This window comes from Vigna unguiculata, chromosome 3 (genome assembly GCF_037176805.1).
Source record: "Vigna unguiculata cultivar grain cowpea cultivar isolate G323 ecotype 2 chromosome 3, ASM3717680v1, whole genome shotgun sequence".
In the NCBI taxonomy this organism is placed as follows: Eukaryota; Viridiplantae; Streptophyta; class Magnoliopsida; order Fabales; family Fabaceae; genus Vigna; species Vigna unguiculata.
The window spans coordinates 14,139,983-14,212,071 of record NC_140794.1 but is presented as its reverse complement, the minus strand read 5'-3'; the positions used below and the strand labels follow the sequence as shown (position 1 = coordinate 14,212,071).

At 33.0% G+C, this 72,089-nt stretch overlaps 3 protein-coding genes, 1 long non-coding RNA gene and 3 pseudogenes across 4 annotated transcripts; 2 read left to right on the top strand and 5 right to left on the bottom strand.

Moving 5' to 3' along the window:
- Positions 1-16,841: 16,841 nt before the first annotated feature.
- On the bottom strand, positions 16,842-18,640 carry LOC114175762 (berberine bridge enzyme-like 21 pseudogene; annotated as a pseudogene).
- Positions 18,641-20,068: 1,428 nt separating this feature from the next.
- On the bottom strand, positions 20,069-21,678 carry LOC114175695 (uncharacterized). Its single transcript, XR_003602877.2, has 3 exons — positions 21,608-21,678; positions 21,432-21,499; positions 20,069-20,347 (listed from the first exon to the last, which is right to left on the bottom strand). It is a non-coding gene; the product is annotated as an uncharacterized LOC114175695 (long non-coding RNA).
- Positions 21,679-22,976: 1,298 nt separating this feature from the next.
- Positions 22,977-25,251, bottom strand: LOC114175368 (berberine bridge enzyme-like 21). Its single transcript, XM_028060143.2, has 2 exons — positions 23,526-25,251; positions 22,977-23,230 (listed from the first exon to the last, which is right to left on the bottom strand). The coding sequence occupies exons 1-2, from the start codon at positions 25,132-25,134 to the stop codon at positions 23,115-23,117; spliced, it is 1,725 nt and encodes a 574-aa protein (XP_027915944.1). The 5' UTR covers positions 25,135-25,251; the 3' UTR covers positions 22,977-23,114.
- A 3,873-nt stretch (positions 25,252-29,124) lies between these two features.
- Positions 29,125-31,353, bottom strand: REME1 (Pentatricopeptide repeat (PPR) superfamily protein). Its single transcript, XM_028060142.2, has one exon. The coding sequence runs from the start codon at positions 31,323-31,325 to the stop codon at positions 29,412-29,414; it is 1,914 nt and encodes a 637-aa protein (XP_027915943.1). The 5' UTR covers positions 31,326-31,353; the 3' UTR covers positions 29,125-29,411.
- A 2,439-nt stretch (positions 31,354-33,792) lies between these two features.
- Positions 33,793-37,881, top strand: LOC114175366 (putative disease resistance RPP13-like protein 1). The gene has a single exon (XM_028060141.2). It carries the CDS (start codon positions 34,165-34,167, stop codon positions 37,705-37,707), a length of 3,543 nt encoding a protein of 1,180 aa, XP_027915942.1. The 5' UTR covers positions 33,793-34,164; the 3' UTR covers positions 37,708-37,881.
- Positions 37,882-43,560: 5,679 nt separating this feature from the next.
- LOC114179694 (berberine bridge enzyme-like 8 pseudogene) lies at positions 43,561-45,455 on the bottom strand (annotated as a pseudogene).
- Positions 45,456-55,713: 10,258 nt separating this feature from the next.
- LOC114177328 (tetrahydroberberine oxidase pseudogene) lies at positions 55,714-57,523 on the top strand (annotated as a pseudogene).
- Positions 57,524-72,089: the final 14,566 nt, after the last annotated feature.

Genomic DNA, 72,089 nt, shown 5'->3' with positions numbered 1-72,089 from the left:
AGTAAAAAAAAGTCATTTCTTGCAAATTTTTTTAACAAATTTATAAGGAAAATCTCATGTAATATGTGTATCATAGTTTGAGACATGGACAAATTAACATTTTACGTAAATGTGTAGGTACATGTGTAGAAGTTGAAAGCATATTTAATCCTATTAAATATATTAAAATTATAATTTTTTTTTATTTATATATTAATTTATTTATATAAAAAAAATTGGGGCAAGGCCTTCAATACACATTACTTAAGAAATTCCTATTTCCTACAAATTTTGTTTTGATTTTTTTTGTAGAAAATACTTATAAATTTTGTTATGAAAAAAAAAATTGCAGGAAATTACTGCCAGTTTTTTTATAAAATATTTTGTATAAAACACTTTTCACAACAAATTTTGAAGGAAATACTTGCAAATTTTATAATTTTATAAGAAATAATTACCCTAAAAGGAATTACCTATCAATCAAGATTCCTAGAAAAAATAACAAGAAAAAGTCTTTTCTTGCAAATTTTCTTAACATATTTACAAAAAAAAATCCCATATAATATGAGAATTTTTAATAATGACGCTAAATCCGTCATTGCTCTTTACACCTTTTAATAGAAATATTGCACTTGCATCACCTTCGGTTAACCACAAGATAGATGAGTTTGAATTCAATTGCCATCGTAAACATATGATCATGTTACATAAGAATAAGTGGCACACTAATTTGAAAGAGCCAAAATCAAAAAGTATTTGGTGAGTGTCGTGTGAATGATTGGTTTGTCCATTAATTTAACCAAATATTAGATTTTATATAGGAAGACTGTAATTCATGCATCATCAGAAAATAAAAATGGTGATTGTTTGTAAATCCACATTCTTTGGAATAATAAGAATAAGTGATAGTGATATATCATATATGTTGACAAAGATTGATTAAAAGATTTTGATGATGATAAAGATGCTGAAGAAAACACTTGAAGATATTGAAGACAATATAGTTTATGTTTAAAGATTCTTATTGTAATAGACTTAAACTTTTTCTAGTTAGGTGCTTTTTTCTAGTTAGGTGCAAAATTGTTAGAACAACAGCCAGCTCGCAACTCCTCTGAGAGAAACTCAATTTTTTGCAAAAATCAGTATGGTAATTGATTACCAACTTATAATAATCGATTACCAACTCAAAAAATTCTATTTTTCAAAACCTACTTAAGATAATCGATTACCACGAATGGTAATCAATTATCACTGGCAGTTATAACTTGGCTCTTGAAAAACGACTTGAAATAATCGATTACCATTTCTGGTAATCGATTACCACTGGCAGTTATAAAAATATTTATTCAAATTTGTACATGAGATAATCGATTACCATTTTGGGTAATCGATTATCCTTGGCAGTTTCAGTAAACTCTTCATTTCTAACTCAGCCTGCGAAAATCTCTTTAAATAGAACTCAGTTTCCAAACTTCAAATTACCTTTTTAAGATTCAGAGTTCTTGTGTTGTGACTGCAAAGTGTTGCTCTGTGAGATTCTTAAAAAATAGCTTTGAAAAGCCTAGTGTAAGTGAGTGATAACTTTTTCTAAGTGAGTTCTTAGAAGATTGAGTGTTGCGCTGTTGCTAGGAAAGCTGGTCATCCTCTGTATGATTCAGGGGGAGCTTTTTGTTCATCTCTTGTGGTTGTTCAAGAGAGATGTTTTCTAATCCTTACTCTTTTATAATCTATTGTAATCTGATTATTATAGTGATTGAGTTAATCTCTTTGTTTAAGAGATTAACAACTGGACGTAGGGTCCTTTGATATGAACCAGTATAAATATCAATGTGCATCTTCCTGCCTTAACCTCTTTATTTATCTGCACTTGCATTTAAAGTAACTGTGATTTTAAGTTAATCATTTAAATTTTGAGAAAAATTTTAAAACCTGTTAAGACTTATAAAAATCCAATTCACACCCCCTCTTGGTTTTTGACCAAAGATTAAATATTTCGCTGCGCGATACCAACAATTGGTATCAGAGCTTGCTTTGATAGTTATTCAAGTTTTTCAAAAATGGTAGGGTCAAACCAAACTTTTGCTGAAGGTGCGTCTATCAATAGACCTCCACTTTTCACTGGTGAAAACTACCCTTTCTGGAAAGTCAGAATGCAAATATTTTTAGAATCAGTTGATAGGGGTATTTGGGATGCTGTTTTGAATGGACCATTTGTTCCTGTTAACACTGTTAATGAAGTGCAGGAACCAAAGCCTTTTGCTCAATGGACTGCTGATGAAAATAAGCGAGCTCAATATGATGTTAAAGCCAGAAACATCATATCATCTGCTCTAACTCTTGATGAGTTCTACAGAATTTCTGTTTGCACCAGTGCACGCGAGATGTGAGAAATCCTTCGAGTGACTCATGAAGGAACTGATGATGTCAAACGGGCTCGAAAGAACTCCTTGGTACAAGAATATGAAATGTTTCGAATGCAGCAGGGAGAAACCATCTATGATGTGCAGAAGCGGTTCACACACATCGTCAACCATCTCATTGGGCTAGGTAAAACCTTTGATATTGATGAACTTAACATAAAAATTCTTAAATCCTTGAATAGGACTTGGCAGCCCAAGGTGACGACCATCACGGAGTCACAAAATCTTGCAACAATGACCATGGCGGCTCTCTTCGGAAAACTGAGAGAGCACGAGCTTGAATTGGGAAGATTGAATGATGAAGAAGATCAAGGAAGAAAGAAGAATATTGCTTTCAAAACTGAAGTTGTCAAAGGAAAGAAGCAAAAAGAGGAGGAAGATTCTGATGATGATGAGAATCTTAGTCTCATGATAAAGAAGTTCACAAAGTTCATGAAGGCCAAAGGCAGAAATCAATTCAAGAGCAATAAGAAGGAGAATCAAGGATCCTCCTCAAACTTTAAATGTTATGGATGTGGAGAAACTGGTCATGTAAAAGCAGACTGCCCAAATTCAAAAAGAAGTGATGAAAAGAAAAACAAGAAATATTATAAGAAAAAGGCATACATAGCGTGGGAAGATAATGCCTCAAGTTCATCCAACTCTGAAGGATCCGATGAGGAAGAAGCAAACTTTTGCTTAATGGCCAATAATGATCACTCTGACAGTGAGGTAAGCTCCTTTGACAATGAAAATGAAAATGATTATGATTCACTTTATGATGCCTTCCAATAATTGCTTGCTAAATCTAGTAAACTAGATATTGCTCACAAAAAATTAAAAAGTGATTTTAAAGAATTACAGAGCAATTTTGAAAAATCTCTTGAAGAAGAAAATGCTTTAAAAAATAAAATCTTAAGTTTGGAAAATAGAGAAATTGAGACAATTGAATGTGCATCTTGCAAAAGCTATATGTTTGATTTAATGATTTTAGAAAATCAACTTAAAAATGCTTTAGAAAATAAATCTTTTGAAAAACATGTTTACGAGAAAAAGAATTTAAGTAGAAACAAATATGTTCCTAAAAATAAAATTAAAAGGACTCACAGAGTGTGGGTAGAAAAAGGAACTGCTCACTCTAAAAATACTTGTATAACTACTTGTTTTTATTGCATGAAAAAGGGGCATACATCAAATAAATACAATATTAAACATTATGATGTTCCAAATGAAAAAGATTTGAAAATTAAGACTATAAGAAGTGATCATGGTAGGGAATTTCAAAATAGTCATTTGAAAATTTTTGTGATGAAAATGGAATTTTGCATAACTTCTCCGCACCTAGGACACCTCAACAAAATGGAGTTGTAGAAAGGAAAAATAGGCCCTTAGAGGAACTAGCTAGAACAATGCTAAATGAACATAATGTTCCTAAATATTTTTGGGCTGATGCTATGAGTACTGCATGTTATGTTTTAAATAGAATGCTTATTAGACCTATTTTAAAAATTACTCCTTATGAATTATTTAAAGGTAGAAAGCCAAATGTTTCCCATCTTAAAATTTTTTGATGCACATGTTTTGTTTTAAATAATGGAAAAGAAAATTTAGGAAAATTTGATTCTAAAGCTGATGAGGCAATATTTCTAGGATATTCTCTCACGAGTTGAAGAATCCATGCATGTTGTCTTTGATGAAGTTGTAGACCATGAGGAGAACCCTCTTGAGTCAAATAAGCAAATTACAGGTGATGAAGAATATATTCAGGAGGCCCTTGATGAAATGTATTTAAATGAGAATCCACCTCCTCAATCTGAAGATCATGAAAAGTGCTGGAAGTCACTAAGAGGACTATCTCTAGACAATATCATTGGTGATATTTCAAAAGGGGTAATCACTAGAAATATGAATAATTTTTGTATGAATGTTGCCTTTGTTTCACAGATTGAACCAAAGAATGTTCAAGAAGCTCTTCAAGATGATCAATGGTGCATTGCAATGCAAGAGGAGCTCAATCAATTTGAAAGAAATAAAGTATGGGAGTTGATTCCAAGAGATGAATCACTTCAAGTGATTGGCACAAGATGGGTTTTCAGAAATAAGATGGATGAGGATGGAAATATTACTAAGAATAAAGCTAGGCTTGTGGCAAAGGGATATCGACAAGAAGAAGGTATAGACTATGATGAAACATATGCCCCTGTTGCAAGGTTAGAAGCTATACGCTTACTTCTTGCTTATGCTTCTATTATGAAATTTAAAGTATATCAAATGGATGTCAAAAGTGCCTTTCTAAATGGTTTTATCAAAGAAGATGTGTACGTTGAACAACCTCCTGGTTTTGAGGATTATAAATTTCCAAATCACATTTATAAATTGAAAAAGGCACTTTATGGTTTAAAGCAAGCACCTAAATCTTGGTATGAACGCTTAAGCACATTTTTGCTCGAAAATGATTTTGAAAGAGGTAAAATAGACTCAATTATGTTTATTAAAAGGGTAGGTGAACACATTTTATTGGTTCAAGTTTATGTTGATGATATAATTTTTGGATCAACTAATAAATCTCTATGTGAAGGTTTTGCAAGCATAATGCAGGGTGAGTTTGAAATGTCAATGATGGGAGAATTAACCTTCTTCCTTGGTTTGCAAATTAAGCAAATGGAAGAAGGGACATTCATATCTCAATCTAAATATTGTAAGTAAGTACTTAAAAAATTTGAAATGGATAATGCTAAAGCAACAAGTACTCCTATGGCAACTTCCTGCTATTTGGATAAAGACGAATCAGGTATTGAGGTGAATCAAACTATGTTTAGAGGTATGATAGGGTCTCTTTTATATCTTACTGCAAGTAGACCTGATATTATGCAATTTGTATGTGTTTGTGCTAGATATCAACTACAGAGGCTGAATACATAGCTGCTGGAAATTATTGTGCTCAAATTCTCTGGATGAAACAACAGTTAGAAGATTATAATATTTTTCTAAATCATATACCTTTGAAATGTGATAATACTAGTGCTATTAATTTAACCAAAAATCCCATCATGCACTCTAGGACAAAACACATTGAAATTAGACATCATTTTTTAAGAGATCACATAAGTAAAGGCAATTGTGAGATAGAATATGTAGATACCAATCACCAATTAGCTTATATTTTTACCAAACCTTTAGCCAAAGATAGATTTTATGAACTTAGAAGAGATCTGGGAATCTTAGAAGTGTCTTAAAAATGCACCAAATTGAACAAAAATGCACAAATTTGCACTTTATAAAAAATTTCGAAAAACAGTGTTAATAATCGATTACCACTTATGGTAATCAATTACCAGGTCCTCTTTCTATTTATGGGTTCTCAGATTATGAGCAAATAATCGATTACCACTTATAGTAATCGATTACCAAACTTCTCTGAACATTTTATTTTCCAGATTATGAGAAAATAATCGATTACCACTTACGGTAATCAATTACCCACCTTCGTTGCCCCATTCTGGACTCTGCAATATGAGCAAATAATCGATTACCACATTTGGTAATCGATTATCCTTCGTCGTTGCGCGTTAACCTTTCCTCAATTCCAATTTAAAAGTGTTTGGTTGTTTGTTATATGTCAGCACTCATTCTGTAGGCATAAATAAATTAGATTTAAGAAGCCAAAAGCGTGTTTTCCTTGGCTTCAAGCCTGGCACCAAAGGCTATGTTTTATATGACATTCATTCCAAATCTATTATCGTACCCCACAACGTCCTTTTTCATGAAACTATTTTTCCCTACCCTGCTTCATTATCTCCTCCACATGATTCCCTTGTTGCATATCCCTCTACCAACAATGACTTGTTTCATTTTGATATTCCCATTTCATCTGCCACAACTACAGGAAACAATGATATTTCTAACATACCTACTTCTGATACTTCTCAAATTGCAGTTCACGACACTTCTCACCTAACAGCTTCTGATAACACTCAAACAAAAGTTCTTAGGACTTCTAATCGTCTTAAAAATAGGCCTCGATACTTACAAAATTACTATTGTGGTTCTGCTTCCACATCTGATTCAGCCTTCTCTACTCCCTATCTTATTCATCATTTTCTTTCTTATGATAAATGTTCTTCTAATCATACTTCTTTCTGTCATAACATATCTGCCCAAGGTGAACCCTCTTCATATAAAGAAGCCATTCAAAGTGACTATTAGAAAGAAGCTATGTTTGCAGAACTACCTGCTCTTGATAGAAACGAAACCTGGACTTTAGTTTCTCTTCCTCTTGGCAAGAAGACCATTGGATGCAGATGGGTTTATAGGGTCAAGCATAAAACAGATGGTTCGGTGGATAGATACAAAGCTTGTTTGGTTGCAAAGGGGTTCACACAAACTGAAGGGATTGATTACTTTGAGACTTTTTCTCCTGTTGTGAAGTTGTCTACTGTCCGCATTGTTCTTGCCTTAGATGTTGCTCACCATTGGTTCATCCTACAATTAGATGTTGACAAAGTTTTTCTGCATGGTGAGTTGGATGAAGAAATTTACATGAAACCTCCATATGGACTTTCTCTTCCTCATCCTCAATATGTGTGCAAATTTCACAAGTCTGTGTATGGCCTTAAACAGGCCAGCAGAAATTGGAACAACAAGCTTATATATGAACTTCTCACTTTGGGTTATTCTCAAAGTGTCGCTGATTACTCTCATTTTGTCAAGCATTCTGGTTCGACCATCACAGTATTATTGGTTTATGTTGATGATGTAGTACTCACTAGTAATGACATTTCTGAGATTCAAATGGTTAAAAACCATCTTCATGATAAGTTTCACATTAAAGATCTTGATCATCTTAAATATTTTTTAGGGCTAGAAGTTGTTCGGTCTCCACAAGGCTTAATTTTGAATCAGCGAAAATATTGCCTCGACCTTATCTCTAAAGCAGGCCTTCTTGGTTGTAAACATGCACCTTCGCCCTCTGATCCTGCCACCAAATTACATGCTGATGAAAGAGTGTTGTTGTCTGATCCTTCTTCCTATTGCAGGCTCATTGGCTGATTCCTTTATTTGACTCACACGCGACCTGACATATGCTTTGTTGTTGAACTAAGTCAATTCATTTCCCCACCCCGTGAACTCCACATGAATCAAGCCTTAAGAATTGTTTGCTATTTGAAAAATGCTCCAGGGTGTGATCTATTTTATCAATCCAACATTGAGTTTAAAATCCAAGCTTTTTTAGATTCTGACTGGGCCACTTGTGCTACTACACACTATTCTGTCTTTGGTTTTTGCATCTTCATAGGCACCTCTCTAATTTCTTGGAAATCCAAGAAACAAAGCACGGTCTCCAGGTCTTCTACAGAAGCTGAATACCGTTCTTTAGCCTATCTCATGTGTGAACTTCAGTGGATCCAATACATCCTTTGTGACCTACATCTTTCCATTCCTACCCCTTATGTCACCTTTTGTGACAATAGTTCAGAAATCCAAATTGCCAAAAACCCCACTTTCCATGAGCGTACTAAACATGTAGAGATTGATTGCCACCTCATACGTCAAAAAATTCTTGATGGTCTCATTCATCTTCTTCACGTTCCTTCCACTCATCAACTTGCGGATGTTTTTTACCAAGTCTCTCCATCCTACACCGTTTCACACAGTTGTTTCCAAGCTTGGCTTAGAAAATCCATATGCCCAGCTTGAAGGAGGGTGATAGAGATATATATCATATATCTTTTTCTCTATTTTTCCCCCTTCTGTTTCATTTTGTTATTCTATTTTTTAGTTTTTGTTACCTTCCCCAATTGTATGCTTGTGTTATATAAGGCCAAGCTCTGATATTGTAAAGTCACGTTGTTTCCTTCAATGAATAACAAAAGCCATTTTTGTAACACCCCATTTAATTTAATATGCAAAATTAAAGGAAGCGTCACATATAGATAACATACTAGCGTAGTCCTGGAGTTTTAAAACTTAACTCCTTACAACCCAAGGCACACCACGATGCCCAAAAGAAAACTGGATAAAAGTTTACAAAATGTATATAAATCCAAGGACAAACAAGTACATGGGCCACAACCCTAAAGAAAAGCCCATAAAGAAAATCAAGCCCAGTCCACGCGGACTATGCAGCAGAATCATCACCTCCATGTCACCCACGGGTGTTCCTCGTATCTGCTCACACCAACAAATTGATGATCATCGCAAATGAGAGTACCACACAGCAGGACACACAACAATAAAGTAGGGTAAGCTAGAGCATAATGGATTTCATTCATGCAATCAAATATATTTTCACAATTCCATATACACATATCAACCAAGCATGTTATGACTTCACAGACATTACACTAAGACACAACTCGACTCATCCGGATACATATAACCTGGTCGGACTCAGCGGATGCTTGCACTTGTGGTGGATACCTCTGCTCACCCCCGAGTTGCTCACCCCCGAGCTATGTGTTATAAATGTTACAATGAATCAATTTCCCTCACCACAAGGTTAACCCTTAATGAATTTCAGGTCTCCTGCTACTCTCACCACAATAGTAAGTCTGCTCTAGGTGAGACTAACTGACTCCTTAGAGTGTCAGGATGCAATCTTACCTTGAATCCTTACCAAGTTATACAGATGGGGCACCACCATAGACACCCACTAACAGGGGCCGTGGAATTATGTCCCGACCACTGAAGCACGACCTTGGAATCTCACCTAGAGAATTCAAGGAATTACGCACTGACTACAACCAAACATAATCAAGCAAACAATTAATAATTATCACTCATATATACATACATATATGTCAACTCTCATAACCAACCTCTTTCATATTCCAGGTCAAACCAATACCAGCACATCATGCTTCATCAATGAATCAGAATCTCAATCCATCTCATAACCATGCCACTTTCGCAACCAACCATTTCATGCCAAGGATTTATTCAAGTTTGTCATTCATAACTCATACACCCTCCCACACATGCATATTATACCCTTCATGCCATTATACAATAACCCCATCAATTACATGCCAAACACAAAAGAGCAAGGAAGGAAACACCAAACTAGCGCGTACCCTCACCCAGCTCGTCGCTAAGGCCGAAAGGGTCTCACTTAGGCGAGAAGGACTCTCGCTCAGGCGAGCTCCCCTTCGCCTAGCGAGAGCTCGATAAAACTGGACAAAAACAAACGCGCCAGCTCGCTTAGGCGAGCTCACCTCGCCTGAGCGAGGCAGTCTCTTGCTTAAAACCAGGACCACCCGCCTGGGCGACAACTCGCGCAGAAGGCCTGGGTGAGCCTCCGCCAGACTCGCTTAGGAGAGTCTGACTCGCCTGGGCGAGATTACCAGTTCTCGCCCTGATCTCACCTATAGCAGATGCATTTTCAAATCCAAGCAATCATACAAGGTATTCCACGCACCAAAAATAACGACTAACCCATACAAACATCAAGCAAGCTCAAGAACAGGCCAAAAATAACTTAAACTCGAAACCCTAACTTCCCGTACCTGAAAAAAGGGTTAACAGAGGCCTTGACGGCACGACAACGAGCATTGTAGCTCTAGGAATGAGCTAACGAGCTGAAAACAGAAGGAAAACGGAACCAAGGGATGGATTATTACGAAACCCTGACTGGGAATACGAAGAAAGATCAATGGAAAACCATACAAGCTAGAAAGAGGCACTTACGTGGAGTAGGAGCTGGGTTCAAGTTAGCTCGAAGAAGGCTTAGGGCAAACCCTAGCAGAGTGTCCTATGAGAGTAAGGAGAAGGTGACGGCTGATTCTGTGAAAGAGTGAGAGTGGGAACATTAGGACAAACTTGAGATCAGCTTTATCCTTTGGGCCAGCTCTTTGATCCATCATATTTGGGACAACCCTTTTTGTTAAAGGTTACAAAAAGAATAGGGCCTTACAATTTCTTTCTCTCTTTCTTAATACACTAACAATAAGAGGAAGAGGAGTTGGTCGCAGATGGATGTAATAATTTAAAATGATCATCATATTAGAAGAATATGCTTCCACATTTTTTTATTTTTTCTTTTCAAAATAATATGAATCATAACTCACAAATTATAATAGTTTAATTAATAAATTATCAATGTAATTTCTTTTACAATATCCACTACTTAGAAATAACCCTATATATGGCTTTAAATTAATTTTATTGGAAGAGTTCAATAATTTTTAAATATATTATTAAATAACAGTATAAGAAAGTTGTACATATATCCCAGTTACATTGTTTTGTACTAATGCCTAATTGTTACATTTATCATTGAAGTTTAAAACTATAATGTAGTATAGTATTTATAGATATGAAATTGTTTTTTAACACATGTTAATTATTTATAATTTTAAATATAAAATGCATAACTAAATTAATATGAAACTTTGTATGTAAGGAATTATAAAATAGGATTTAAAAGATAAATTATATATAAAAGATAAATTTTATTTTTAGAAATCATAATATATATCTTCTTTTTATAATTTCTCTAAGTTTCTTTTTACGATTTCCTTTTTCAAACCAAGTTTTAGGATACATAACTCACTTGAAAAAAACTGACTATAATGTGAACTTTATTTTCTCTTTAGTTTTCATATCTCTTATGTCTATTGTTTAATGCATGTGTTGTTTGAGTCACCACATATATCAATTGAGAAAATAAGAGTCATTTTAGTAAGATAGGATTTACATCTTATGTACCATAATTTAATTATATTTTTAAACTTATGCAATATTGAAAAAGTGATGGTATTTCATTTTATTTGATATAGGAGAGTTATGAGTTAAGTGTAGAAGCAATGACAGGGTTGTCCTGGTTTTGGTGATTTGCAGCTGAACCTTGCGCAATAATGGTATGAATATGATGCAATTAGTTGTTAAACTTGCAGAAGGGGCGAGCAAAGGACAAACAAACTCTTCCAAAAGTAAGTATACAACACTTTACATTTTACATTCTGTGTTCTTCCTCTTCGATCCAGGTTCTTCTATTTGTGACTCTTAGAGTTAGTTTTTATATACATATATTTTATACACACTCAAATAATATACGATCCCATTCTACTTTTATTTGTTTTCTACACCTCTTCCATCACCCTTCATGTCCCAAGTCTCTGATCTCAATGTAATCAGTTTCAACCACTGAAAGGTGAAACACCTATAACATCAACTAACTACCACTAACAACAAGTCACCCATTTCAACCTTATTCTGCAACATTTTTCTTATGTTCATGAAAAAGTGCAATTATTATTGGATATTTCAACTATCAAATGGCCCATGGAACTTCTGCTTTTTGTCCTTTCCTCATTTATTTCCTCTTTTTTCTTCTTCACCACTTCACACCCTCAATTATCATTCATCAACTGATATTTGCATATATGGAGGGAGCTTACATATAATATTATGAATAACTTTGTAGTTATTCTCTAATTATATCATATCCAAATTTTTACTTTTTTATATATAATGTATTCTTCAATAAAATAAATTAATAAAGTAAAACTTTAAATTTGATTAAAAACAATATTTTTATTATTTTTTCAATTACATTTAAAGTTTTATTTTGATAATATATGATATATCTTATAACATATAAGTGAATAAATAATAAGTTCAGTATAATAAATATTTATATATTTTATTTTTAATACAATAAAAAAATAGAGTATGAGTACAATAACTTAATTTCATTAGCTTTGCTTGAAATTCGTTAATATGGTTAAAGAAAGGTATAATACTAATGTCATATATGTTTATTAAAAGGACATTTAGCCTTAATACGTGCAATTAACCTTATTAAATAATTAGTAAGAATTTTAAAAACAAAATGTAATGAGTAAAATGCTTCCTTCAAGGTGAAGATGCATATTAACGATAATTCGCAATTCAAACAAAATTAGCCAAGTAAACATTTTTGTACGAAATATATAATTTCTTGTATTGAACTAAAAGTAAAATATATTAATACGGGAAGTAAACTAATTTATCTAATATAATTAACGAAGTAAAATTCTAAATTACAGGGAAGAAGGATAATTCTAATATTGAGACTCTGTAAATTTTTGTCCAAATATTATTCATAAATTATTCCTACTTTATTCTAATAAATGGATTAAGGATTCTTAAAAATATTCCTGCCATATTCAAATAATTGTCATCTCTACTATGCTTTTGGTGTAGATTTGCATATGGTAATTAATTAGCCATTTATCTATCATACCTCATTAGGGTTACACAATTTATCACTATAGGTTCCTAGAAAAGGCTATAAGAGCGGGTGGATAAACTTTTACGGAGCGGAGCAGAGCAGGTAAGTTACATAAGCTCCATTACTTATTAATTACACTTTTTTTATTTATTTAATAAATTAATTCAAGTTGTTTTATCATTTAAAACTTTTAGTACGAAATTTATTAAAATCCTATATTATGATTAAATTATATTACATAAATAAATTGTAAATTTCATTTTATTAAATTGATGTGTGAAGATTAATTATTGAAATCACTTTTTCATAATAATATCATAATTTATCTAGTTTATGTTAATTGAGATTTAATTTTCTTGCTCAAAGAAGTAATAATCAACTTGTGAGTAGAATTTCAGGTAAGAAGCACTTGCTTTCTTGGATTTTGCTATTTTTATTTTGATGATAAAAATATGGAGTGGAAATAATGAAATAGGTAGCATAGTTTGTCTTTGGTGCCAGCAGAGTCTATAAACACTGAAAAATGTATTAGAAGTTGAAAGTTTTCATTTGTTATATAAATTTGTTGGTGCCTTTGTCTCTTTGGGATCTTCCTTTAAAGGTATAGAAGGAAATACAGAAACTAAATTAATACACATGAGATTACTAAGTTATTGTATCTTGTACTTTCATAATTACTAACTGCACCCTCCTCATAGTTACTAACTGCACTCTTCATAGTCACAGAGGAAGAAGAGAAATGCTCTTTTCGGAACATTTTATATATTTTGGTAAGCTTTTGTTGAAATGTATTTCCTGTAGGAATATTCTGGAAAAATTACTCTAGAAGACATCATATTCATATACATTCCAGAAATTCTGTTCTGAAATACTTTTTCAAGAGTGTATTTCGTGCATTTCAGAAATCTAATTCCGGAAATTCTACTCAAGAAATCTGATTTCAAAAATTCTTTCAGAAATTTCACTCTGAAAATTTTGTTCCGAAATTTCCAGGAACATATATTCTTAAAGTCACTTTTTTTTAGAAGATAAAATGATCATTTTGTAAATTTGTGGGGGTGAACAAATAAATTGTGGAGGTGCAGGAAATAAAAGCCTATACTTTAGGTATGAGCTGGACTTGATTGTTTTCGGCCATTAGAAAGGGATGAACAGATTCTACAGTTACATTTTCAGAGAATGGTTGGCATCGGTTTTATTTTGGCAAAATGATAGTTTGACAAAAATATTAATAAAGTTTGACAAACTTTCTAATTAGGTAAAAAAATACTATTTTATTATTTTATTTTGATTAAAAAAATAAAATTAATCTATTTAATTTTAATAATGGAAACTTTGTAAGTTTGTCAAAAAGAAACTTTGTCAAAAAACTTTTTTTTTTATGGTTTGTAGTTACATAACTCTACGAAGACGTGTCCTTTGGTACTTTGTTCAAGGTGTGAAGTTGTTAATTTTATAATTATAATCACACTATCCAAGAAAACAACTTTACTTTTTAGAATATACAATTTGGAAAATCAATTTAATATTTCTAAAAAGTCTAAATCCAAAAAGTTAAAAAAGAAGAAGAATTACTTTATTGTTTTTGAATTATGATAGTGTCATAAGAAAGTATGGGTGCAGAAAGAAATACATATTGTCCGGAGCTGCTGGGTTCTTTTTATCGTTTGAAAGAGCATTCAACAAACATTCACCCCCTCACTTTCCTCGCAGATTAGGAAAGAAAAAAATGTCTAGAAAAGTTCCGAATCTCGATTTCAAAATCTGGTGAGAGAATTACAGGATTCAAAAAAAAAGAAGAATATATATATATATATATATATATATATATATATATATATATATATATATATATATATAAGTATTATATTTTTATTGTTCAGGGTCTTCTTCTATATTTTTACTAGAAATTTTTTGTTCAATTTGTTCTAATTCTAATTTATTATCCTCTACTTCTGTTGAACCATTATATTCTTCAGATTCAGAGTAATTAAAATATTTAATAAACTTTCTCTCAATTTTTCATCTTTTATTTAATTTATTTTTTGTAATACTTTGCAACTATTAGCATAATGACCTGGTCTACCATATTTTCAACATACGTTATATTTTTTTCTTTAATTTTTTATATTTGGGTTTTCTTGGAACCTTTTTTTTAGTTTTGATTGTTTGATTTATTTGAAATTTTTTATACGATTTTTTTGTAAGGTTTTCAACATGTCTTTTCTTGTTTTTTATTGACTTTCTTTCTTGCATTTAACGAATTTTATGTTATATTATTACCAAAATGTACCTATCTCTCTTTCATTAACCATATTTTATTTTTCTCAATTTATTTTGTAATTTAAAATTTGTACATACTTGTATTCCTATTTCTACCATTGTGTTACTTGACCATGAGTTAATATATCATAGGCTATTGGTTTACCATAATGTCTTTCTAAATTCATTTTTACTTTTTCTGAAAATAATTTAGGCAATCTTGATAAGAATCTTTCGTTCCAAAAGTTAACAAAACCATCTTCTCTTAGAGTTACTTTTGATAAAAAATTATCTTTATACCATGTGTAATTTGACATTGTTTGATAATAAAGGTTTGCTAATTGATTGGCATATCTTTCTTTCAAGATATTTGGATCTTTTGTAAAATTTTGAATTATTGAGTAAATTAATGTTGAGATTGTGTTTTCTTGATTTGTTTAAGTTTTTACATTATTAATAATTGTTAATTTATCTTCTTCCGTGTAAAGGTTATCCCACCGACCTTTTAGTTGGCCAATCAATCCTTATACAATGACTATAGCAACAAAGTTGTCAGTACAACCTTTTGTTTTATGAGCAATAGTTGTCATTGTCATTTGACAAGTTAGATTTAGTATGGTCAATTTATCCTTAACTATTCTTTTTGTGATTATAAGTTTGTTTCATTTTTAGTGATTGAGTTAATATCTAATAACTAGATGTAAGGTCTTTTGATATGAAGTAATATAAAGTACCTTGTGCAATTTTCTCTTTCCTAATATCTTTATTTTATTGTGATTATTAAAATAAAGGAAAGAATTTTGATTGGACTTTGATATAAAAAAGAAAAAATTTAAAAGTACAATTTTTATTAATAACCAAATTCATCCCTTCTTGGATTTTGTCCAAACACAAACATTTCATGCACAATTTTAACAATATATAACAAATTTAGAAATTCGATAACTACTTGAATCAGATTTCGAAATACAACAATTTCTTTAACCAAATTTCGACATTGGGTAAATTTCTAAGCGGGACTTTAAAATCCAATAAGTTCTTAAATTCGGCAAGTTATCTAACCGGTTTTTAAAATTCGGTATATTCTGAATGAACATATTTGGCATTACAATAAATTTTTGGTGCAGAAGAAATGTTGAAGTGCATGAAGAAACCCCATAAGAGATTTGCAAGCCCAATAATAATATCAACTATAAACAGTCCAGAATACTTAAATGCAGTTTATGCTAAATGAAATATTGTCTGTGTTTGCTACCCTGTCTGGCTGTCTCAAATTAGTGAAATTTATATCCACTTAATCGAATAATACCACTTACATAAGAAAGTATTCTGAAACCAATAAAAAATACATAATTAATTATATAGTAAATATTACACAATTAATTATGTAATAAATATTTTATTATGACTACATTTTTAATTAAATAATAATAAGTTATTAAAAAAATTATTAATAAAAACTATCGCATTTTTTAGTATTCTTTGTTTAATTCAAATAACTTTATTTTCTCTGTCTTTCAATCAATAATTTGTTACTCTATTTATTCTTCTTTAATTCTTTTTCTCAATTTAGTATGAGAGTTTTAGGATAAAAGTTTTGAATAGTATACGACATATTCCTTATATATTTTCCACTATTTCAGTAAGAAAATTTTCATTCCATATCGATTAAGAAATTAGTTAGTACTCATTATTAGTAATTTTTAAAATTCAATTCTCTAAGAGAATATTCCTTTGTACTAAATTCATTCATCTTCTTAAAATTATTTCATTGAAATTAAATATAAAAAGAATTTCATTGAAATTATGTCTTAGTTAACTAAATGATATCTCAAGCAATTTCATTAAATAAGATAAAATATGGTTAAAACTTACTAATATTTAAAACCAACTTATTAGCATTTTTCTTTTACTTATATTCATCTGTACCTCCGTGATACCTTATCGTCAGTATACACATTTGATTCATTGCCAATTAGAAAGACAGTGAAGGAGAAAGAAACCAAGTAATGAAGGAGTTTTGTCTGAGAGGATAAAATTTCCCCAAATACACAGTTTCATAATGTACTATAAAAATACAAGAGTTGAATCAATCTACTAGAGAATCGATCAGTTTAGGTTCCTTATGCCTTGATTGGATACGATGGAATGCTCTGTTCATTCCAGAAAAAGTTTTCAGGATCAACTTTACTCTTAACTTTCACCAACCTTTCAAAATTTTTCTTGAAGTACTTGATACCATAAACTTCTCCATCTTCAAAGTTATCTTTACCATGCCTATTGATACCAATATCAAGGTCCCTGTAGTTAAAGTAGGCACTCCTCGGATTCTTGGACACAAAAGGGGTCATGTAACTGTGCAGCATCCTAATCTCGCTCAAAAACCTTTCTTCTGCACCACCTCCTGCTTCCTGCCAACTCACAGTGTACTGAATCTTATACAGATTCCCAGCACGGTGAGGAAACGGAGTAGCATCAGAAGGAACCTCGTTCATTTTCCCTCCATAAGGGTTGAAAACAAGCTCCACTTTCCCCAACTCAATCATCTTTTTCCATATCCATGTCAACCCATTTCTTGAAATTGGGGTCTGAACATAATCAGATTTCCTTTTGTTGGAATGCACCCAGTAATGGTTTCGGTCGAGCAATGCATTAACCGAGGAACCATCGTTGTAATTAGCCCACCAAACAACAGAATCAATCCACCTCATTTCATGACAAAGTTCTTTCTTCAGTCCCAGCAAAGGAAACTCCTTCCCCAACAATCTCACCACCTCACTAGCCTCTCCTAGAAATAAAGCCTCAACTGAGGCTCTGATGGTTTTCTGTGCCTTCCCAACAGGTTGTAGAACAAGCCTCAAGTAAAGCCTATCATCTGTGTGTGGTGCAACCTGCTGCCACTGAACAACCAGATCAGTGGCATTCTGCTCCAAAGTCTTGTCAACTTGAAAAACTGTAACAACTTCAGGCACTGCAACAAGTTTAACAGTGAATGATAAGATGACTCCAAAACTTGCTCCTCCCCCTCCTCTAATAGCCCAGAAAAGATCTTCCCCCATGGTTGCCTTGTCAAGAATCCTACCTTTGACATCAACAATTTTAGCATCAAGAATATGATCAATAGATAACCCATGTTTTCTCATCATGTTACCATACCCTCCTCCACTCAAATGGCCACCAACTCCTACAGTTGGACAAGCCCCTGCAGGAAAGCCATGAACTTTACTCTTCTCCCAAATCCTGTAATAAACTTGTCCAAGACTGGCACCAGCTTCAATCACAGCAATCTCATTCCGCACGTCCACTGTGACACTCTGAAAATTGAACATGTCAAGGATGATGAAAGGTCCCTGGGAGACATATGAAACACCTTCAAAATCGTGGCCTCCACTTCTGATTTTGAGTTGAACACCAATGCTTTTGGCGCACAATACAGTGGCTTGTACATGGTGTTCACTTTGAGGGGTGACAATAAGTAATGGCTTTTGGACGGAGGGGGAGGTGAACCTTGCATTTCTAGCAAAGGCTCGAAGAACTGAGGTGTAGGATGCATTGGTTTGGGCATAGATTATGTTGGAAACGTGATCTGGTTGGTTTGTATGGATTTGAAGACACTGAAGAAAAGTGTGGTAGATGGAGTCTCTTGATGTGGTAGGCTGAGAGTTAGCAACATGAAGAAGCAGAAGAATAACAGAAAGAAATGGTAGGGAATTTGGTTTTTCCATTTGTTCTGTTCTGGAAAGCTTAGAACATGGTAGGTTCCTTTTATGACTTTATGTACTCCTAGTTGGACCACCCGTTATGTCTCGTGCAACATAATAATAATTGAGTTCTGCTGTCATCAACCCCATTTGAAGATATTTTTATATTCACCCCGTTTTAATGACTCAATTATGCCAAAAGTGTCAGTGATTTTCCTGTGCTCGATCATTTTCTAAATTTGTTGATGTACTTCGATGCACAAGGTAACATGCGAGATATATATATATATATATATATATATATATATATATATATATATATATATATATATATATATAGGCATGTATTTAACATAAAAACTAATAAATAAATGTTAAGTATAGAACGAAGGAGTAAACAAGAGCTACATGGTAGAGAAGTGTGTCAAAGGATTTGACTTTAAATATTTATTAATTCTTGATTCTAATTCCAATTAATGGGCTTAGGATTTAGTAATATGTTAAAAGTTATAGTTGTTAGTGTGTTACGGTTGTTAATTAAGACAACGGCACAATTACTTTTGTTGAAGAGAGTAACAGTTTAATGTATAACTATCTGAGCTGTAAGTATGGTGATGATACATTTGTTTTTTTTTTTCAGAGGAATAAGAAAACTTTAATGTTGTGTTCGTTTGTGGACGATTTAATGTGGTGAGTGACAGAGGAAAAATGATTTCCGTTGTATTCGCAGATTTGAGAGCAGAAAACAAAGAAAATTAGCAGGATTGTGAGATTTTCGAATCTCCCTTCAAATAAGGTGATTTGAAGATGATATATGTGCAAATACAATTATACTCTCAATGTAAACACATTTTTTCTTCACATGCATGTCTTCTTGACGTGGTGAAAAAGGTGATTAAAGTTGAACGAAGGAGTAACTGATTCCAAAGAGAAAGGAATCGTTTCTCATTGACGCCGGAACCAATTTCATGATAGTGCAATGAAAAGAGAATCGAGTGGAAGGAAGTTTGAACCATTTCAACATGCATGGAATTGGGTATGATGTGGTTTTGTACTAAAAATACATAAATAAACCGAAAACACACTTTTGCAATTGACTCCTGGAACGACATACTTTTACAAATGCTCACAATCTGACCATTTCTGTAAATTCATTACATTCTCCTTGTGACTTCAAGGATTACCCAAACAATTCGACGACGTGGAGTTAGGATTAAATAGAATTGAAGATAATAAAATAACATCTACATTATGTTCACGGATTGAATTAATTTAATTTTGAAGAGATAAATGATATTTTTATTTTAGTTTGTGTAATACATTGGATAAATAAATCTTTCTGAATACATAAGTTATATTATCGTTACTAATTATTAATAATCTTCCATAACTATAATAAAAATAAAAAAAATGGCTTTTAAAATTACTATTACAACAAAAATTAATACCCTGTGAGAATAAATTATTTACCACAAAAATATTTAACATCTACACATTTAATTTCCGGTGTTATTGTAACATCCCGTTTTAATAGTTTTTATACTATCAAACAAAACATTATATTGTGATAATTCAAAGACAGGTGATAGGGATAGGCCAGTATGAAGTATTAGTACAGTCATCCTCAAATAACTTTATATGTAATATCTATACATACATTCTTAACCAAAAGAGGGTCATAAACACTCCAAACATTTTTCTAAGCAAGAGAAAGGGTATAAGCCACAGCTGGAAGCGCCCAAATACCACTCAACTCCTATCCAGGAGGGGTGTATCCTCACCTGCATTTTTAGCTGCTCACGCCATTCATTAAGGGCGATCATTGCAAAAATAGAAAGACACACAAAACAAACATATGCAAGAAGGATAAGCTAACTTAAATAACAAGAAATCATGCAATTTACTAGTTAAGCATCAATCAGGGTCGATCACACAATTATCAGAATTGTTCAAATCACCACAACCATGACACACCATCACCATTCTAGACTCGATATCCGGATTATGTAAGTGACATTGGAGCTCTCGGTGGCTTGCACTTGTGACGGTTCCCAAACTCTGCAGAGTTTTAGGCACAAGGGGTATTCACCCAACCACTCCCAAGGTAAGTCCCCTTCACGTCTATGACGGATCGGGTCCATAGACTAGGACCTTCTGCTACTCCTCCCGACATAATCTATTATACTCTATATGAGTCTTAATGGTTATTAGGAGTGTTAGGATACCACCAATATGAGTCCTCATGTCCTTACATCCACTAAAACCATCTTCCTTAGAATTTCCCTTGAAATCCTAAATCCAACACATTCTCAAATAACCAAATTCACACGATTATCATCAAATAGACTATTAATCATAAAGCTCACATACAGAATAGGAAATTATCAAGTCAGTCCACTTAGCATAGCTTCATTTCATCTAAAACAGAGAAGACAATCTAAATTTGCAGCGAAACTCGCTCAAGCTAGAGGATCTCGCCTGAGCTAGAGAGTAGTCTCGCTTAGGCGAGTCACTCTCGCCTGGGCGAGACTCCAAACAGGGAGCAACCCCAAAATCCGAGCAAATTCTCGCTCAGGCTAAGCTGTTTCGCCTAGACGAGATTGACTCTCGCTCAGACGAAACCAGCTCGCCTAGGCGAGACCTCGCGTAGCATCATGGGTGAATTTCTAGTATTTTCGCTCAGGCGGAAGCTGCTCGCCTGGGCGAAATCATCAGAATTTCAAGCTATTTTCACATGTAAACCACACAGTTCATGCCAAACTCGAAATTCACCACACACAATTGTTCACCCTCATCAATCAACACCCAATTCATGCAATTCTAACCCTAATCAATGATTTATTTGCGAAATTAGAGTGAGAGGTTAGCTTCCTTTACCTTAATTGATCACCAACTAACAAGTATGGCTTCTCACTGTGAGGCACTCCAAATTACAACCTAAGAGACTGAAATGAAGGTTCACATAGTAAGGATAAGGCCCTAATTTCGGTCTAGCTCAATAAGAACTTCCAGAATTCGAAATTGATTAGAAGTGAGAAGAAATTTCTACTTACGTTGAGAGGATGGAGGTTTAGCTAGGAAGGAAGTACTGGCTGATCCTTCTGATTTGTTTGCTGCAATTCAGGAAGAAGGATGGGTCAGAAAAAGAATTATTATGAAATTGTCCTCGAGAATAAATCCTAGACTGTTGACAAGGGGATGAAATAAATTTCTGAAATGATTTATCATGTTGTTATGAGTGTCCTTGAGAATTAATTTATCGGCTTTTGTCCAATCTAATGGAATTGTTTGAATTGGAAAGATAGTTTGTTCTGTTTCTGGTTTATGTGATTTTTCCAATATGCGACCCACGTAATTGTTCCTTCATAGATTTATGTACCTTGGTTAACTTTTCATCTCGTTTTCTCTTGGACATCGTGGTGTGCCATGAATTGTATGGAGTTGAGTTTAAAACTCCCATACTGTGCCTTTATGTTATCTTTCTTGTAACGCTTCCATTAATTTCGCGTACTTAATTAAATGGGGTATTACAATTTTATTGCATATTACCTTGTGCAAAGTATGGGAGTTAACACAATATTATTGTCTTTTTCAATTTATATGTAAAAGTAATTAACACAATATTTATCTATGAAAAATGTGTTTAAAATGAAATTAATTTTACATGACTTTGAGTTATAAGTTTATCTATTTGTTTTTGGAATAAATTATTAATTTATTTAAATTAATAAAATAATGCAAGTAATAGAAAATATTTTAATACGTTAGAGTACAAATTGCCATTTGCAACATTTTTTAATTGGTCCATTCAACTTTGCAACATTTTTTTATTGGTCATTTATCTGAGGCATTTTCCGATATTAGAAATACTTTCCAAAATATTCGACCCAAAATCTATTTTTTTATACTTTCTGGTTTAGAAATACCTTTTGAAACACTCTGTCTAAAAAATATAAAAAAAATCGATCTAATATATATATATATATATATATATATATATATATATATATATATATATATATATATATATATATATATATATATATATATATATATATATATATATATCAAAGGATGCAGGAAGAGACTGCCAGTATTCAGCTCTGTTTCACTAACATTCTTTGACCGGAAGATCGAATTTTGGGGCCTTATTTTGGGGCCTTACTACACAGGATTATTAACCTAATTGAATTATCAAGTTATAGATATCTTATCTTAGAATTTACTTAGATTTGAATTATAGATATCTTAACTTAATATGTAACTTAATTAAAATAATAGATATCTTAAAATCTTATCATAGGATTTTCATGAGTCAATTTTGAATGAGATCATTAACCAGCAACCACTTTCTATACTTCAATGGTTCCTTTCTTTCCAAAGGAAACATTTACTTGACTGTAACTCATCCTTTCAGCTGGATTATTCAACAAACCTAAACACCTTCAATTCTAAAATTCCCAGTACACAAAAGAGCTAGATACACATTTTTTTTCCTTTGCAGGGAAAGATAGAAGTAAATCAACCTAATTATTATAGCTCCATATTTGATTACAATAATCATATGAATAATTCAAGTATGAGAAAACCTCCCACCTTTACCATCACTTTCCAATGAAGGCTGAAGTGTGATAATTTGGAAGCACCAGATTTACTTGCACCAGTAGTGTTCAATCCTGCAATCAGTGAAGAAATGACATTAGAATTTGAGTACATAAAAAGGTATGATTACTTCTCTACTGTAATTAAAGTAGAGTGCTTAATGTTTGATTCCAGAAAATCACGTACTAAATAAATCATGTTTTACATTGCATAAGTTGAAACTCACATATGCAGGAATCAAAGTGATGCAATTTCTTGAACTACCCAAATTCCATAACAATCAAATTATTTACTAAAATAGTAGGAACTATTAGGCCAAGCAATTCAAAAGGAACTAACAAGAGCATCATCAGTTTCATTGTTACAAACCTGTATTAGTTGGAACACTCTGTTCATTTCTGAAGAAGTTTTCTGGATCAACTGCAGTCTTGATCTTCACCAACCTGTCAAAATTGTCATTGAAGTACTGGACTCCATAAACAGCTCCTTCTTCATAGCTATTATTTCCAAAACTGTTGGTACCAATATCAAGGTCCCTGTAATTTAAGAAGGCACTTCTTGGATTACTGGACACAAAAGGGGTCATGTAACTATGCAACATTCTAGCTTGTCTAGTAAAATTATTTTCCAATTCAATCCCCGGTTCATCCCAATTCACTGAGTACTGAATCTTGAACAAGTTCCCTGCACGGTGAGGAAAGGGCGTTGCATCAGATGAAACCTCACTCATTTTCCCTCCATAAGGATTAAAAACAAACCCAGTTTTCCCCAATTCAACCATCTTCTTCCAAATCCCTTCCAAACCCTCTTTGGAAATTGGTTTCTGCACATAATCAGATTTCCTCTTGAGGAAACTTGCCGAATTTACATTCCTGTCAAGCAGCGCATCAGGCTTTGTGGTATTGTCAAAATTTGCCCACCAAATCACAGAATCAATCCAACTCATCTCAGTGCAATTCTCCTTGCTCAAGCCAAGAGTAGGAAACTCCTTCCCCATCAGTGTAACAACTTCATCAGCACCTCCAAGAAACAAAGCAATGACAGTGGCTCTGATGGTTTTCTGGCCCTTCACAACCTTAGAACTCACAGGCTGCAACAGCAGCCTCATGAAAAGCCTATCATCAGTGTGCGGCGCCACCTGCTGCCATTGCAACACAAACTCAGTGGTATTCTCATTCTCATCCAAACTCTTTGGCACCCTATAAACAGTAACAACTTCAGGCACCGGAACAAGTTTAACAGTGAATGATAAGATGACTCCAAAACTTGCTCCTCCCCCTCCTCTAATAGCCCAGAAAAGATCTTCCCCCATGGTTGCCTTGTCAAGAATCCTACCCTTCACATCAACAATTTTAGCATCAACAATATGATCAACCGACAACCCGTGTTTTCTCAACATGTTACCATACCCTCCTGCACTCAAGTGGCCACCAACACCAACAGTGGGACACACCCCAGCAGGAAAGCCGTGAACTTTACTCTTCTCCCAAATCCTATAATAAACCTCCCCAAGTGTGGCACCGGCTTGAACCACAGCAACCTCGTTTTGCACATCGACAGTGATGTTCCTGAACTGGAACATGTCGAGGATGATGAAGGGTTGGTCGGAGACATACGAGATGCCCTCGAAGTCATGGCCACCACTCCTGATCTTCAGTTGAATCCCAATGTTTTTGGCGCAAATCACAGAACCTTGGACATGGGGTTCTTCCGAGGGAGTGACAATAAGCAAGGGTTTGGGGGTTGAAGTGGTGTTGAATCGGGCATTTCGAATGTAGGCTTGGAGAACAGAAGAAAAGGACGAGTTGGTTTCAGCAAAAACTATGTCGGAAACATGGTCTTGGGATTTTGTGTAGTTTGTGAGGCACCGGAGGAAAGAGGTATACACAGATTCTGCTGTAGGTGCTGCCACCGAAGCAGTCACATTGAGAAGAAGAAAAAGGAAAAGCACAGATGGCAAGGGACTTAAATTTTCCATTGGTTTGGTGGATACCACAGTTGGGGTGATAACATTTATTACTTGTAAGAAAGGAGTTTTCTTAGTAAAGAATTTTTTTTTCTTCCAACTTCGAAAGTTGAAACGCCCACAATTTGAATTGTCAGAAAAAGATTACATAAATCTTGTCTTAGAGCCAAAGAGAAAACCATGTATACATACAGACCCCATGTGTTTCACTACATCGTGCATTCCCTTCGAATGCGGCACTTTGTTCGGTGCACGTGATTGTTAAACTATCTTGGTTGTTCATATTTTGCACAATTGTACTCGTGCATTTCTTTTGTGCAATTTTCAAAGAGTTTATGGGACTAAATTTTTGCTTTCATTCCATTAAGCATCATAATTTAATACTCGTTCTATGTTTTTTTTCTCTTTTTCTAGTTAACAAAAGCATAGCACAACTACGGCCTATTTCCATAAAATAAATAGGAAGCAATAAAGAAATGGTGATGATGTTTGTGGCTACCATAAGTTGTGTTTGGATTATTCTCAGGTGTCTTCATTGGAAGTTTTTAAGATGCCTGTTTTCTTTCCATTGAATAGAAAATCTGATAATGAATATAACTACGCAATCTCAACAGCTTATGCGGTCAAATGCTTCCTTAGTCAAACTGGCAAGCAGATTATTAGCGATTGATTGAGCCAATTGTCACTGTTTTTTTTCTACCATATGATAACTACGTGTTGACCGATCGATTGTATAATCAGTAATCCCTGGCTGTCGCCACACTCCTTAATAATAGAATAGTATACATATTGATTTAAGTATATTGAAAGAATAAATTTAACTTGTACTGGCTTTAATCAATGTTTTAACTCCCATTTTAACTATTAATTTTAAATAGTTTTATCATCATTAATCACAGCATTTTCGAGATAGGGGTATTATATTTAAGGAAATAATAAAAGTTTTCTTTTTGAATTGCAAAACATTTTGAGAAAGGAAAAAGATAATGCGGAAACCAGTGCTATTTGATTTCCACAAAGTATTAAAATAAAGATAAAATTAGCGACTACAGGAAATGTCAATTGCTTAAAATTTAAGACATTAAATCTTGAGATTTATGAAGATTTATTCATACATTTAGTATTAATGGCTCTTCTTTTAAATTTGGTGGGTTTAAGATAATTTATAATTATAAAAGGAAAAATATTAGAAGTGGCAAAACGAGTTAACTCAACTCGTTTTGGTTCGGTCCATCAAAAATAAATTGGGTTGAACTGACCCGTCAAACAAAAACAAAAATGGACCAATAACTATAACTTGTCTCGTACAAGATGGGTTAACGAGCCGGGTCGGTCTAGTCCATCAGTTTTTTTTCTTCTTTTTTTTTCCAAATTTTTTTAACTTTTTAAACTTGTTTTCAAATTTTTAATTTTTTTAACCTTTCAAATTATATATATATAAATTACTATTAAAAGCATATTTAATTAAATAAAATATTGTTTAAACTTTTAATTGATTAATTAATGTTTTTAATTAGATAAATTTAAATAATTATTACATTTATATGTTAAATTACTTAATTATAACTAATATTTGAGACTTAATTTGTATGTGTTAATGATTTAAATTACAATACTATTATATATTTACATATTTAAAAAATATAATATAAAAAATTATTTTTTTAATTATTTTTATTTTATTTTATTTTTTAAAAACGGACCAATAAGCCAAAACGGGTTGGTTTGTATTTTGGTCCGTCAAATTGACAGACTGGATATGACGGACTAGAACGGGATGACGAGTTGAGATCTTCAACCCAACTCATCTCTTTTAACACGGGCTGACAAGCTGGCCCATTGGGCCTAGCCCATTTTTCCGTCCCTAGAAAATATCTCTTAATGAGCTCATTTCATATTGTGTGCAAGAAGAAAAAAAGATTGAAGTAAGGAAAGACAAAAAAAATACATTTTTTAAGCACCTCTAAAGACACAGACAAAAAGAAAGAAAGATGAGGATCCCGAGCATGGAGTTGTTAAGGGTCAAACACAAAAGAAATAAAATTAGGATGACAATTATTTCTTTTGCAGTAAGCTTAGATATGTAAAGAATAAATGACTAAATATCATGATTGGCGTGCATAAAAGATATGTTTCTTACTCTGTTATGTTTTGAGGTTAATATTAAAATTGACAATACTAACTCAGGAGCATTATAACACAAACACCTTGGTCACATCTTTATAAATAGAGTTTAACAACTTGTGTTAAATGAGATATTGGATTTCATTGAATTTATAAACCTTTGATGTTTTTGTTGAATGCATTAAAGATAAACAAACCAAAACAAGAAGTTAGGTGCATATAGAGCTACAAATATCTTAGAATTGATACATACGGACATTTGTGGGTCATTTCTTACACCTTCATGAAATGGTTGACAATATTTTATATCATTTATAGATGGTTAGTCTATATATGCATATCTATTTCTTATACATGAAATTCTTAATATTTCGACTTGTTCAAATCATTTAAGGTTGAAAATCAATTCAACAAAATAATAAAGACGATTAGATCAGACAATGGTGATGAATACTATGGTAGATATGACGGTTTAAGTAAATAACATATGGGACCTTTCATCAAGTATTTAGAGGAATGTGGAACTATCCCACAGTTCACCATGTTGTGTAGGTACCCTAAAGTAATATTATAATTTGATGAGAGGCCAAGTAGGAATTATTAAAATATGGAATGTCACTAACAAAAGTTACAAAAGAGAATATGGTCCCCATTTGTAGAAAAGGTAACAACATTACATACTATATTAGGATTTTATTTTCTCTTCATTCCCATCAAGAGAGAAAAAAATGTGATACTTAACTCAAGTCGACCTTCAACCATAATTGGCTTAACACAACCTTCTGCCTGGGTCGCTCGACTTGGGTTAACATGGCTCGACCTTCAGCACAAGCTAACTAGACTTGATTGTTTAACCCAGCCGACTTAAGTCGACCTTTAACCCAAGCTGACTCGGGTTGATCTTCCTCTAGGCCGACTCAAGTCGAGCTTTGACTTAGGTCAACTTGCCTATCAGTCCAGGTTGATCTACGCTAACCTTCGACCTAGACTATCTCGACTCAATTCTTTATCTAGCTTAACTAGACTCAAGTGACTGTTGGTTTGAGACAACTCGGGTCGACCATTGCCCCATCCAGCTTAGGTTAACCTTTGGCTCGGATTGATTTGCCTCGACCTTCGATCCTAATAAGCATGACTCGACTTTCGTCTCATGCTGACTTGACCTTCGTCTCACGCCGACTTGACTTGATTCTTTGATTTAGTTAACTCGACTCGACCTTTGCCTAAGACCAACTCGATTGAAGGTCGAAGCAAATTTAAACTCGACTCGACTTGACTTGATTCTTTGATCTAGCCTTCGACCCAAGCTGATTATTTTGGCTTTTGTTACTCTTTTGAGCTTGTGGGGTTTTTTTTATGTGATATTTTTAACCTTGTGGACTTTTGTAGCTTTGATCCATATGTATCAAGGCTAAGCACAATGAGTTGAGCCAAATTAACACATACATATTGAAAAAATAAATATATTTTTAAGTATTATCTTAATATTTAAATTTAACTTATATTTTTTGTAAATTTTAATTTTTAAAATACACATTTTTAAAACAAACTTAAAAAAAAAATTCAATTATTTTATTCAAATAAAAAAACTGAAATGTAAAATATTTTAATTACTCAAACCAAACAAAATTATTTAGAAAGCCAAAAAAAAAAATATTACAGGTAATTCAAATATAATATATTTTAATTTTTTAGAATTTTTAAAATCCTTTATCCAAACTCAATAAATTCGAAGAATTATGAGAACAATCTAGAAAAGTAAACACAAGATGTATTGTGTGTAAAATAGTCTGGAAATACCTAAAATAGACAAGTTATAGAAAATTGAACAAATGTGTTGATAATTAAAATTAAGTGATCAAAATTGTGAAAAAGAACTTAGGAACCAAAAATTATTAATTATTAATAATTAAACATCTAGGGACCAAAATTGTGGATTTTGTAAATTACAAGAAACAAAATTTAAATTAAGCCAAGAAAAATATACAACAAATAAATAAAATTAAAGAATAAGCTTACTCAACCAGACTGACGTTAACCAACAGCAATGCTACTACTAGACACTTTATCCTCGTATACATATCAGCTAATTGTAGAGTGAAGTATGTTGCTTTGAGCCTAAAAGTTGTCTTAGATTTTGTCTCGTCGTATGTGCTTCTCATATGCTACCAATAGTCGCCACAGGAACATACCCCATCTCTAAAATGATGGTATCGAATAGGATCTCTAATTACAACATGTCGTTGCTCTAATTTTCCTATAAGTTTTGCAAACTTATGACAATCTCCACAAATCTTTAGGTTCTTCCATATTCTAATAGTTTTCTCTTTAGGAAAGCTCATGATACCAAAAACAATTGCCAGTTTCTCACTGTGGTATCTAAGAGAGTCTTCTCTCTGTTCCCCTTCAAGATCTTGTAGTACAAAATTTGTGTCAGGTACATAACCAGCACTAGTTAGCCTATAAATGAACTGGCTCAACTGTCTATTGATCTCATCTATTTGAGGATGTGATTTATCTCCCAAAATGAAAGCATGTATTTGCTTATTGACTTCAATCCAACTACATCCAGGTTCTTTCCTTATGCCCCTTATTTTCATAGCCCTCCGAACTTCTGCAACCTCATTCCACCTTTTTGAAGTTGCATAAATATTAGATAATAACACATAAGCTCCTGTGTCATGTGAATCCAACTTTAGAATCTTTTTAGCAGCATACGTGGCTAAATCCACATTCTGACGTGCCCTGCATGCATCAAGCAAAGTCCTCCACGTAACAACATCTGGCTCACAATTCATTTCATGAATTAACTTAACCATGTCATCAAGCTTTCCAGCTCTTCCAAGAAGATCAAGCATGCACCCATAGTGTTCTCTTTCAGGATCTACCCCATACAAGTTCTTCATAGATCGAAAATAGACCCAACCTTCATTTACTAGCCCCGCATGACTACACGCAAACAGAATGCCAATAAATGTAATATGGTTTGGTTTTGGACCCTTCACTTTCATGGACTCAAATAAATTGAGTGCTTCCATACTGAAACCATTTTGGGCTAACCCAGCAATCATGGTGCTCCAAGAAATTACATCTTTCTTGGTCATCCGATTGAAAATGAATTTTGCATCCTCCAAACTACCACACTTACAATACATATCTAAAAGGGCATTGTTGAGGATAAGATCTTGGTCAAACTTTAGCACAAGAACATGGACCTGCCTCCCTAACTCCAACAACGACAAAATAGTACACGCTCTCAAAATACTAGTAAGCGTTGACTGATCCGCCCGAAAACCCGCTCTGCTCATGCTCTTGTAAAGATGTAAAGCCTCATCTCCATCACTGTGCTGAGCAAACGCAGCAATAATGGAGTTCCAAACAACAGAATCTCCGGTGACCATCTCACGAAAAACACTCAAAGCTTCCAACAACTCCCCCAATTTTGAGTAAACATCAATGAGCGCACTGCGAACAAATACATCAGACTCCAACCCCACTTTCATTATCCAAGAATGCAGCTGTTTGAGATCAGACAACCTCTCACACGCTCTCAAAACAGAAGAGAAAGTAAACATGTTAGGCATGACACCATCCCTAAACATAAAAACCAAGAGCCTCATAGCCCTGTCATTGAGCTTGGCATTAGCGTAAGCAGATATCATAGTCGTCCACGATACAACGTTTCGTTCAGGCATTTTATCGAACAGCAGCTGTGCTTCTTCCAAGAGGTTGAATTTGACATACATATTGATGAGAGTGTTGATCAGAAACGTTTTGGGGTGGTACCCGTTTGAGAATATGTGGCGGTGAACGCGTTTGCCTTCCCTGACAGCACCGTGAGCCAAGCAACACTTGATGAGCTCAGAATAGGTGATAGCGTCTGCCCAGATTCTGCGTCTTTCCATTGCATCCAACACATGCATGGCTCTGGGAAGGTCTCGTTGGTGACAAAGGTTGAGTAGTGACTCCGTCTCTGTGGGCACATGGTGTGAAGATACGAGAGAGGAGTTATCTCTATATGAACAGCGATGCAAGGTGGTTGGTCGCAACAATAGTAAGTGCTTTGATACACCTCTCATAGGTTCAGTTCGATGGTTGTGTTGTGGCGCGGGTTTCACGAACATAAAAACACTCAAGATTTAAGTTACAGCCTTTCAATATTAAGAGATGTTTTTTTTTTTTATTATTATTATTATTATTATTATTATTATTATTATTATTCGACTAAACTGTTAGTTTTATACAATATATTAATCATTTCAATATTAAGACATGTTTTTTATTTTTTTTGTTTTCTTTGAACTAGTGTTTGTATGACGGGATTATAAAAAATAATATTTAAATTTAAAATTTATAAAAATATAACTAAAATACAACTATTTTTATATGAAAGTAAATAATAATATTTTATTATTTTTATATTATTTATTTTTTATTAATAAAAATGTAATAATGAAAATAATCAAATTAAATAATTTATATCTAAATAAAATAATAGTTAATAATATTAAATGTTTTGAGAATAATTATTAAATTATTTTATTTTAGAACATGAAAATAAATAAATTTTGCAAAATTAATATGTGTATATATTTTGCATATCGAAACTTGAAGTTAAAGTTCAAGAAAATAATTGACTTCAACTTTTATTTTTTATTTATTTATTGTCGTTATAAAATATATAAAAAAATACACATATATTAAATATATAGTGTTTTCTTTTTTGAAACTTAAAATATAATTCTAAATAAATAAAAAAAAATCAAATTCATTTTTACGATATACTTTTTTTACGATGTTGTTACATGTAGTAGAAGTAAAAATAACATTCTTTTTAAACTATTCACTTGCAACCATGTTAGTGACAAAGATCACGTGTTTGATTATTGTTTCTTGAAAACATTATAAATACACTTACTTTAAATTTAAGTGAAAGAATGAGAATCCAAAAATACTTAATGTCTTTCAAAAACTCTAATGTTAATTATTTACCTTGAATCTTGTGGTCAAGGTATGCATGTTATGGTGGCGTTGCTCATGCTTTGGCATTCCCTCCTTCCTCTCACGTTCTCTCTCTTTATCCTCGTTTAGGGTTTTGGTGAAGCATAATTCAGGTAAACTTCAATCCTCATTCTCTATTTTTGTTTTCTCTCATATGTATATTATTTCGTATTTGTTAATCCATTTCATACAATCTATGCTACCATTTTGAAAACCACTTATTCCACTTTGATATTTTTCTTCAAATTTAGCAAAATTTCAATGTAATTGGGTTGATTAGAACGAATGATTGAGTTCTAGAATGAATGTTGAGAGAACCAATTGACTAAAAAAGATGTATGTTAATGGACCAATATTCACATAAGTTCTAACTCATATCCTACATTATCTCTTCTAATAATCACAACTTAATAATCACTTATATCAAAAAAATTCCATGCCAAAAGAATTATAGTAAGTTCAAGAATGATTTTAAACAGAACCAATTGATTCAAAAGATGTATGCTAATGAACCAATATTTACATAAATTCCGACACATATCATCTTCCATTATCTCCTCTAATAATCACAACTTAATAATTACTTATATAAAAGCAATTCACCAACAAAGGTCAATCTCTTTACCAAAATCATACATGATGGTCACGTCTTATAATTCACCTAACTTAGACTATTATTAAAAATTAACTAGGTTCCTTTATTTGGACCAGACTTGACTCTCACATGATACTATACATGTACATAAAAAACTTAGATAATTCTAAACAAATAGATATTCTCTTGAGGTCCTTTGAGTCAGATGCAATATCTCTATATACTCATGCATGCAAAAACTTTTAAAAATTGACTTAAGAAAAAGGAATAAAGATAAACGTACTCAAAAAAATTTTGATCGACTATAATTGTTTTACTTTGTCCCATAATCTTTATGATAGACTCTGATATTTAAAGAAATGAGTATGTTAATAAAAATATTTAAAGAAAAATCAAAGAAAAAAAATAGTTTTAGAACGGTAGTGACATTCAATAAATGATTTTTCTACTTATATGTCTTGTATTTTAATAATAAAATATTCAAGCTTCATTTTTTAAAACATTTCTACACCTAAGTATTTTTTAGTTCCTTACAAAACACAAGATAATAAATTTTTATTGCATTATAGTGCAAAATATACTTCATTAGTCTTTTATTCATACACTCGAAACGTAGCATAATAATCTAATATTATAAAAGAAAATTTTCTAATGTAAAGTGCATACATAAGCATTATTTTAATTTTAGAATGGAGATTTTATTATATCCAAATGATTATATATATATATATATATATATTTATTGAAGTAGTATTCTAAAATTTGAAATACATAAAAAACTGTTAAATCATATTTAAGTGATCGATGTTTAGGTGTATCTTCTATCCACAAATTGAAGATAGGGATATAAAAATATAATAGTGACGTATAGCACACCATTATTGACAAACTTTTACTTATTAAATACGTTTGTCATATCACATAAGAAAATAAAACACCGAAAAGTTTTTCTCCCCTATAAGCACCTAATCATGAAAGCAATTATTGCATGACTGGGGCCATCGACCTTATTTGGATACACATTTCCTACACAAAGGATTTATTACATTTAACTCACCCAAACCATTGAAATAGGACTCATCTTTTGTCTTAATCCACTCCTAACCATCACTCTTTATGATTGGCTGAATGTGGAATGCAACGAAATTGTGGAATTAAGCTTTTAAGAAAGACTCAAATGTGATATTGTTTGAGTAGCCATTAAAGAAAACGCTCTGTTCCACCATCCTTAAAGTCAAGTCTCATCCCTGCGCCGAATCGTTCTCACAAACTGCATTTCAAATAACTTATTTACATTCTCCAATCATTTTCCATTTCCTACCATGGCAGCAGAACTTGTTGGTGGCGCTCTCCTTTCATCTTTCGTTAATGTTGCATTTGACAGGCTGGCTTCCCGTGAAGTTGTAGACTTCTTTCGTGGAAGAAAACTTGATGAGAAGCTGCTCCACAATTTGAACATCATGTTGCACTCCATCAATTCTCTCGCTGATGATGCAGAACAGAAGCAGTTCAGAGACCCACATGTGAAAGCATGGCTTTTTGCTGTCAAAGAGGCCGTGTTTGATGCCGAGGATCTCTTGGATGAAATAGACTATGAACACACCAGATGTGAAGTGGAAGCTGAAGCTGGATCTGAACCTCAAACCATCACTTACAAGGTATCAAACTTCTTCAATGCTACTTTCAGTTCCTTTAACAAGAAAATTGACTCAAGGTTGAAAGAAGTCCTTAAAAAATTAGAATATCTTGCAAGGCAAAAGGGGGCTCTTGGTTTGAAAGAGTGTACTTATTCTAGTGTTGGATCTGGTAGTAATATCTCACAGAAATTGCCATCAACTTCTTTGGTGGTTGAAAGTGTTATTTATGGCAGAGATGCTGACAAAGAAATCATCTTTAATTGGCTCACGTCCGAAACTAACAGTCGTAACCAACCATCAATACTTTCTATTGTGGGCATGGGTGGGTTGGGTAAGACCACACTCGCCCAACATGTTTACAATGACCCAAAGCTGGATAATGCTAAATTTGATATCAAACTATGGGTCTGTGTTTCGGATCATTTTGATGTTTTGACCGTCACAAAAACAATTCTTGAGACAATCGATAACAAAAAAGATGATAGTGGGAACCTAGAAATGGTTCACAAAAAACTAAAAGAAAAATTGTCAGGAAGGAAATTTCTTCTTGTTTTGGATGATGTTTGGAATGAAAAACAAAAGGAATGGGAAGCTGTGCGAACTCCTCTTAGCTATGGGGCTCCAGGAAGTAGAATTCTTGTCACAACACGTGCTGAGAAAGTTGCTTCTAACATGAGGTCTGAAGTGCATCGTCTAAAACAATTACAAGAGGATGAATGCTGGAAAGTTTTCACAAAACATGCACTAAAAGATGATGATCTTGAATTGAACGATGAGCAAAAGGAGATTGGTAGAAGGATAGTTGAGAAATGCAAAGGATTACCTCTTGCTTTGAAAACAATTGGAAGTCTTTTGCACACAAAGTCATCCATTTCATATTGGAAAAGTGTGTTGGTAAACGACATATGGGACTTAACAAAAGAAGACAGTGAAATTATCCCTGCGCTATTTTTGAGTTATCACTACCTTCCTTCTCATCTTAAAAGGTGTTTTGCTTATTGTGCCATATTTCCCAAAGATTATGAGTTTCTAAAGAAGGAGTTAATTTTTTTGTGGATGGCAGAAAACATTTTACAGTGCCCTCAACAAATCAGACATCCAGTAGAAGTTGGTGAAGAGTATTTCAATGATCTATTGTCAAGGTCTTTCTTTCAACAATCAAGTGCCAAAAGGCATTTCGTCATGCACGACCTTCTGAATGATTTGGCAAAACATGTTTGTGCTGATTTCTGTTTTAGGTTGAAATTTGATAAAGGAAAATGTATACCTAAAGCAACTCGTCATTTCTCATTTGCATTTGATGACGTCAAATGTTTTGATGGTTTTAGGAGTTTAACTGAGGCTGAAAAACTGCGTTCCTTTATTCCAATAACAAAAATCGGGAAACATTTTTACCTTGATTATAGTTGGAAATTCAAGATTTCGATACATGATTTGTGCTCCAAGATGAAGTTTTTACGTGTCTTATCTTTCGATTGTTGCTCGGACATTAGAGAGGTCCCATGTTCAGTTGGTGATCTTAAACATCTTCGTTTGTTAGATCTTTCGAGAACCGAGATACAAAAACTACCTGACTCAACATGTTTGCTCTATAACTTACTAATATTGAAGTTGAACTATTGTTCAAATTTGGAAGAGTTGCCCTCAAATTTGCATAAGCTCACCAAATTGTGTTGCCTGGAATTTAAAAGAACAAAAGTGACAAAGATGCCAATGCATTTTGGAGAATTGAAGAATATTCAAGTACTGAATACTTTTATTGTAGATAGAACTAGTGAGTTCAATTCTAAGCAGCTAGGACGACTCAATCTTCATGGAAGGTTATCAATAAAGGAGTTGCAGAATATTATAAATTCATCGGATGCATTAGTAATGGATTTGAAAAATAAAACACACCTGGTGACGTTGAAGTTAAAATGGAATAAAAACCATATCCTTGATAATCCAAGGAAAGAAAAGAAAGTATTGGAGAATCTACAACCTTCCAAATACTTGGAGACTTTAGGAATCAACAACTATGGTGGTATGGAATTTCCAAACTGGGTGTTCGATAATTCATTACCAAATTTGGTGTTCTTACAGTTAAAGAACTGTAAATATATCTTATGTTTGCCACCCCTTGGACTTTTGTCATCTTTGAAGACCCTAAAAATTATAGGCCTTGATGGAATAGTGAGCATTGGTGCTGAGTTCTATGGAGGAAGCGACTCCTCTTCATTTAAGTCCTTGGAAAGATTGGAATTCTACAACATGAAAGAATGGGAAGAATGGGAATGTAAAACTGCTTCTTTTCCGCGACTTCAACGTCTTTCTGTGAACAAATGTCCCAAGCTGAAAGGCCTGCCAGAACAACTTCATTTAAAGAAACTAATTATTTGTTCATGCGAAATACTCACCATTAGCGGACATAGCATGGACCCATCGACTCTTGAAGTCTTGAAAATTTATTCGTGTCCACTTACAAATGTTCCCATTACCCATTACGACTTCCTTGAAGAAATGGAGATTGATGGAGGTTGTGACTTTCTTACGACCTTTCCTCTAGATTTCTTTCCAAAACTCCGTTTTCTTAAACTGTCCAGGTGCCAAAACCTACAAAGAATTTCACATGAGCATACTCATGATCATCTCAAGTATCTCATAGTTGAGAAGTGCCCTCAATTTGAATCATTTCCCAGTGAAGGATTATCTGCACCGTGGCTACAAGGAATTGAAATTCGAGGAGCGAAGAATTTGAAGTTGTTACCGAAACACATGCAAACCCTACTTCCATCTCTTACTGACCTGCATATAATTGACTGTCCACAAGTGGAGATGTTCCCAGATGGATTTCCATCAAATGTAAAATATGTGTCTCTTTCAAGTTTAAAACTCATTGCCTCCCTGAGTGAGATCTTGGAGACTAACACATGTCTTAAAAGCTTGAGTATTGAAAAGGTGGATGTGGAATGTTTTCCTGATGAAGTTTTGCTGCCAAGATCTCTTACCTCTCTATGCATATGTGATTGCCCAAATCTTAAGAAGATGGATTACAAGGGTCTTTGTCACCTCTCCTCTCTCACACTTATTGATTGTCCCAACCTTCAATGCTTACCAGAGGAGGCTATGCTCAAATTCATCTCTTCTCTTACAGTAAGAGGTTGTCCATTGCTCAAGCAGTATTGTCAGAATCCAGAAGGCAAAGACTGGAGAAAGGTTGCTCACATTGAAGAACTGCTTATTGAGTAATAAAAAGATGAACCACAAGTTGAAAATTAGGAGCGTACCAATTCCCATTTGTCTGCTTCTTGAACATGTGTTAATTTTCCACAATATCTCTGTTTTTCTTACATTGATTATGTCTGTTAAAGGAGGATATCTTGGCTTGTTTTTCATGATTCAATTACTTCTTTCATATTCTTATTTTCATGCGAAATTTCAAAATGACTTGTTGAAAATACAAACTTGATAACAGACCACTGAAACCGGGATATGAATGACACCAAAAATTCAGTTATTAATACCGCTACTTACGTTCTTGATAAATTAATAATGTTTTTCCATTGTACTTGAAAATACAAATTTCTGAATGTATTTAGAAGCTTGCGCTTGAAAACACGTTATGGTGTGAGTAATAAGGGAGTGCGGTCTTTTAAAACAAGAACAGAGCATGAAAGAGGTAAAAGAAAGGAGCAAAACTGAGATTTTGCACTAAGATTTTGCATATTTTTTAATTTATCAGATAGATTTTAAATATAGAAACTATGGAACTTCCTAATTGGGCACAACAAACAGCAAATTATGATTAATAGTACTGCTGTGATTCTTGACATTGCTTTGGGTGTCAAAGACATTATAATCATCTCAACCAAAGATATGTTTACCGTAAAAAAATCCATATAAGTGATTAATTTAAATATCAATTTATTAATTTAAAATTATTAATAACTAAAATATTTTTTATTAATAACTAAAAAAAATGGTGTGTAAATTAATTTTTAAAATTTAGTCGCTGAACAAAGCTTAGTCTTTAGTGATATTCTTCTTGCCCCTCATTCAGTACTGAATCAAGACTTCAGAACATATGCTATGCCTGTGGTTGTACCCTATTTCTCCGTAGGTGCTTCTATGATGGTTTCTAACAATGTAGCATGTTATAAAGAGTAGCTGATTTGGAAAATGGAATTCAAAATAGGGAGCATTGCAAACAGCTTTTACCTTTTGCTTTTTGTCCTTGGATTTCCATTTGTTTATAAAATTAGCATAGTGATTTCAGTAGAAGTAACCTGATTATAAAGCTCGAGTACTTGAACCAAAAAGGTATATGTATTTGTTAATGGAAGATGTTTTACATATTTTGCACTATATTTTACTCGTGGCTTAAAAAAAAACAATTTATGCTCATTAACAGTGAACTAAACTACTAAGTGTGTGTTTGGCTTGCTTGTAGTTAGAAAAATTAGGTTTGCTCGAATAAAATTGAAAATCTTATTTAATAGAAAATCTTTATAGTTTTATTTTGAAATCAACTCATATTTAGAATTCAATGAAACAAAACAAGTTGCTCATTTCAGGGAGGCTCCAATAGTAATGCATCAACAAGTTGTAAAAAGATTCTACGCTACATGAACGGAACTACTTACATGGGGTTGTTCTATACACGTGAAGTAGGGAAGAATTTGATTGTTTATTGTGATAATGATTATGTTGGAGACATTGAGGGTCGAAAGAGCACCTCGAATGTCTTTAAAATACCAAATGCGGTAGATCCTTGGAGTTCTAAAACACAACCAGTTGTATCGTTATCCACCACAGAGGTAGAATTTATTTCTACAGCAGCTTGTGCAGCTCACAACATTTGGATGATACGTGTTCTTGAAAAGATGGGAATAAAGCAAGAAAAATGTATCATACGGTATGATAACAGTTCAACTATTAAATTGTTAAAAAAATCCCATTATACATGGAAAAGTAAGCACATCCATGTTCAATTTCATTTTCTTCGAGAATTAGCAAATTAGGGAATATTAGTGCAGTAAGGGCTTTTGACTCCGGTTATTTTTGTTATTCTGCCTCGATTTTATAACCGAGACATATTGGGACAAGGTCAAAAGGGGTGCTTTTTGGCCTCTGTTATCATTCAAGGCCATAAAGGCACTTTTCTGCCTCGATTGTAGAGGGATTGGAGCCATAGAGGCACTTTTTTGCCTCGAGTCTGCGAGAACCGAAGTCATAGGTTCATAACATTTTTAATTAATTAAAAAATTCACAGAGCCTTTGGCCTCGGTTATGGTAAGAACCGAAGCCATAGACCACCTTTTTGCTTCGGTTTTGGTAAGAACCGAGGCCTATTCTATTATTATTTTTAAATAAATTTTCTGTTTTATTGTGATTCTCACATTTAAACATGTATATTTTTTTTACAGACCAGCACAAACCAGAACATAATATTTTATCAAACATCCACAATCCAAATACATTTAAAAGATAATTGGAATATCCACAATCTAAATATGTATATCCTAATGAATACTATTGTACATCTAAATTATGAATTTTACACATGTTATCCTACCAAACTTTATGGACTTTGCGGGAATTGGCGCATAACTCTTGAATGTCTGCAAAATAAGACATTAACTTAAGTTAGTATATAGAAAGACAACTTTAGTATACCAAACTTTAGTATATTGCAAAGTATTTGTTTTAAGTCAAATATATATTATCGTTTTCCAATTAGTTGTAATACGAGCATGCACAATGGTTGTCATTCATTGCATTATATAGTAATCACACTCATATGAGCCGGTTGGTCTATTACACTACATTATATCAACAACATTAAAATTAATTAAGGAAGAAAATCAAATCAAACAATTATAAATATATGGATAGAAATATCAAACTTGAAGGGAATACCATGCAAGACATTTTGCCTTAGTCGTTGATCTCCCTAACAACATGTTATGTCAAACAATTGAACTATGATAAAGGGAATAAGTTAGGATACTTTTATATAACATGTCATATTCATAAGATTGAGATTGAGGTTTCTTATCAATCTAAGATGGTTGGGGGGAGGGCGGTGCAAAGAGCAAAACCACACAACAAGATTCTCCATTAGGGAAATCACAAGTAACTGCCAATGACGCTTAAGAAGGAAATAAATTTATTGTTATGCATTAAAATGACAGATTATATTTAGATGTTAACAAAAATGATTTACCCAGCAACATAAGGGACAAAATAAATTTCTTTTCCACATTGAAAGCATTTGGTCACATATGCTTGGGTGTCATCAAACTTGTTGCCTTAATGAGTGAGTTGGGGGTTTATAAACCCATATAGATTATTCAGCCCCATAGTTTCAGTGATAGCAGACAAATACCTAAACATAAAATTGATTTGATATAAGTAAATAGATAAATATATCAAATAACTATATATAATGACTGAAAGAATTACATCAGCCATAACTAAATAATAGTAATATTTAATTCCTCTTGTCTCCGTGCAAGCTCCAAGACATCATGGGAATGCAAATAAAGTGGGATCTCAAGGTCTCTCCCAAAAATGTTAGCATCCCAAGCTGCATTGGCTTATCATCTATGATTTCTACAAGTTGGAACAATGTACCAAGAGAATCGTCCAAAGAGATAAGAATCTTCTTTGGTTGAGGATTTTCCTATATTGATGCAATTTCAGTTAAAATGGAATATAATTTAAGTTTTAATATAATAAACATGTAAACTTAAAAATTTAGTATATGGTGGGTTTCAGAACCGAGGGGTTAGAATCAACTAAATCTCTAGGCCAAGCGAGGAAACATTGGAATGTTTATGCCGCAGTATATACCTCATATGTTGGCACATGAACTAAAGCAAACGGCATGAGAATCCTAAACCTTAAACCCTAAACTCTAAGGAAACCATCACAAATAAGATGTCCCTAACTTGAATTGCATTCAATTTTCTCCCATTCAAACAATTGACACAAGGACGTATAAACTTCACCTCATCATCACTTCTACCCTCATAACGTTGCGCAAAAATTTTATAAATTCTTCTACTCCCTTCTCATATTCAACGTTGATACGTGGTAAATTAATCCAATCTCAATCCATACGTATATATACTGAAATTGCGTGAACAATTTCAGTAATCTTTGAATTAATGCTCGCGTCGTAATCAAGGTGTGACCCTATCCCATTCAAGAAGATTCACTTTCTTTATTTTATTGGTACATATTACTTTTAAAATACATATCTTAAATTTCACGAAATTTTGTCAGCATTTCGCATTGGCCTTCAGGATACACGAAATGAAAGTGATTATCAACAACAATCAAATATGCACCCGAAGATCAATACAAAACACAATTGACAAATATTCATGAATTTTAAGATATGTATTTTAATATATATATATATATATATGTATGTATATATATACATATATACGTACGTATATACATATATACGTACGTATATGTATACGTACATATACATATACATACATATATATATATATATATATATATATATATATGCACTAATAAACTACTAGAAAATGATTAATCTTCTTAAATTGTCCAATCGAATAATTCAAGATTCAATACATTTAGATTATTAGTATTGTATCCCTTTATATTAATTTAAAAAAAAATGTAGCTTCTTCAAAATGAAAACTCGTGGACAATACATAATTTTCGTATTGAATCTCAAATGGGAAACTAAGGTTAACTCACACTATAAGAAAAGTAAACAACATATTTAAACAAATAATTAACCACATATATAACATATAAAACTACTACATAACAAACTACAAAATCATAGGAAAATATTAGAATTAGGAACCTGGAGCGTAAAAAGCGAATGACAATGGAAGACGATGCAATACAACACGTTCGAGAGCTACAAGAGACAATAAAAAACACAAGAGAAGGTCATAAGTAACAAAAAAAGCAAAATCAACCAAAAACCTTAACAAAATATATTTCCTATTTAATTATAGTGTTGTTACAATTTTCTTAAATTCTGACTCAATGCTCTAAATTTCAGACGCAATGCTCTTAAATTGAGACCCAATTCTCTCACAAAATTACTCAAAACACTCCAAACAATTTCAATCCCAATGCAAATCAATACTCGCAATAACCAAAATTGAAAATTAATATATACAAAACGGAAAATGAAACAAAAACACGTTGGAAACTTACCTTGGAGGAATGGCGGCGCGACAGTTGCTGTAAAACGGAGAAGGAGGTGCACGAAATGGCCGTGCACGAAATGGAGGTGCAACACCAACGGAGGCGACGCCGCGGCGGTGGCCGGAGGAGCGTGGTGTAGTGACGGTGGATGTGCAGCAGGGAGAGAGACGAGAGAGTTGCACCGTGCACGAAATGGAGCTGCAGGAAATGGAGGTGCAGCACCACCGGAGGCGACACAACGACGATGGCTGAAAGGTGTGGTGGCAACAAAGAGAGAAGATCGTTGTTGTTGCAGAGAGATGACGCGGGGAAGAAGGAGAGAAAGGGAGTTCACGAATTTGAGCCCTAAATAAACTCAATGGTCTGAGTTCAATTATAAACCGAGGCATATAACCCTATTTGGTACCGGTTGAGTACCACCCGAGGCCAAAAACATAACAACCAGTAACACTTTCAAAATATGTGGCCAAGTTTTTGGCTTCGGGTCTCTAGAACCGAAACATATAATAGCTTTTGACACCGATTTTTAGTGAACCGAAGTCTATAACACTCTTTTGCTTCGGGTTTTCTCTTAACCGAGAAATGGAACTAATACATTGAGGGACCACTTATTCTTATTATTTAGGAGCAAATATTTCTCATTTGGTTGTTATTTTCTTCATTGCAGCCCTGATTAAAGCATGGGCAATTTTTCTGTTAGATTGATTGGCTTTTTATATAACCCAGTTACTTCATTCATTCAATAAATTAAGCTTTTAAACTAATTGCAAACGTTGTTCATCTAAATATTAACAAAACGCATCATTTACCCCTTTATATAATATTTAACTCAAATAAGAAAAACCTAGTAACCAAAGCATACAATTGAACAATGAAAGTGCTGATAAAAATTTAAATAAAATAGAATAAGAGTCCTGAACAGGTGAAATACTATTTCATATAAAAAATAATTTCCAAACTAATCAAATTGTATGGCAAAATATAAGTCTAAACTGGTTTTCTAATTACTCATAGATACATTTCGTCCTCAATTTGACCTTTTATTTTATACCTCGTTAAGTCTTCAAGGCTTGTTCTATTCTGACACTATAGTATGAGCAGATGCAAGTGACGGAATGCTCTGTTCATATCTGAAAAAATTGCTTGGATCTACCTTGCTCTTTATCTTTACCAGCCTATCAAAGTTTGTTTTGAAATACTTCTTACCCCAAACACTAGCCTCTGCATAAGTACCATTTCCAGGTCCATTAACACCTATATCAACATCTCTATAGTTCAAATATGAACTCCTAGGTGAACTTGACACATAAGGGCTCATGTAATCATACAGGCTTCGAATCGAATGTAAATATCGATTAGCAACATCTTCACCCTTCTCTTTCCAAATCACTGAGTACTGAATTTTATATAGGTTACCACCCCTGTGCGGAAATGGTGTTTCCTTCTCAGAAATCTCACTCATTTTCCCGCCATAGGGGTTGAATGTGAGAACAGGCTTTTCTAGTTCCATCATCTTCTTCCATATACCTTCAAGATCAGCTTTGGAAATGGGTTTCTGCACGTAATCTGATTTCTTCTTCAGGAATTTCTCTGGTGTACCATGCCTTTCAAGCAAAGCTTTAGCCGAAGTCCCCACTGGAAAATTATCCCAGAACAACACGGAATCGATCCAACTCATTGGAATGCACTGTTCACCAACCAAACCAAGTTGAGGGAAGCTCTCGTTCATCACATGAACCAGTTCTTGTGCATCTCCGAGAAACAAAGCGTTGAACTTGGCCCTTATCGTCTTCTTACCCATTCTTGTCACAGGGCTAAGAACCACTCTTATAAACAAGCCATCATGTATTTTATTAGCAACATACTGCCACTGATGAACAATATCACCGGCACCTTGTTCCAATGTTTTCTCAATTCTGAAAACTGTTACAACCTTAGGCACAGGAACCAACTTGATTTTCCATGAAACAATGACCCCAAAGCTTGCTCCCCCACCTCCTCTAATGGCCCAGAAAAGATCCTCCCCCATTCCTTTTCTGTCCAAGACTCTCCCTTCAGCATCCACTATTTGGGCATCCAAAATATGATCCACAGAGATACCAAACCTTCTCATCATATTCCCATACCCTCCTCCACTGAAGTGCCCTCCAACACCAACAGTGTGACACACCCCAGCTGGGAAACCTAGGATCTTGCTCTTCTCAGCAATCCCGTAATAAAGTTCACCAATCGTTGACCCCGAGTCAACCCACACAGTCTGGTCCTGCACGTTAACCTTCACTGATCTCAACATGGACATGTCCAAAATGGCAAATGGGGCTTTTGCCACGTACGAAAGGCCATCGTAGTCATGCCCCCCACTTCTTATTCTCATCTCAAGACCGAACTTTTTGCAGCAGATGATGGAGGCTTGGATGTGGGAAACGTGGTTTGGTGCCACAATGAAGGATGGTTTTGGAGTTGTGGGGGAACTGAATCGGAGGTTTCTGATGTTGGCGTTCAATGTGGGAGGGTATGAGGAGTTGTTGGGGAAATAGGTTACTGCAGAGATTGGATGGGAGGGGTCAGAATGCAGAGAGAGACATTGGGGAATGGTGTCTGAAACTGCCATTACAACGTGCAGCAGAAAGATTGAGATGAAGGGTATGATTGTAGACATGGTTGTCGTTGATGGATTCGGAGACTCCGTAGTTCAATACTTCAGTTGTTTGAAAAGAGGAAGCCACAGAATATGAAGATGATGAATCAAACGCTGCGGGTCTCGCTGATAAATAAAACTATGGGTCTCTTCTTCCAACTTTGTGTTCAATAAATGGAAGATAAAAATAACATAAAGAGAATAAATAAAAGAAAGAGAAAACACTAACCGTAATTAGTGAGTTCTTAGAAGAGACTTAATAAATTAAATAAGACCAATTAATCATACGTTTTTTTATAGAAATTTAAAGAGTTTATAACTTAACGTACAGTAGTTATGGAAAGAGGCGAAATAAGAATAGAAAAACCTCCTCAATTTTATTTTATTTTATTCTTTTTAACATATTTTTACACATACTATAAAATTAATTAAATTTCAAAATTATCATAAATTTAAATATTTTTAACTGAGTCTTTATTAAATTTCTTTTGTCTTTCAGCATTCAAATTTTTTATATTTTTCATTTGAGACCTTTTTTATTTTAATTTTTTCATTAACGGGATGATTGATATCAATTTTGTTGTATTACTTCCTCTTTTTTATTATCTCCACATGTTTGAAATGTAACATTTTTATGGTTAATATAAAAGTAATATTATAGTTAATTTAAAACGACAAATGATTTTTATTGTTGTCATTGAAAACATGTCGGATAATGACCGTTTTTCATGGATAATGACCGTTTTTCATCTCAATTGTGGTGACAGAAACTAGGGGTGAGCAACGAACGGGTCAGATTAGACTCGGGTCCAACCTGTCCGATCCGACATAATCCATTTTTCATATTTTAAAATCCATTCTGACCGATTAAAATGCCGGTTAAATATGAATATGCATTCGTTCGGGTGGGTTCATTCAAGTTTTAAAATTAAAGAGATGAAATTTATCTAGCAAAAGCAGAATAATAATTTTCAAAAAATAGTTACAAGAAACCATGAAACATCTAAAAAAACAAAAATGAAACTTGAAACTCCCAGCAAAATCGGACAGCAAGAACAACAAATCTACATCTACTCCAAAATAGAAAGCACTTTTAGAAGACTAAAATTGATTCTCAATAATAAAGTTGAGAACTTTTTATGATCAGGTTCAGATTAATCAAAAAAAAGAAAACCAAAGAACACCATACGCTATATTTGAAAAAAAAACGACACCAACAAGATAATAAAGGTGATTGCTTTTGGTGGGTGCATGAAGTTGCGGTGGCTCACAGTTTCTAGCGAAGAATGTTTCTTAGATCTGAACTCGCGGCGGCTCGTGGTGAATGTCGTTTTGTGTTTATGTTGCTATTCATGGTGGATTTGCTTTAGTGAAGTCATGCTTGTTGTTTGGATTGTACGGTGGAGCTTCGGTGAACACCCGTAGCTGACGTGATGGTTATGATTCGTTGCGCGTCCTGGAGACCGTCGCAGTAGTTGCAGAGTTGCTCATGGTGGTGCAGAGAAATGGCAGCGGGAGACGAAGTAGTCGAAGAGAAAATAACCGCAGAGGAAGTCGTTGGAGAGAGAATCTAAGATTTTTTTAATCTAATAGAAGACAAAAGGGTGATAGCAAAACCCTAAACTTTGGATTTTATGTTCCTTTACGGATCGGGTTGGATATCCATGAGTTTCTAATTAAAATTCGTACCCGACCGTTTACACCCATATTAACCCGTAAATTTTTATCTAACTAACCCATATTCATTTAACCTGACCTGCAAGCATAATTTTTCAATTGGATTAAATGGTTTTGGACAGGTTGAGCTTTTCTGCTCACCCCTAACAGAAACAATCTTTTGGTTGTTGTAGGTGATGATGATGACTTGGAAGTTATCAGAGATCATGATCACTTCCTTATCCAACACTTTTAATGAAATCAATAAATGTCATTCATAATATCATTTAATATTCACCTCATTAGTCTATGTATGTGTAAGGATTGCTCTATGCTTTATAAATATGACCTTATGTATCATAAATTTTAATTAATATTTGAGGTGTACTTTGAATAAGAGTTAGTTGTGAGACTGACTATGAGTCGTCAAATTTGATATTTAGAGAGATGTAAAAATAGGTTTAAACCTACAAGTCAACCAGATTCACCATAGATTCAAGTTGTGTTGGTTTGAAAAAAGATCAATTCTTTTAAATGTCACTACACCATTTTTGGCTTTAATAATGAAAAATTGTGACCTAAAACCAAAAAATCATTGTCTTAATAGTTTAATTAGTCCACCAACAATAATCTTTTATTGATTTTTAAGCATTTTTCATAAGATTTTTATTATAATTATTTATTACTTCTAATTATGTAGATTGATTTTTTTAAAGACTAGAATATTGTTCAAGAATATTTTCGATGTTTAATTTATTTGTTTGTCATATGATGTAGGTTAAAACTTTAATTTTCAAATGATCTCTATAATAATATTTGATGAAATAGGTGAATACTTTTATTGTACTCCTATAAAAAAACTAAATGAGTCGAGTTAATTCACTTTGATTGTACTATGATAAATATATAAAATAAATTAGAAAAACAAAACATCTTTAAGTAAGTCAACCCACCTAATCTACTAACACGTAGGGTTTGAGTCAGGTCACAATTTCTAATTCACAAAAAGTAAATCGAGTTGAGTTGACTCAATTTTAGCTAAACTTGTGATGAGCTAATCCTACTTGTTGACTCACTTTGAAGAAGCATTATAATCATATATAATGAGTAGTGTGGAGGAAATTAGTGAGTAGATGGATAAATTTAACAAGTTGATCATTGATATGGAGAATATTTATGTAATAGATGAAATTGATTAAACATAGTTAATAATGTGTTCATTGCCAAATATAGATGATCATTACTTCTTATGGGACTAAGGATCTTCCACACAATTTCCTTAATTTGAGAAATCTTTCACAAAGTACTTGTGAAATTAAAGTTGCACACAACATATATTATTATCACATAAAAAGTATGACCTCTCTAAAAAGATACTAAATCTTAAAAGACCATAAATTCAGGGACGGATCTTAAGAGATCCAGACGGATCTCACCCTCCCTCCAATTTCTTTTACTATAAATTAGTATATAAATAAAAATATTTTTTATTAATTTTAATATATTTTATATATTTAATATTTCCAAAAATTTTATACATCTATCTTAATATTCAAAAATATTTTCTGAAGATCTCCCACAGCGTACATTCGGGGATGATACATCAAGTTCTTCCAACTTAAAAAGTTATTAAATAAAAGAGTTCTATTCATAGTAAAAACACGAATAATAAGCAGACCTAAACAAATTATTAAGTAAATTTTGTTTGAAATATAATTAGATCAGAATAAAAATATTAAATATAATGTTTTAATATATATATATATATATATATATATTTTAAAAAATTATTATTGAAGCAAAATTGATTGTATATTGTTTAAAAAATTGATGTGTTAATATAAAAATATTAGTATAAAAAAATTTAAGAAAACGTTGTAAAGTATTTTATTTGAAATAAACTAACAGCGAAGTAATTGGACATTTTTTAGTACGAAAAATCTTCATGTCTTAGATTCCTTTCGTCCACTTCAGCCTTACACGTAGGGATGTCAAAAATATCCGTACCCGTGGGTATCTGCGGATAAAACCCGCAATGGATAAGAAATGGATTTTAAAAATGGATACCCGCTATCCGTGGGTACGGGTATTTTTGATACCCGCATGTTAACGGGACGGATACGGGTATCATAGTATCCGTATCCGTAGATACCCGTACCCGCTAAACTTTAATTCACACAAATACCCTTATATATATATATATGTATATATACATATATATATATATATATATATGTATATGTGTATATATACATATATATATATATATATGTATATATACACATATACATATATATATATATATATATGTATATATACACATGTATATATACATATATATATATATATATATATATATATATATATATTAGTAAAAAACATTTTGTCTTAATTTTCTATAAGTTGCACATCTTGTCTTCTGTCTTCATTCTTCCAACTTCAAGTATTGGTACGTTGTCTTCTTTCAAGTACATCCCTTAACATTTTTCTCTTCTCCTTCTTTGAAATTGGGCATATACATCAAATCATATATAGATAGTGACGTTTATGGTATGCTTGTTGTCAAATGATGGAATCAAAATAAGAATATTTGGCACGTGACAGTTGAGGTTTATTATTTGATTATTTTTTAGGAATCAATCGGAGAAAGTGGTCTTGTTGATCAAAACACTAATTAAAGAATTTTCATCGTGTTGAACGCCATTTTATATTTATTTTTATTATTATTTGGACTTGAGTTAGTTTAAAATTTATTTAAAATTTATGACAGTGATGTATTTTATTTGAATTTATGATTAAATATTTATTTTTTAAATAATTTTGTAAATAACCGTGGGTACCCGTGGATATCCGCGGGTATGAAAAAAATAGACGGGTACCCGCATAACGGATACCCGACGGATATGGGTACGGGTACGGAACAAATATTTATCTAGCAGGTAGGGTACGGGGGAGTTACTACCCGTACCCTACCCGCCCCGTTGACATCCCTACTTACACGTAATAAAAGGATAATTCTAAAATATCAATATCTATAAAGACCTTACAGGAATTTAAAACAAGTAGAGTTAATATATCTACAAGAACTTAACCTTATAATTGTTTTACAATGTTAGTTAATAACTGATTCTCTATTATAATAGCTGTGGATGATGAATATTTTAAATATTATATTTAAAATATATTTTTATTAATTTATAGCGGAACATTTTTACTTATTAAAATTTAAGGGATAATATATTTGTATCTTTATATTTTATTTTCGGTCCAATTTAGTTTTATTTATTATATTTTCAAAATTGATTAATTAGTAAAAACTTATTGAGATATTATTATGGTTATTTATTATTAATGAGGAGATATTTTCTCATCCTATTTATTGGACATAATTATCTTCATTTATTAATTTAGACTTTTATTTATTTTAATAAAAAATATCACTAAATGTTATATTTAAGCATAAATAATTACAAATATAACATATTGTATGAATTTTAGTTACTTTATCAACTTCATAATAACAAAATATGTTCACTAAACATTAAATTTAAATATAAAAACTTATTAAAATATTATATTTAAAATAAGAAGACTGAACTATTTAAAAGCATAAGCATCAAAATATAAGTTTTAAAAAATACAAACTAAAAAATACTGTTCCAAAAATTAAACTAAAATAAAATCATAAATCGTACGTTTTCCTTTTTATTGGTGTTGAATAATTGTCGAGTAGAAAATATGATGTTTATATATATATATATATATATATATATATATATATATATATATATATATATATATATATATATATATTATCGCTCAAAATAAATTAGTTTTAACATAGTATTATTTTAAAAATTTATCCTATCAACCAATTATCGTAAAAGTTAACTATCTTAATTATATAATAATTGATATAGGTGGATAACAATATTACATTATTAACATGTTATATTAATCTAAATAAATATTAATATATTAATATTTTTAGTTCAAATATTAAGAATAATTTTAAATCTTCATATATGTACCAAAAATTCAATTAACTTTTACATACGAATTTTCCAACTTATTTAGTCTGTGTTTGGGATCTCATTCGATGTAGACTTCAAACAAGTTTGGACTTTGCAAAGTACATAACGCAGTAGATACAATGGATTAAAAGAGGACAAAATGTACCTATACTATAATAGGTTGTTGGGTTTGTACTATTTTTGTAATATACAATACATTTAATGAGACAAATTATAGAAACAAAATCTAAATTTGATTGATATATATATATATATATATATATATATATATATATATATATATATATATATATTTAAGAGTTAATTATTTAAGTATAATAATAATTATATTGTTCAATTCAAGTCTTATCTGAAAAAAACATACATTTTCGATAGATTACACTGTAACAGTATATTAACAATAAAGAATTAAATTTTTTATTATATTGTAATATGTTAAATTTATTCATATTAATTAGTAATTTTATTTACAAAGTGTTTAAATTATTATAGTATATTATTATTTACAAGCATCATAAGCACTTACAATCGGATCTATAAACGCCAACTTTGAGTAATAATTTTAAACATAAAAACGTAATATTATTTTTTAGGTATAAATACTGATTTGGTACCCAAACTTTTTTGGAATGTTCAATTTGGTACCCGAATTTTAGGAATGTTCAATTTAGTACCCAAACTTTTTAAAACGGATTATTTAGTACCTTCCGTTAAATACTCTTTAACGCCGTTTGGGACCTGTTGAGCTGGCACTGTGCAACAGATACATGGCAGAAATAAGGGTTCACATAAAATGACTTGGATTGTATTTATTTGTGATCAAATTAAAGTGCCCCTTTTGTTGTGGAGATTGACCTAATTTTAGTTTTCTCATCTTCTGGTTTTTCTGAATGGGTGAAGAAATGTCAAGGGTTCAATCCTCTTCTTCTTGTTCTCACAATTCACAGGTGATGCGAAATCAAAGCTCATGCTGTAGTAGTGGTGGCTGTAGAGGCTTGGGTGAAGCACCCACATGTAATTGCGGAGTGGCAGCTGTGCTGAGAACATCTAGAACAATCAAGAATGGTGGGAGACAGTTTTGGGGATGCCCTAATTTCAAGGTTAGTCATATGGTGTTATTTGTTTGGGTAAGTTTATGTTTGTGTTTGGATGTAGTTGCATAGTAAAGTAATTCTTTGTTGTGTTGTTTTTTGAATAACAGGGTGGAAGTGAAGGTTGTTATGGGTGCAATTTCTTTAAATGGTGCATTGAAGATGATGACGACGAAAAGGTCCCTCCATATCACCTTGCACATCATCATCCATCCTATCTTTATCAACTCCATCCACCTTATCATAGCCAACTTCATCCGGGTTATTACCATCATCCTCCATCCCATCTTTGCATGCCTCATTATTACCATCATCATGTACCTTATCACCTCCATCCACCTTATCATAGCTAACTTCATCTGGGTTATTACCATCATCCTCCATCCCATCTTTGCATGTCTCATTATTAGCATCATCCTGTAATTCATGATCCACAACCTTATCACCTCCATCGGGCTGTTCAAAGTGAACTTCTTTGTCATTATTACCACCATCCTGCAATTCAGCCTCCCCATTATTGCCACCTACACAAGCACTATCACAATCCATCTGCCCCTGTACCTCAACATTTCCATGACCATTTTCTACATTGTCATCACCTAAGAGATAGTATTCCAAAAAGTTATCAACTACTTCAGCCTCAGAAACTGTGTGTACTACAAACAAGTGCACATTCCCATTTCTTCGAGCAATATCTGCCATGTGCAATGCTCCTTTATCATCACATAACAACTTCAACTTATTTTCTAACACTGACCCTTTTCCAACTTTATACCACAATTCCTTCACAACATGATAACCCATCTCTTTCAGTTTCCCTTTTATCTCAAAAAAACTCCACCAATCCGGGTCACATACCCATGTAGCTGTTAACCCATCACTATAAGTTAACCTACCAGTATGTATAAAATGGCCACCATGGTGAAGCACAACTTCAAAACAATCATTAGACATCACAACCAATATAGTAAAACCACTTTCCCTGTCAAATAAGAATACCCAAAAAAACGCCACAAATTACAACCATACCACAAAAAAAACAGTATAAAGTCATAAAGGGGACCACAAGCCACCCACCCACCGCATACTTTACTTTACACTTCACAGAAACCCACACCATTTATCAAATAAATCACTAATTCCAAACACACAAGGACCCCCACAGCCACTGGCGGAACTACTTAAGGACAAGGGGAGCCACGGCTCCCCCAAAATTTTTGAAATTTATTTTATATGTATATATATATATATATATATATATATTTTAAAAATTATATTTATATATTAATTATATTATAAAAAATTATAATAAAAGATAAAATAAAAATTTTAATGGAGACATTGATTTATAAAAGAGATTATAATTTTTTTTTTGCTATAAGAACTTCCCATCATGTAAATTATCATGAAAGTGTGTGAGGAGAAATAAATACAAAGAGATATATTAGAAAACATAGGTTGGAGAACACATAGATTGAGATTGAAATATATATTCTTGGATGATCTCACATATCAAGATTAGTATCTTATTATGATTTATATATGTTAAATTTATGATTCTTTTTAAGATGTTTCTCCCAAATTAAGTTTATCCCAAATAACTATAAACCCTAATTTTGATTTTAAGGATTTTTTTATGAAATTTGCATGAACCTTAATTATAATTTTTTCCAAATTATTATAATCCTTAATTATGAAATTTAGGGATTTTATGTTTTCTGCTGCCAGGTAAATCTTTTTAAAGTTTTGAATTTATATAGTGTTTCTTATTTAATTAAAATTATATGAGTTTTGTTTTGTTTTGTATTGTGATAATTGTGATTTATGAATATAAATTTTATCATTTTCTAAAGAGATGAAGGGTAATAAAATTATATTAGAAAGATTATGATAAAGAGTAAAATAATTAATTCTTTTTTGGAAAGAGTAAGGTTTGTGATAAAGATGAAAAAAATGCATCTACAATAACTAAACTTAAGAAATCTCATGAGAACTAAGAATAGAATTCAAGACAATGAAAAACAAATCTCTAAAGTTCCTATAGATAAATATAATGAATTTAAAAATTCATTACAACGGGATCCGAAAAAAACGTCCTCAACTTTGACAATACCCACTAAATCAAATTGATGAGGTATGAAGGGCTTATCAAAATGGTATTCATGGTTTTGTATCATAGTATAATAACGAATGATAGTCATATTTTTTTGAATTTTACTGTATGTTTGTTTTAAGCAGAGGAAATGGAGAGAAAAAATGAAAAAAAATTTCTAACTAACAAAAATTATATGTAACAAATTTAATTTGGCACCCCTAAAGTTTTTGTCCAAGTTCTGCCACTGTCCACAGCAGAACCCCCCACAACAGAACCACACCCCACAACATTTATGCAATATAATACAAACCCCAAAACGAGTATAGCTTCGAAAATATAAAACAACACCACACATTCATCAGCACGAAGACAAAAAGCACAAAAGAAAACTCACCTTCCACGACTGCCAAAGATTCTCCTTCTTTGTCTTCCACTGCAGAACCTTCTTCTTCCCAACTTCAGCCTCTCCAACGAATGGAACCACAGTCTCCCTACTTCTTCGCCGATCGTCGAACGCCTATCCACTCAGAACCCTAAATCCCAATTTCCGCTTTCCGCTTTCTGCCTTGATTTTTCCTTCTCCACCGGATTTCATGTGCTGTGCCCTAATTCTCTCTCATGTGTTGTGCTCTAATTCTCTCTCGACGTAATTTTTTCCCCAATTCACTCAGTAATCACAACCCCAAAATTTTTACTTACACAATTATTACTTAATTCTTTTTTTTACATCTTAATCCACGTGCACACCCACTAATTCTGCCACGTATCTGTTTCACTGTGCCAACTCAACAAGACCCAAACGACGTTAAATAGTATTTAACGGAAGGTACTAAAATAAACCCGTTTAAAAAGTTTGGTACTAAATTGAACATTCCTAAAGTTCGGGTACCAAATTAAACATTCCGAAAAGGTTTGGGTACCAAATCAGTATTTATACCTATTTTATTAAAATAGTTATTGATTACATTGTTATACTTTTAGAGTGATAAATATTTTTCAATAAAATATATCACGTATACATAACATACATATCATCGTATTAAATTGGTGTGAAAATTCATGTGAAAAAATGGAAACTAAGAAGTGGCCTCTTCTATATGTCATCTAAGTGAAGAAGCTTCGTATTAGACGAAATTGTTTAATATGTGGGGATGAATGAGGAAAAAAAGAGAAGTTAGTGGCTGAAATTTGGAAGTAATAACTGAAAATTCAAAGCAAAGAAACGAAGGCATTGCAAGTAACTTGTCTTATTTGTCACAAAGTTCGGCTGTTGACTTGTTAGTTTATCCTTTCAATTCAAATCATATTTAGTTTTTTATTAGATTCTATTCGAATCAAATTAAGTAATAAGATAAAGGAAAAAGACAAACGATAATACTGATTAGCTGATTTTTATTTTAAAAAACATGTTCTCAATCATAATTTTTAATTTTCTAGAATCATAATTCTTATTTTCTTTCGCTAAAGTCCATTCAAATATGCCAGCCATAAACAGCCGCATAACTATTAACTTCGGCTATAAAAGCCTGAGTTCCCATTTGTTGAAAAGATAAGAAAGGAAACAACAATGGCCAATTCGATGGCTAAATTACTGTTCCTTTCTGTCACCGTTTTCACTTCAATTTTCCCTGCTGCAACTTCTAGTTCAGCTGGCCATGATCAAGGTTTTCGTCAATGTTTTCAGGCAATTTTAGGGAACAACACAACTTCAGAAGTAACATTCAGTAAAAGTAGTTCTTCTTATGAATCCCTTCTGAATTCTTCTATAAGAAATGCCAGATTCCTAAGCAGTTCAGTCCCAAAACCAGATATTATAGTCACTCCACAAAGCCTATTCCACATCCAAGTAGCACTACTTTGCTCAAAGAAAAACAACTTAGAAGTAAGAGTTCGAAGTGGGGGCCATGACTATGAGGGCCTTTCTTATGTTTCTCACGTTCCATTCCTCATCATTGATCTTATCAAGCTTAGGTCCATAACCATTAACATGGATGAAGAAAGTGCATGGGTTCAATCAGGTGCTACAGTTGGAGAACTCTATCATGCAATTGCACAGAAAAGTAAGGTCCATGGGTTCCCTGCCGGAAGTTGCTCCACCATGGGTGTTGGAGGGCACTTCAGTGGAGGTGGGTTTGGAACAATTTTCAGAAAATATGGTTTAGCTTCTGATAACGTAATCGATGCTCAGATAATAGATGTGAATGGAAATATACTGAATAGGACACTGATGGGGGAAGATCTCTTTTGGGCCATAAGAGGAGGGGGAGGGTCAAGCTTTGGAGTCATTACTGCATGGAAAATCAAGCTTGTACATGTTCCTTCAACAGTGACAGTTTTTGATGTTTCAAGGTCCTTGGATGAAGGTGCCACTGACCTTTTCCACAAGTGGCAAACTGTTGCTCCCGAACTTCCTGCAGAACTTTTTCTGCACGTTGTTGTGGGAGTTTCCAATTCAGGTTCTCAGGGTGGAAAAACTGCGGTGCTTTCCTTCACAGGATTGTACCTTGGGACACCTCAGAAGCTTCTTCCTTTGATGCAGAACAGTTTTTCAGAACTGGGTTTGCAGCACAACAACTTCACCCAGATGACTTGGATTCAATCTGTTCTTTACTTTGCAGGCCATTCAATAGATGAATCCTTGGAGGTCTTGCTCAGGAGAAATCAAACATCCTCAAGTTTCAAAGCAAAATCTGATTATGTGACGGAACCAATTCCCTTAGCTGGCATAGAAGGGCTGTGGAATATGCTGCTCTTGGAGAACTCACCATTCTTGATCTTCACACCATATGGTGGAAAAATGGGTGAGATTTCAGAATCAGAAACTCCTTTCCCACATAGAAAAGGGAACTTATACGGTATTCAGTATTCGGTGAATTTGGTTTCAAATGAAGAGGCCCCAGAGCATTTAGATTGGTTAAGAAGATTGTATGAATATATGGCACCCTATGTGTCAAAGTTTCCAAGACGGTCATATTTGAATTATAGAGACCTTGATTTGGGTGTGAACAAAAGAAAAATGGACTATGAAACTGCAAAATCATGGGGTTTGAGATATTTCAATGGAAATTTTGAAAGACTGACACAAGTGAAGGCCAGGGTTGATCCTGGAAACTTTTTCAGAGATGAGCAGAGCATTCCACCATTGTAGAAGAAGATGGAAATCACAAATAATAAATTACTAAAATCTGCAAACATATATAGGCATAAGCATAGTGATGCATAATTCATACAAACATCTGTAATTGTTGCACTTAATTAATCCTGATTCTTGAAGATGTTGTGTTGTAAATTCTCAGCGATGTATTCATCAGAAAAGTACTGTTGCAAGATTAATATTTGACCTCTTATATCATTGATAAGAATTTTAGGGAGATTTATTTTACATTCATAATCTCTACAAGTTTTAAATACACATTCACATATAGTTTTAATAAATGATATTCATTTCATTAGTGTTTTCAATAAAGTGATTTTATTTCCTTTATATTATTTTAAATATCATATTACCAAAACTTTTAAATAAAAAATATCCAAATTAAAAATTAAAAATTAAAAATATAAAATGAAAGATTGATCAAATTATAAGAAAATGACTCATATTTTTTTCTAAAGTCTTAAATTAAATGATGTTGATATATTTTAGGAATAATTTATGTGAAGGTAATCCGTGAGAAAAAGTCGTTAAGTCAGCACCAGTCATGAATAATGTTATAGGACAATTTTGTTTTCTCATAAATATACATTTTATTTCATATAAGATAATTTATAATTTAATGAAAGTATAGAATATTTATAAAATAATTAAACTATCAAAATTTTGTTTGTTAAAAAAAATGTTTTATATTTAAGAAAATTAATTTTTAATTTTATAATTTTTATTTAAATTTTAGTTAATATGACAATTTAAAAAAAAAAGAAAAAGACATCAATATGTCACACATAACAAAAGTGGGCATCATTTATTTTAAATATAAGAAAGATGAATATATATTTAAGCATGAGACGAGAGTCTCAATTTGTTAAAATTATAAAGAAGATGAATGTTTATTTTAAAATTAAAAGGATGTAATAGAATATAGCATCAATAAAAGAGGATAGTAAAGGACACAATTTGCAAAAAATAGGTTAATAATCCATTTGGCTTCTACTGAACTTTAAGAAACTATATATTTGGGACAATTAGACACTTAAAAAAAGAGTTTGAAAATAGTAGGGACAAAGTTATTGATATAAAAATAAAGGTAAAACAAATGAATTTATCGTTAAGTTCCTCGTCAAGTTACTATTTTCAATCTATTAATCCATTTTGTCACATTAGTCAAACGGACTAGCCCATCATTTATGTGTTGTGTTGTTTGAATATCGTGATTTGAGAAGTAATTTTTATAAATTAAGTTTCAATTATTATTAATAATTCAGTAAATAAACAAGTGAATATATTAATTTTTTAATTTATCTACTAAATCATTAATTAATATTTAAAAATATTTATACAGTTAAGTATATTTAAAAAACACATCACAACTGAACACTTGAAACAAAAAATAGTATTTGAAAATAATAAAACCAAAACATTGATATAATAACATGGGTGGGAAAATGAGTTTGTACTTAAGTTGAACTTTCAGGCAAAAAAATCCATTGTGTGCATGTCTTTCGCATCCACCAAATTATTTCTTTTATTTTAAGTGTAAATTAAAAAAAAATTAAAGAAAAATAATTTCATGAATTATAATTTTTGTATTGTGTTTACTGTTATACTACATGAGCAAATATTAAACTAAACTTATTAGCTGATGTTTCAGTCCTGGTTTTAATGGATGATATATATATATATATATATATATATATATATATATATATATATATATATATATATATATATATATATATATATATATATATATAAACACCATATCTTTTTAATCTACACTTCTTATTTAACACTAACAAAAATTATTTACCATAATATAAAATAGAAATATATACCAGGACACCAAAATAGAACCAAAATATATACATAGGTCGTCTTTCGTTAACATGAGATGTCCAATTTGCATCACAATATGCATGAATATTGTATTTGTTGTGGATAGTTGAAATAGGCCGAAGCTGCAAACCATAAGATATAGATATTTTTAGATAGTGTAAAATACGCTTGAGTGTCTTCCAATGAACCATGAGAGAGGTCGAGTCATGACAAGCCTTATTCATACTATATTTGATCTTTGGCATGGTAATAGTGATATACTATAAAGCACCGACTATGGATTTATAGGTAACGAAATATCTATATAATCAAAACTAAGTTTAGATAATTTGAGACCTTATGAATAGGAGTAGAAATTCCTTTTGAATCAGACATGCCAACTTTTTTAGAAGATCACAAATGTATTTACTTTGAGTAATAAGAAAAGAGTCATTAGTTAGGTATGTGACCTTAATCCCCAAGAAGTACTCAATTTTCAAGATGCTTAAGAGAAAAAGTAATGCTTAACTTGGAGATAACAATGTGAAGTAAAGATGAAGAAGATCTAGCGAAGATAATGCCATCCACATAAATTAGTACATATGGAGACATTCATCATTAGAAGTGAATGTTAGAAGAGAAGAATCACACTTGCTTTGCTAAAAGCCAAAACCAATAAAAGTAGTGGTGATTTTCTCATACCAAGCTCTAGGGGCTTGTTTCAATCCATAAATTGACTTGTGAAGCTTGCAAACAAGGTTAGAAATAGAAGACTAAAAGCCAAGTGGTTGAATCATGTAAACATCTTCGTGAAGCATGGCATCTAGGAAGGCATTATTGATATCAAAAGCTTGAATAAACCAGTTATGGGTGACAACCAATGTGAGTATAATTCGAATAGTGACAGGCTTCACAAGTAGAGAAAAAGTTTTACAATAATCACAACAAAATTGTTGAAGAAAGCCTTTAACGAATAACCTGGCCTTGTAGTGATTAACTATGCCATCATGATTTTCTTTAATGCGAAAAATCCATTTACATCCAACAGCAGAACAAACAGATGGAAGAGGGTTGAGAGACCATGTATTATTTGACAATAAAACATCATATTCATCCTACATAGCTCTCCTAAAAAAGGGGGAAGGCAAGGCCTGTTTGACAATATTAGGTTCTATTGTAGTGAGAAGAAAACATGGATAAAGATGAGGTTTGACAATTTTAGACTTGGAATGAGTTTGCATTGGGTGAGTGGAGGTAGGCTAAGAGGTAACAATATAAGTAGAAAACTCAGTTACTAGAAGCATAATTAGAAGTGGGTTAGGCAATGGAATAAGTAACTTGGCAATGTGTAGGGAGAGATGAAACAGAAGGTGATAAATAGATAGTGACTCATGAGTGGCATGTTGAATGGGTGACACTAGAGATGACAAATAAACCTATCCCCGCCATAATACTCGTCCCCGTTTAAATTATTAAAATATTCTTAATTAATTAAGTAACCATATATATTATTTCTTATTTCTTCTAATTATTTGGTTTGTCATGAAATTCATTTGCATCTCAATTATATTTTTCATCTTATCATAACCTTTATGTAATTTTGTTAAAATTACTAAAAAAAATATAATTTTACTAGGGATTTATTATGTGGGGTTATAATAACCCCTACTAAGACATAAATATACAAGGGGTTTTAAAAACCCTCCCTAAGTTTCGGGGGTTTTATAAAAAAACCCCAGTAAAATTTAATTTCTAATTTTTTATTTTTTATTTTCACTCAAAAAACCTAGAAACTAACTCCTCACGTTCCCTCTCATCTCCCGATCTCCCGTTCCTCTGATCAAAGTTTCTTCACTCTGATTCCGTATGGCAGTTCCTCACCGTCATCTCCGCCATCTCCGCCATCAAATTTTCTCATCAAGACAAACAACTATTCTCTCATTCTATCATCTTCCGATCTCCGCGTGCCTCTCATCAAAGTTTCTTCACTCTGATTTCATATCGCAGTTCCTCACTGTCATCTCCGCCATCAAAATTTCTCATCAAGACGAAGCAACTATTCTCTCTGATTTCTTCCTCTCAGTGTTCGCTCAAGGTTAGATTTCAGTTTTGTCATTGATCTTTCGATTGTGCCTCACCGTTCTCCCTGCTTTCAATTTCTCCCCTTTGCTTTCAATTTCATGTGACTGCTCTTTCGATTTCATCACATGCTTTCATTTTCATCTCATTCAATTTCGTTTTCCATCTCTCGCCAAGAAAAACTCGCGCTTCCAGCAGCATAGAGCACCCATCTCCTCTCCATTCTCCGTTCTCGGTGTCGGTTATGAGCTGTAAGGTTAGATTATCACATTTTGGGAAAAACATTCTACTAAAACCCTTGATTGATTAATTGTAAATGTAAAGCCTCTATGAACATTAACCTAAATAGAGAACTCGTGTGGTTCAGAGACGAAAAACAAAGAATATTAATTGATAGATTATCACTTTTTTTTATCTGTTATGCAGTTGTCGTGCATTGGCTGTGGGAAAATATTTGGATGTGACACCGTTCAAGATCACACACAGTGCATTACAGAAATGGCGAGTCTCTCATTTATTTTCACTTTCTTGTTAATGGATCATCCCCCGTCTCGTTTTTGTTCAATGTGATATGTGAATGATGCATGCGAGTCAGTGCGTACTTTTTTTTCAATCAATAAACGTTTTTTTATTCTCATTTAACTTCACCTCTTCAATGCTGGGGATTTTTGGTTGATTTGATCTCGCTAGAGGAGCTTCATGAAAGTTTCCTCTCACCGATGATTTTCAGTATTTCTCTCTATTGTTGTTGTCTTGGAATTCAGAATTTTAATCTGAAGTGGGGGGACACGTTTTAGAGGATAGTGTGCATTTATCCACTTTCCTTACTTTAGGGGAGTCAAATTTTTATTCATGTTGTTTGGTTTTTTTGGTAGCATATGGATTTTGATCAAGTCTGTGAAAATGTATGTCTTATTTTCTCCACACCTTCTATTTTTACTTTGATTTTCAGGAAAAGTATGGTCCAAAAAGCCAAGGTATTTTAAGAATGATTGAGAAAAGAGATTAGTTATGAAAACTTCTTCACCCCTGTAATAATACATACAATAATGATAACAAAAAGAATAATATAAAATAGATACAATTTATGTATATTATTTTATTTATATTACGTTATTATTATTGGTTTAAAGTTGATAGAAAAAAAAGAGAAATTTAGAAGTTGACATCTTAATGGAGATAAGATAACACTGGTGGAGCAAACTTACATGTTTGCTATTTGTTTCTAAATCTCTAATGAAGTGATGAACACACCAGAATTGGATCATGGATCGCACTGGCCTAGATAAAGACACTAACTGACCATTGTGCCATTGTTTTTTTGTTACATACACAACATGCATCTGTCACCCTCATTTTTTTCCCTCATCTTAAAATAAATTAACTATATGAATTTTATTTGTACATGTTATGGCATTTTATTTAGTCCATTTTCGACAAGCATCTACTTTGTTGTAAGATGTGTTTTATTCGAGATGTTTTTCTGGTTCCATTCTCACTTTTTTGGTGGCTTATAGTAGATTCATTGCAAAAGTGGCATCATTACTTACATATTGGTAAACATTACTGACAGGTTTCAGGTAGACTAATGAGCTGATGGATCTAACTTCTTTCTTCTTCACACATTTCCCTTCCAACTATGGACAATATGAAATGTGGAGAATCTTTCAGAGATGGGGAAAGGTACAAGACATATTTATATCCAGGAGACTTAATCAAAGAGGCCAGAGGTTTGGGTTTGTAAGGTACCGTGGAATATCTAACCCACAAGCTCTTGAAAAACAACTGGATAATATTCGGATAGGCAACATGAAGATCCACGTTAATAAGCCAAAATATCGCAGATACGTTGATGCATCTAGAAAAGAAGGTGGACAAAGGAGTGAAAATGATGGTTTCAAGAACAATATATCCCCAACCTATAAGAAAGTCTGGAAGAGGAAAAATACACAAACATATGCCCAAATAGTGAAGGGAGAAGCGATGAATTATAATAACACAAGCATACTGGCTGCTATGGAGATACAAGTGAAAGAAGAGGAGAAGGAATGGCTCCATCACAACTATATTGGAAGGGTGAAGAACATGAGTAATATTGAGCTTATCCGAGAAAGCTTCATCCTAAATGGTCTAGACTTCATACGTTTGAGGTATATGGGTGACGATACAATGCTCCTTATTGCTGAAGGGAACACTAATATAGCGAAGGCTATTGAGGAAAATAAAGAGTGGTTGTCAACAATCTTTGAAACAATTTCTACATGGACTAGAAACACGGTCATGGGGCATAGACGACATGGGTTAGATGTAGGGGGATTCCTTTATCCTTGTGGGGGAAGGAGTGCTTTGAGAAGATCGTTGGAACGATTGGCACATTAATATCGATTGATAGCGCAACCGAAAATTGGGATGAACTCGAGTACACGAGATTATGCGTACGCATGCCCATCGGAGCAGAGCCAAAACTAAGAAAGAAGATGAATCTTAATGGTATATTGTGTTCGATATCCATTGAAGAAGAGTCGTCCTTTATGGTGTTACCTAGATGTTGTTGCGAAAGTTGGGATAAGAAGACAAGAGAGGATTCCTCCTCGAACTCCTTAGTAGGAAATGGCTTTCAACACCCATTTGATTCAGAATGTGCAAGCATCAACGATATCGAGGTCTTGGATGGAAAATATGAGTTTCAAACGGTGGGCTCACCGGAAGCCATACCTACTGCACCAAACCTCGAGGGACAGGCACGTGGCTCAAAAACTTTCAATCAATCAGCGTGTCACATATGCACTCTAGAAGAAGTATGTTTTCAGCAGAAAAAAGTGATAATAGTAAGGACACACAGAGATACACTACAATGGAAAGTTGGCTAGCAGGAAATGCAAAGCATCAAACGGTGGGGGAAAATGGACTGAACAATGATCAACGCAGATCAAGGACCAAATCTGTTGTAAGTGACTCACAACAGCTATATCAAAATTGGGCTTAGGAGTCGACTCAACTTAAGCCCATATATCAGCAGAATAACCAAATGGACCTGACCATTAAAGCCCATTTAGATTTTAACCCCTATATGTAAGTTTTCATGAGCCCGAATATCTTGAGAGACAACTCTCCGTGTGGTGTGAGAGAGATGAATCTAAACCATGAGAATGAAAAAATCATAGAAGAGTATTCGTCTTTGCAAAAAGGGCAAACAAAACCAGAGTTAACAGGGGTAGAACACGACGATACTGAAAATTGGGAAGAATATGGGAAAATTGGTGGTTCTTGCGATAGTGATGCAAACCAGACCCAAGATGAAGATGGCAAGCACAATAAGATGAAACTCATAAAGAAGATGCAAATCAATCCAGAGATTATGTTGCAGCGGCGAAATCTAATGGTTGGTGAAACAAGTCGTGGGAGAAAAGATAATTATCGAAATGTTAACGCATTATGCTTGCCAAGTGACCCTCAGCAAACAAGCCAATTGAGGTTAGCTATTCATCCCCCTTGTAATTCTGTCTCTGATATTGACATAAATAATTGTAATAGGCTATTCTGGATTAGAAATAATTCATTAGAAGCCCTCCGATTATAGAACATAGGGAAAGACCTAGGATTTACATACACGGGGGAGGATGCAAATATAATAAAAAGAATAACAGAAATGGAAGAAAGGGATATAAGTAATAGACAGAAATGTGAGGAAGGGGACAAAGATAAAAATAAATGAGGAACATCAGTTTCAACATTAGAGGGATAGGAGGACCTGAAAAAGGTAGATATTTAAGAGACATAATTATGAAAGAGGAAATATATATGGCATGTATTCAAGAGACAAAACAAACAAATATAACAGATGAGAAATGTTATGCAATATGGGGCGACAATAATATAGAATGGACTCATCATGGGTCAGAGAAGGGCGCTGGAGGCATATTATGTATATGGAATAAATATAGTTTTTGTCTCTCAAAATCAAGAAGTAGTAAAGGCTTCGTAATACTAGAAGGGAAGTGGGGAGTTAAAAGACAACCTATAACCATTGTAAATGTTTATTCCCCGTGTGCTTTTAATGAAAAAAGAATAATGTGGGAGGATATAATTAAGATTAGGTGGCAAGATCAAAATAAAGTGTGGTGTATGCTAGGAGACTTTAATGCAATAAGAAACCCGAGTGAAAGGAAAGGATTATCTCAAATAGGAATAGGTAGAAGAGAAATAGAAGAGTTCAATTCATTCATAGAGAGTATGGAACTTATGGACATACTTATGATAGGAAGAAAATTCACATGGTATAGATCAAATGGAACTGCAAAGAGTAGATTGGATAGAGCACTAGTATCACAAGAGTGGTTAGATTTGTGGCCTGAATCTAAGCAGTATGTGTTAGATAGATCAGTTTCTGATCATTGTGCTTTAGTAATTAAACACTCCCTCATTGACTGGGGACCTAAACCTTTTAGATATCTAGATGTATGGCACACAAAAGCAGGGTTTATGGACATATTTAAAGAGTGGTGGAGGAATTATGACATAAATGGAAATGAAATTTGGATTTTAAAAGAGAAGTTGAAAAGGTTAAAAAAGGACTTAAAGGTTTGGAATAAGGAGGTGTTTGGACATGTAGATAGAAGTAAGGAAAAAATAATGTCAAAAATTAGTGAGTTAGATAAAAAGGATGAAGACAATGGCTTAGATGAAGAGGGTATGAGTGAGAGAAAACATATGTTTGCAGAACTAAAAAGGATAAATTATAGACAAGAAGTGTTACATAAACAAAAATCAAGAGTGAAATGGTTGGAGGCAGGTGATTTAAATACCAAGTTTTTTCATAGGATGATTAGATGGAGAAGGATGAAAAATATGATAAAGGGCGTTAAAATCGAAAATCAGTGGTGTGAGGAACCAAGGAAGGTCAAAGAAAACATTAAAAATTTCTTTGAAAAAAGATTTACGGAGAAATCGGATATTAAAGTTAGGTTAGATAATGTACAATTCACAAGTATTAATAGGGCGAGTAACGTCTCACTAACAAGTAGATCTTCAGAAGATGAGATCAAGGAAGCAATATGGGATTGTGATAGTAGCAAAAGCCCTGGACCTGATGGTTTCAATTTCAATTTTATCAAACAATTCTGGGACACTATAAAATTGGACATAATAAGGGCTGTGAATAGTTTTCATAGTTGTGGGAAGTTGGCTAAAGAGAGTAATGCTTCATTTATTACTTTAATACCAAAGACAGAGGACCCACAAGGTTTGGAGGAATATAGGCCTATATCTCTGGTAGGAAGCGTCTACAAGATAATATCCAAAATTTTATCAAAAAGAATGCAAAAAGTCTTACATAAGATAATAGACCAAAAACAATCTGCATTCATAGAGGGCAGAGGCCTATTAGATAGTGTGGTGCTAGTTAATGAAGTCATAGATGAAGTTAGGAGAATAAAGGGTAAGTGCACCATTATAAAGGTTGATTTTGAGAAAGCATACGATTTAGTCAATTGGGAATTCCTTTTGTACATGATGGCTAGATTGGGTTTTTGTGATAAATGGATAAAATGGATAAGGGGTTGTTTAGAAACATCAACCATTTCAGTTTTAGTCAATGGTAGCCCAACAGAGCAATTTTCCCCTACAAAAGGCCTTAGGCAGGGGGATCCACTAGCTCCTTTTTTATTCCTCATAGTTGTTGAAGGGTTAGCAGGAGTAGTTAGACAAGCTGAGTATAAAGGTTTATTAGAAGGAATAAAGGTGGGTAAGAAGAAAATACCAATTAACATGCTATAGTTTGCAGATGATACAATATTTGTTTGCTCACCTAAAACCCAAAACATAGTGGTCATAAAAAGTATTCTTAGATGTTTTGAAATAGCTTCTGGACTAAAAGTTAATTTTCACAAGACCAAGCTAGGAAGTATTGGTATGCAAAATAGAATGATTGAAAGATTCTCTATAATGTTGAATTGTATGACTATGAATATACCTTTTCTATACCTAGGTATAAAGGTAAGGGCAAATCATAGAACAAAAGTTTTTTGGAATGATATGATAATAAATATAAGAAAGAGGTTGTCTAAATTGAAAGGAAGACATCTATCTTTTGCAGGAAGGGTAATGTTAATAAAATCTGTAATTTCTACCATTCCTTTGTATTACTTATCTATTTTCAAAATGCTTGTTAGTGTGGGGAAAATTATTAGAAAATTACAAAGGGAGTTCCTCTGGGGATGGGGCCATGAAGGTAGGAAGATTGCATGGGTTAGGTGGGAACATATATGTAGAACTAAGGAAGATAGTGGGTTGGGAGTAAAGGACTTGGACAAGTTCAACATAGCCTTGCTAGGAAAATGGAAATGGAGACTAGGTAAGGAAGAACTTGGACTTTGGAAAGATATTGTGCTATCCAAATATGAGTCTTGGAGAGAATTAGACGATAAAAAAGTTTGTAGTCATGACTCATGGTGGTAGAGAGATATTAGGAAAATATGTGGGGGAGGGTGTAAGGAAAATTGGTTTGATAGAAATATAAGATGGAATAGAGGGATAGGTAATAAAATCAATTTTTAGGATGATTTATGGCTAGGTGAAATCCCCCTAAAGGATAAGTATCTGAGGTTATATACAAATTCAATCTTAAAGAAAGCAAAGTTAGGGGATGCCGGATATTGGAATGGAGAAAATTGGGTGTGGAACTTACAATGGAGAAGAGAGTGGTTCGAATGGGAGAAGGATACAGTGGCAAACCTCATGAGGGAGGTGGAGGGCACTACATTACTTAGAGATAGAGAGGATGAGAGAATATGGAATGATGACGAAACAAAGGTGTATACAGTGAAATCTGCATATAAGAAATTAAATAAGAGTAATGGAACACAACAAGAGAATTTGTTCGAACTCTTTTGGAAAATGAAAGCATTACCATCAGCCCAATACTTTGCATGGAGGGTTATAATTAATAGAGTGGCCACATATGATAACCTACAAAATAGGGGTGTTGAGGTAGGCAGCAAAGTTTGTGTCATGTGTCACTGTTGCGATGAAACTGTCACACATTTATTCTTTAGTTGTAGGATAGCTGCACGTTTATGGAAAATGTGTGATTCTTGGTTAGGACTCTACTCAGTACATCATAATTCTGCTGAGATTCATTTTCTCCAATTCGAACACCTAGGATTAAGTAAAAGTTGCAATATTGTTTGGAGATGTATGTGGGTGGCAACAATTTGGAGTATTTGGAACAAAGGAATAATATCATTTTTAGGAATGCAAAAGTAGATGTTGAGGAAATGTTTTCTTTGGCACAAGTTAAAACATGGGCTTGGATCACAAATAAGTACCCAAGAGCATCTTTTTCATATTCGGACTGGTGCTTATGCCCAACCACGTGTCTAAAATCAATGTGACTCTAATCATAACATCTAAAACTCCATTGATCTCTTATGCATGTTTTGAAAAGCGTAATGAGTGAGTTGTCACCATTATGTGTCTTTATGTGTTTTGTTTTTGCATGATGTTGTGGTTTTTTTGTTGTGGGATTCTTGGCTGTGATTTTTTTTCGTGGTTGTAGGATTATGTGGATGATCCATTGAAGACCACAAAATCTACAATGAAAAGAATTAAGACTATGTTTGATTCAAGTATGCATGGAGGACTCTTTGAATAGATGCTTTTGGCATTGTTATAGAAAAGGAACTATAATGTAAAACTTAGTCTTCAATGGGATTGTTGTCATGATAATGTTTTTTTGCAGCATCATTTAGAGAAGGAATGTTATATTGTTGCCATTTGTCTTTCTTTTTGTATATATTACGTTATGTATGGGTTGGGACAACCCAATTGTCCCTATTCAATATTTTTTTTTGTGCTGATTAAAAAAAAATTTACTTACGTATTGGTGGCAGTGATCCCAATTCCCATGCTCATTCAGTGAAGTGTGTTTACATTGCAGAGTCAATGCCAATCAATAAGCCTTCTCACCGTAGCTACTAAAATCACACTTGTAAACTGACATTTTTTGTTTTGCGCAAAACAAGAAATAACTTCTAAGTAATGTGATATATATATATATATATATATATATATATATATATATATATATATATATATAACTAAGATTATATTTTATCTGGGTTACATTGGATAGATTATGTGTCAACAACTCATTTTGAAACTGAAAAAGGAGAAAAAGACAAAAGTATTATGGTTTAAATTTTGTACGACGTCTGTTCTATAGTTAGGGTATACTTTTATGAATCAGTATGTGTAATGTAAAAACTGTTCTTCTTTGGAAGAGAGTTCCATGAAACACAATGATGTACATATTCTCATTTGTTCTTTCAAGTTAATTACACCTTTGATTATGATATTGGGTGGTTCAAATACCAAGATGTTTTTGCTTATTCTGTAGAAATTTATTTCTATATTGTTTTTCATATATTTGGTTATTTAAGTTAACCCATATTTAGTGGAATAGTTAGTTAGTTAGGGAGTTGGGAGCTGAAATAATTAGAAAATGATGGCATGTTTCCTATAAACAAGGAAAAAGGTTGAGAGGCACAAACATCTTGTGAATTGTAGAGTTCCAATTGTTGGGGGAGAGTCCAGCCCTCGTGAAAGTCTGCAGTCGGAATCATTTATACATTTTTCTGTTAATAGCAACCTTGCTTTCTAAAATTCTGATCCATAGTGTATTAATGTTACATATCTTACATTAAAGGACCATAGTTTTGAAGAGGTTCTTTTTTAGTTTTAGAAGTAAAAAGGTAAAATGAGAGTCCCATTATCCTAGTGCTTTCTCAAGCCTTTTTTGATCTTTAGGAAGCACACAGGGTATTGGATGCACCATTCTTGAAATTATAGAATATATTGTATGCACTAGTTAGCAGCATGTTGGAATAGTTAGCTTGGTCTGTTCCCATGTTCTCTCATTTTTCTTTGCCATGCATAGTAGAGAATAAATAAAAGCTAGGAACAGATCTTCATTCCTTAATTATAAAATAGATGGCTTTGTTCTCAAACTTTGTATAAGCATGGGAAATGTGTCTCTGTAAACGTTTATTAAAAACACATTACTCAACTTGTATTCATCATCAAATGAAGGATTTTTGCTGTAGGCAAGTTGTCAATTCAAAATTTGCATAAGTACAAGCAACTTGCTTCAAACTTTATGTTATCATGATGTCAAACCAGTTGTAAATACATTACTCAATCACTGAAGTCATCATCACAATTCCAACGACACTAATATCAATTCAGTCATTTTAGTCAACGAAATATCTAAGAAAGGCTGCTTTAGTGGTCAGTTTGCTCCAACTTCAAGAGCTGTAGCCCACTCAAACAACTTCCTTGTATTTCTACCAATCTCATATTTTGCGTACAAATTTCATTTTTCCACAGTAATTGATGGAGATTTATGTGTAAATCATCACTAACTATTGACCAAATTTTGATTATAAGATCTATTCATCAAAGGAGCCCAGTATTCTCCCCGTAGGAATATTGGTGATTGATCCAATTGATATTTTGGATGCTTCTCTTTGTTTCTCGTTTGGGATTAACTTGTATTGATGCCTGGCAGAGTTTTGGGATTGTTGGATTATTATAACAGGTTGTCAACTTTAAATAAGGATGATGATATTGATTAACGTTGAACTGGAAATTTTTGGGTTAAGGGGTTTAGGTACTTATATGTGAATGTTGATGATTAAAATTATTTTAGGGATCGATTGAATACTCTGCATCACCATAATGAAAACCTTACTCTGAATATTGACTCAAAGAACGAGTCAAGAACCCCTGTTTTGGACAAAACAAGTTAATAATTGTATTAGGGCTAGCTAGGTAAATGACTGAACATTGAAAATCACAATCACCCTTTCTTTTAAATTGTTATTTTCAGATGAAGTTGGGACAACCACCAAACCGTCATGTGCCAATCACCAATTTAATGAAAACCTTACTCTGATCTTCTAAAACATGCACAAATAAGCTTTCACTGAAAAAGCTATGTTCCCATTTCCAAGTTCAACTCTTTTAGAACGATGTGTTATTAGTCATAGTAAAACCAAAACATAACCACCAGATATACCTAACACACCGTTTATTGGTTTGTTCTTCTCATAACTGTTGTAATTTATGACAAACCATTACAATATTATGCAGACAAATCCATTTGTCTTATTGATGAGAATTAAAAAAGATATGAATTCAGCATGGACCATTAACAAAATTCCAATTGGTTAGTGTGACACATCAATGATAGCTACACCATTAATTAAAAACAAAGTGAGAGTTATTCATCAATTATATAAACACTTATTATATAAACAGCAACAAAATCACTTTAGATCCACTCTTGTCGGTGGTACTAACATTTTCTAGGGATAATGACATGCCTTTATGATTGAATATAGAAAACTAGTTAATTACATCAGTTTTAGTATCCATGGGTTTTTTTACTATTTTGAGCTTTCTTACATGTTTCCTTAGCTGTTTTGAATTGTAGAAAGGTGTTTTGAAAGTTATTAGGTAGTCCTACCAGTTTTTAGCTATTAGAGTTGATGTTTTAAGCTATCCTTATTTTCTTTAAGCATATTTTTCAATTTCTTTTCTGCATGGCTTTGTGGTTTTTTTAATTTTATCATTTTTTATTCGTTCTCAGGAGACTTGAAGATGAATTGATGGAACACGTACTAGAGATGAATTGATTGCAATGGTTTCAGCAGGAATAAATAGAACTGAAGATGAACTAGGAGAACAACTCTAATTTCCTTTTACATTTTGGTTCATTGGTGCACTTGCTTATTATGTCATTATCATTCAAATTCTCCCTCTACTACTAATACCATTTGAATGAATATTTGTATTGATT

Coding starts and splice junctions, on each gene's coding strand:
- REME1 (XM_028060142.2), bottom strand. CDS start 31,325: ATGAGAGGTGTATCAAAGCACTTACTATTGTTGCGACCAACCACCTTG.
- LOC114175366 (XM_028060141.2), top strand. CDS start 34,165: ATGGCAGCAGAACTTGTTGGTGGCGCTCTCCTTTCATCTTTCGTTAAT.
- LOC114175368 (XM_028060143.2), bottom strand. CDS start 25,134: ATGGAAAATTTAAGTCCCTTGCCATCTGTGCTTTTCCTTTTTCTTCTT. Junction 23,231..23,525: donor GAGTGTTCCAACTAATACAG/GTTTGTAACAAT, acceptor CACTGATTGCAG/GATTGAACACTACTGGTGCA.